We start from the raw sequence: 61,509 nt of genomic DNA, 5'->3' as shown, positions 1-61,509 counted from the left end.
CTACACGGGAACCCTTCAGCCATCCCTGTGGCTCACCCTTTCCAAAATGAGTGTGGTCTCACAGGCGAGTCATCCCTGACGAGCTGAAGATACTATGCAAGTGAAAAGGAACAGTTCATCTCCTTCAGCTATGGGTATTTAGGCAGAGATTCCATGTGGGACACTTGGAAGGTTTTACAGACACATGGTTTCCAAGGGAAAGAAGAGGCTGTAATGCAGGCAGATTTGCAGCCCTGACACCATGTTGATGCAAATCAACCTTCATGATCCTCTCTGAAGACACTATCAGTCAAGTGTAAATCCTTTGAAAATTTAGGGAGTCAGGCAAGAAGAAAGAGGAATAGTAGGTTGGAAGCACTGTGCTGTGAGGAGTCTCCTGCGAGTGAAGGTATTTCTGCAGGTGATTTCCTCCACTGCAAGGCAGAGCAGACAGCACAACAGAGAAGCAGACAACTTTTCTTTTCCCCTGTTTAACTTCTGCATCCTCCAGGTTGGCAGCATTCTTCTTTACCTCTGGCAGCCATTTAATTCCTTCTGCTATAGATTTTGAATTCCTGTCAAGTTGTTATTAAAATGTGCTCTTCTCTTGCCCTATTCCTCAACTTGTATTATTCTTCACTTCTGTCATCAACAACTGGCAGTACAAAAATCGGAAGCCTAAAAGCACTTAAAGGCATCACAACCACCAAATATATTTACAGAACTGTAGTGCTTCATTGTGGTTTCCAAAATATGGCTGGTTGTGTTGAATCAGAAATCAAGTAACAGAAACCCGAATGTCGCTGAAAGATAAACATCCTTAATCCTGCAATGAAACATGATGCAAGCATAAACCCACGCTATCCCTTCTGTTCCCTTTTACTTTCTCTCTACCCTCATCTAGTTTACAGCAGAGTACCCAAATGGCAATGTTAAATTCTCCCACCTCTGAGTAAAATATCATTTTCTGCAGGTAGATCTGATGTTTATCTGGATTCACTAAATGAATGTGGTTTTTGTCTCAAGTTGGAGCTGGTTTCCAGTACAGGGCACAAAGAACTCACTATCCACCATGCATAGCTTCTGAAACCGATCACAAATGACAACCAAAAAACTTTCCTGCTGCTCTGGTGACAACAAAGGATGCAAATGTGTACCTCCCCTACTTTGCATGCTCTCCGTTACTGAGAAAATAACTAAGAAACAACGTATATCCTTATTCAAGAAGAGCTTTCCATCCCCCTCAGGCAGTTTTAACCCTCATCTTTTTGTCACAAGTTTGTTTTTGTTACACTTAGAAACAAGCTAGAGCTGTGGCATTTGCCACCTTCCATATGCAGTGGTAAATGAAGGCATCCTCCTGGAGCAGTAATCTGAGACACAAGTTCTGTAGCAGCACAGTTTATTACATAATGAAGCAGAGGACAGAGAGGAGGAATAACCCTGAGTCCCAGACTCTTCAAACTTTCCAACAGAATAGAGAACCAGTTCAACATTACTAGTACAAGAACATTAAACATCTGTTTAAACATGGAAGTTATTTTAATGAGGCTTTGTTTAAGTAAACTCATTGTAAGTAGCCTTCTGTTTTGGCAATAGTCAGATGGAAAGCTGTTGTATAAACGCCAAGCACCTCCCAACCCAGCAGTAGAGTAAAACAGTTCAAAACCCTACACAGTTCATCCTTTCCCAAAAACCTGAATAATACTTTTACAGCAACCATGATAAACATGATCCAGCAGGGAACCCAGGCACTTTGAAACAATGGATAGGGGTGATCAGAACTGCTTGCACCTGGAGCAAGCTTTCCAGGGCTTGCCCTGCCACTCCTGACAGAACACAGAGATCTGGCCAACAGTCTAGGAAGATATGGGATATCCCCAGAGCGATATATAGTGGACAGTCAAAGAAATTGCTCTTCAAGCAAAATTCAGGAGTCTTGGCAGGGGCAAGCAATCACATCTTCCATTAGTCCCTTTCTCCCAAAACCCTGCTAAGTTTATCGATGTGAAACCGCCCTCAAAGTGACATTCAGGCGAACACGTGGAATTCCTCCAAGGCTTGAAACGAGCGACTCCTTTGAAGCCGGAGCTGGGAGTTATGCTCATACTTCCCAGCCATGCAAGACTGCAGAAGAGCAAAGTTCGCTGCTCAGAACAATCTTAGAAGATGACTGCTAGTAGTGCATTTCTTTCCCATATTAGTTTGAACCTCTCTACATAAATCTATTCTTCCAAACATGTTCAGACTCTCAGCCCAGCTTACTGTATTAGTACAGGGAGGAGGGGAAGCCTCGGAAGGGGAGCTGTGCTTTTAAAACTAGAAACTGGATTCTCTTCAACCAATTTAACTTCTGACCTTCTCAGCTGTTAGATCAAGTTGTTGCAGCAGGCATGGAGCCAGACAAGTAAAACATAAGGGCGTGCAAGTTGCTCTGCAGTCAGTTTCTGGCTCTTGAGCTACATGCAAAAGAAAGGTGCAAGACATCAGATTGGAGTAACTTTTATTGAAAGACTAAATTCTGCTGTTAATCAGAATAATAGAGTTTGTTTTTTTTTTAAATTATTCCTATGTCAGAGATCTGACTGGGGCACTGGGGTTCAAAGGACAAAAGGAAATTAGTAGTGCCTACCAACAGAGACCAAGGCATGGGAGTAAGGAAGATCATGCTGTACTCCCACACTTTCATAAATGCTTTCGAGGTTTCTTCTGAGCCTAGGCACAAGCAGTTGCTGTGAATAACTGCATGGTGAGCTGCTAATCCCATTTTACATGTATGCTAGAAATAGCTTAAAGGGAAGTTAAATGGATACAATACTAAAATGCTTCGGAAAAGTTTAACAGGCCAGAAGGGTTTGAATGAGATCTGCACTTTATTCCTTTCTGTCACAGACAAGCTGAGTGATCAGTGACAAGTTTTCCTTTCTGTGCAAATAACAAAAATGCAAAACTGAAATTACCTAGTTTCTACTAGGCAAGAAGTATTGTAAAATGAAAGAGTGGAGTTATCTGATAGAATAACCTGTTGCTTCTTAAGTAATGTACACAGTCACCCAGCATCAATGTGTTCAGTATTTTCTCTGATTGAAATCACAGCCCCAGCAGTGACAACACAAGTTTCCCACCCTCTGCAGTGGGTCTCTGATTTTCACCCTGTATGTATCCTTGAGTCTCAGACAGGACACGTTCTAATCAAGATACAGAACAAACCAGCAAGTTTATGAAAGGCACAGAAAATGAAAACTTTATTTTTATTTTGCCTGAAAACACAACTCTGCATCCCCTGACTACAGCATCAATGTTTAAGACCAAGTATATTACTCATACAGACTTTACCACAAAACTTTAGCAAAAAACCAAACAGAATATAAAAAAGTAATCATGAATTCAAGAACTCTTTAGAAAAAATATTTTAAAATCCCAGTGAGAATCATGCTTGTCCCTGAACATAGAGTTCATAGTTTGCTTTTAACACAAATTCAAAGTAAGAGTTGTATTTCAAGTTGCCGAGTTCATTTGCTTGAAGCAAGTCCTTCACCTCTGGTAAGTACTCACTTAACTGAACTCCTACAAAACAAAACAATTTATTAAATCTCTGATTAAAGTACTTTGCATTAGCAGTTGATATCATTTTAAAGTAAACACTCTGCCTGCCTCACAACTAAATTACTCTTTTGGAATTGGGAAGCTCCGATTCTATTATACACATCAAGAAATACAATAAAGCTTAGGTAGCCTTTAAAACTGAGTTAATTTTTTTTTTTTAATCCAGAGTTCGGTAATTCAATGATTAAACTGAAAATCCAAGTCTTTACATAGCACTTCATCAAAAATAAAAAGAAATAAAAAAAAAGGCAAGAGAAAAGAAAGCTCAGACATACAATAACTATATTTCAGTTGCAACAGTTCCAGCACAGGCTGTGCAAGTCTTAAAAATGCAAGGGAATTGACAGGATTGAACATACAAAACTGGAACTTTTCTTAAGTACTTAAGTTTTGTGCTTTTCACATGAAGCCTTATGTGTTCTGCAAAAAGTTTCTATGCAGTAATATTTGAAATTGGCTTTGACTTCCCATTGCTCCCCTTCTCTCCCTCCCTCCCTCCTCCAGCTGTAAATTCCAGGGCCATAACTTCCTAGAGTCAGCTTTAAGTGGAGAATGGGAGGTGTATTTTTTTTGTTTTGGCTTTTGGAGAGAAAAAACAAAAGAAAAAAAGATTAAGTTCTACTGAGTGACAGTCAGTTAGTTACTATCCTGTCTCTTACAGAAGAGACATATTTACCCCCAAAAGCCCTACTTTACTGTACAGTAAGCAACTGCTAAAAATCTGTAGAGTGCTCTACTGAGCAAATATCTTAAAGATACTAATATTACAACCAAGAAATCTGCTCATCTCTTATCTCCCTGAACAGTTTACAGAGATAAAATTAGCTCCAAATGATTTTAACTGCCTAGTGGAATGAATTTTTTATTACTCTGAGAATTTAATAATGCTACTTTTTACGTACTGATCTTAAGCAGCTTTTGAAACATAAATTTCAAGACATTCAATTATATTTAAGTACACTTTACCTTCTTTCAACAGCTTTTGTAGTATTTTCACAAATATACTATCTTTAGATGCTTCAATTGGATCATCTCTACCATCTGAACAGGACCATCTGCAAGTCAAAGAACAATTTTGGGAAAGAATTCACAGATAAAATAATAGGAACACTAACAAGAAAAAACCCAAACCACAGGAAAAATTAGATAAATTATCAAAGGTGATCAATACACGTCCATATGGAAGCATTATGTGCTTGGTTATAGCTTAAAGCAAGAGTTTTTTCTACCTTGTGTTAATTAGTAATTATTCCAGTAAAACTGGAACAAAACTGCTCTACTATAATGTACTCTAGTTAGGAGGAGAACATAAATGTTTCCTATTTTTAAACCATTAAAAATCCCAACCAAGCAACATTATTTCTTTGATAAAAGTATTATCCATTGAGATGAGCACTACCTGTTCTCAGTAATTATATTTTACAATTGAGGTGATGAAAGTGTAGATTTTTTTTTTAGTAGAATAAAGCAAAAGAAGCAATTCTCTAATGCGAAAAAAATCAAAACAAAACAAATATCAAACACTGAGAAAAAAAAAAGGGGGAAAATTGCAAGATCTAAGTTGCAGACCTGTAACAACACACACAATCACAAAACAAATAGTTTATCTACTTTGTGATTAAACGTAAAGACTCATGAATACCAATCTCATCTGTGATAGAAAAATCTCTTAGGGATTTTTTTAAGAGGAAGATTGTTTTAAATGACAATTTTTCATCCTTGCAGAGCTTTATATGCTCCAGTTTAAATTCAACACCAACCTAACTTGTTTTGCTGTGATTCTAACCTTTCAGTTGTTAAAATTTCCTGTTCCACGTGCTAAGCTGTCAGACAAAACTGGTTCTCATATCACTCCCTAAACTACCACAGGCCTGTGGGACGTGCTTGTAACAGATCTGAACCTGGATCCAGAAGCTATTATTGACAAATCCTCTGTACTTCACTGGTTTTACCCTGGATGTCTCTTCAGCTCCTAAATGTCTAGGATTACATCTTTAATTCCACTGGGAAGAATGTGAGGAAAGGAGGGAGGGAAGGGGGATGTTCTCCCCTTGGGCACAGAGGAGGATAGTGAGGACACAAGCAGAGCATTAGGAGTCCACTCAGCAAGGCTCTCCACCCTATCCAAGAAACCTATCACCATCTGTAGCCCTCAAGTTAGAAACCACAGGCCATCCCCAAAAGTAGGTGCTGTCACATCTCGAATGTTTACTTTTGCACACAGGTGAAAGTTAACACCACCTCTCTGAAAGCCTGTGTGAGCCTTGCTGGATTGCAAGCTCAGCTGGGACATCAAGTTTTCTACCCACTATTCAGGGTAAAGTCTGCATCCCAAATTGCCTCTGGTAAGCTGCCAGAGTGGCCAAAATCTTGTCACCATTGTACGTGTTCGAACTGTTTAAATATCACATTCAAACCCCCCTGCTTGTCCAGGGTAGACAGGTCATAAACCAGTAACTGGATTGGTGCCATGTAGGAGCTCTGAACTCTTCTGTCTGTAAAATTACAGGAATGGAAAACACTTGGAGTAGTGTGAGCCTTTCTCTGCTTATGATTTGTGTTATATATGGACATAACTTAGCCATGCAATTAGGAATTATTTCCTAGACACCACTGCCGTTTGGAATTTATCCTATGCATAAGTGTGAATCCAAATGCTGCTTATTTCCATTTTAATCATAAATGGCACAGTGCATTTGGAATGTATTCTCTCCTCATCTTTTCTTCCTTAGCTTCCTCTTGGAACATAGATGGGAGTTAGGAAAGTCGGAAGACTGACAGTTGGAAAGGAAAGGGAGGAAATGTCATTTGTGTTATTAACCTGGAAAAGAACAGTACCACTGTTTGATGAGAAGATCTCTGTGACCAACTGGATTCTGCCTGTATTTGGTTTTCAACATCCACAAAAGTGGCTCTTCCAAGCACAATTTAGGCTTTGATCTCTTACAGCCAAGAATGCAGTTTTAACTCTAAAAGGTCATGAAATTGCCAGTATGGTTCAATGGCAAAACCCGAGTGAAATAAAAGCCTGCAGGAGTGACCTGTGTCTGTGTTATCTTATTAAAAAGCTTCTACTTAAGATGCTTCATAAGGAAAAAAAAAACAAAACAAAACAAAAGGTTAAAAAAGTTCAGCACTGGTCACTTCTTTTACTTCAGGAAATGGTTCAAGAACAAAAGCTGCATGGGTTCATTTCTGCATCAGGTGCCAGGACTGCACAGTAGGTTGCCAGTGAGATAAACCAACAGAATACTGCAGAATTTATTTTGCTGTGGTTTCACTTTACAAATAAGAACACGTTCTGATCAGACACATTATACTTTACTAACCTTATCCTGTAAAATTAAATATTTTTCATGAATTAGAGAATAATACACTAAAATATAATTCTGGAAAAGCTGCGTCTCAGGAACTTATATTTATACTTACCCATCCCTTTGGAGAGCCTTACAGAGAATTTTAAGTTTAAGATCATTTACATCCACTTCTTCTTCCTTCAATTCATATAAGGAGAAAAGACAGGCATATTAAAATTCTAGGGTTTTTTACTAAGAAATAATCACTCTGTCACACAGATTCCACCATGAATTAGATTCTTTAATCACCAAACACAATTTTTTACATATGCTCTGATGTTTTAACAGATGATCTGACTGGACTATTGAAACATCAAACACTGTTTGTTTCCATATGAAATCATGGATTCGTGATCATGAAATCATTGCACGGCATCACTTGACTGCTGACAACCAACTAACACAGGCTGTAAAAGGGTACAAAATTACCAATTTGTAAAACATTGTATTCAAGGCAAATTTTATTTTACCACGTGCTAAATGATGAGTGGAGTCAAAGCTCTTTTTTCGGTATGGCCAAGCTAACTAACATGCACTGGAGTCCACATTAAGATATACGTTATATGAAAGCATTAGTAAATGTTTTCAAAGATATACATTTGATTTGAAAAGGGCAGTTTCTTCATTGCACAGAAACCACCACCTCTGATTTGTGCTGAATGGTTCTACACAAGTTGTTAGGAATTTTAATATCTGTGGGAAAAAAAATTGAAATTGCATGGGTTTAGAGCAACATTTATTTTATTGAGAAGGAAAAAAATACAATTGGAAAAAAGCATATGACAAATCAGTGGTTCAAAGCTATTTACAAGCTAGAAAGTGTTGACTATCCCACATTACCTCATGACAATCAGTGAAACTGTCAAGAGGGAGGACACAAGAACTAAACTACTAAAAACAGTTGATCTTTGTCCTGTTTGGAGATAGCCTGTAGGGAGGCAAGGCTCTGAAAAGAAACTATAGACTATAAATGGGAAGTGAAGATGAAGAGTGTAATTTTTCTTAAATTATCTAAACTACACTTGGCATTATGTCTCCAGCAACTTAAAAACAAACTGAAAGAACACATCAGGGGTTGCTTTAATTACCATACACTAAGCAAATATGTTAATTAACTACCCTAGCTTAAATAATAATAAAAAGGTCTCTAGGTTAGAAATCCTTCAAAAAGTTTTCCTACCTCATCAATATATTCCAGCAGATCAAGTGCTTTCTTGAAGTCATATTCATTGGCTCTTCTGTTCTCATCACATATGAACAACTATGAAATCAGAGATTAACACGGAGAATTATTTTTAGCCTACAAACTAACATAACTGGTATCAGGGACAACCCACTGTGGGAAGACCACCACATATTCTCTACTTACATGACCTTCTCATGAAAATATGTCTTGATTCAACTGCCAGTATTTTTATAGTAAGGAATATACTTAAGGTTTTAGAGCAGCATTCCACCTACGTGACAATGGTCTGTGGACAAATGATACTGGATACAAGGCTGCTGGGTTTCAAATTTAAGTGCCATTTAAGGCTGTAACATTCCTGGACTACTGTAGGCAGAGCTCAGCTCCACAAATAAGCTCTCTGAATTATTTCGGTAATTAAGCTCAAAGCAGTACTTCAGCACATGTGCTGCCTTTCACCCCTTAAAAACAACAAGTTCCCCTCAGTATTTCATATCACCCAACTATAAATTAGTACTACAAAGAAAAATTAACACTAACACTCTCTTAATTTACACTGAGCTTCATTTTTGCATTGCAAGCAGCAAGTATTAACACTAGTTTGACAATAAGTGAGAATTCAGAAGGAAAACTGTTGGGGTGCCAGCACTTGCCAAGTCCTGACTGACATTTCCTACCCTTCCCTAATCCCACAGATAGCCTTACTGAAAAACACAGGTAAGGACTTCATAATCTGTTATTAGCACAGTTCTAAGAAAATGACCAAAATGTAAACAAGCATGCTTGCTATGATTTTCCACAGGATTACAGAAAAATACAGAAAAATTGACACCCAGACATCAGCGACTTCTTTTACAATGTATTGCTGTTCTTCGTGGAGTATTTTTTGTGTGCATCACTGGATGGTAAAAAAATGTGGTAAACAAGGCAAAATCAGTAAGGCTACTGGTTCCTGGTTAATCCCAGAAAGGAGTGTGAAGAAGGAGTCAGCACTATTACTTTCCCAATACTGGAACAGTTCTAATTTTTGTTTCGTTATGGGTTGGATTTTTATAAAAGAAAATAAAAGTAGAAAGACTTCGGTGCCTCTTTGCAACAGGTGACCAAAAGCCTCTTCCTGCTTCTAGTACTTCCTTTTTCTATCTTGTAGCATCCTTCTCCACTAAGGTAGAATTGTTTGTTCATTCTGCCTTCCAAGTTCTGCTCTATCAAGAACGTAAAGGAAGATAAAAACTGTCTCGCATCCAAAAACTGGTTTAGACCAGTAAATCAACTTCTGGCACTAATCTGATTTGCTTTTTCTTGCAGCAGCACTCCAAAGCACATATTCAACAGAAAAAACTAGGACTAAACCCATCATTCTGGTGTTTGCTGGTAGAAACTAAGTGAAGTCAAACTAATTCATACATCAGATCTTTAGGTGCTTAGCAAGTTATATAAGGGATAAAGGCAGCTGTGACCTTCTCATTTATTTCATCAGAAAGGGGTAGAAAGCATACTGGAAGTTTACCTGTGTAATGAAGACAACATGGGACACTTACATCAATGAGCTGAGATGCAGACAGCACTGGCATATCGTTGAGGTTCAGCTGTTTCTCTGCCAGGAGCTGTTCGGGAAGTGTCTCCTGATGTAACAAAAAGCGCTCCTGCTCTGATATTTCTTGTAGTCATTTAAGGAAATGAATGTTTCATGTTACTAAAATGTAATAATAAATTTTGTGGCACAACAGCAACTGTCAAGCCACAATATTATTCAAGCCTACAAGTGTTTGTTATGAAGCATTCTCTTTGGACTCTCATCCACGTTCCCAAAGCACAGAAATACTTCCACTTCAATACTGCCTTCCCAGATCTTACTTTCCACTCATGTTCCCAGTGTAATGAAATGCATAACTCTAATTTTGCCCCAAAACTTCAAAATTCATACAGATGATTGGATGGAAGCTGTTGCATTGCACAGGAAAATGAGCTGGTTGCAACTTGAGGGAGCTGTGCCATGGACATGTCCCATCTCATGAACTGTTCAATTTTTGACTGTTTTATACTTGCCAGTATGAGCTGCTTTAGGATGAGAAACTTGCTAGTCTGAGACATCCAAACAGAATAATATCAACCACACATTATTCCACAAATGGAATAATATCAACCAACTGCCCTTTCCACCAACTTCCACTGTATGTGAGAATAGGGAAAATAATTCTGTGGAGCATTTTATCGGTTTAGAGGAATAAGCAAAATGCGGCAGAAATAATTAGTCTCTCTTTATCAATAGGAAAGTGATACACAAAGAGTTCAAGTTTTAACAACTACATCATGTATCACACAGAAATGTGTAGCAGAATGCAGTCCAGAACAAATTTTGAGAGTCCTTGAGTCCTGAAATAAGGCTTTGATTATCTCATTTCTCATTTTAAAATTTTCCTATTTAAGGGCGAGATTCTTCACAGCACAGGCATTTTCACAGTGTTAAAAAGATTTAAACTTCAAGATTTCATGCAATGCTATACAACTTAAAAGGCAGATAATACATTATTATTATGTGCTAAAAATAATTTTTAAAGCCTACTTAGTTAACCTAATTATTACCAGGTTTTTTCAACAGGATTTAAGAACTATTCATTACAGAGATGGATAAATACGCAGATAAACAGAAGTAAGCTTGAACAGCAAACCTAAGTCATATTCCAAAGCTTCCCCCTGGTGGCCAGAATCCTTCTACCAGTACTGCAAAATTTCTTTTTCTCAAACTCACAGCACATGAACTGCACAAACAGTATTTTCCAAAGGGATAGGAATGGCAGAGCAGTGGAACCACTGCATTTGGTAATGAAGCAGGACAGATATTTGTACTTCTCCTGTTCACATAATTTGAGATAGAGTACAGCAAGACACTGGTAACCTACCTAGACAGAGAGCAAAACCCTGAGAAAGCACTTCTTGATCACAACTGTATATATTTGCAACTGTGTTACTGCACTACAGCATTTCCTTGCATAGTCTAACAGCCTCAGGACTTGAGAAGAAATCAGAAGTGAAAGCCATTCTATAAATGGGCTCTAAGAATTAATTAACTTTTACTTTGCATCTGAAATATAAAATGCAGATTCATTTTTCATTAAAATACATTCAGTGTGAATGGCTGACAACTTTCAGCCACTTCTCAAAGTACAGGTGCAGCTTGTTATTTTTGCCAATATTATACATATTAGTAGAAAAAATGGAAAGGTACAGATTTGCTACGCTCATAGTCCTAACTCACAGATGAAAGTGAACACTGAGGTTAGTGCCTCATGCTGTCATCCTTGTGCTTCCTAAAATGAGCAAAATCATCAGCCCATTTATCCTTACCACACTAAGTCAGCACCCTCAACATAAAAAAATCAACAATCTCCAAAATTAATGGACTCTAATTCAGTAATTTAGTCTTTTCTTCACTGTGTCCTGTTTTTATTTCTTACCTTCTATCTTCTCTTGTAGTATATCTTCTGAGAAGTCCGATGCTAGTGCAGCTAATTTGCTCAAGCCAAGAAGTGTTTTCTTCTTTGCAAAATATCGTGTCTCCATATTTGCTAAAGTCTGCAACGTTCTGTGAGCCTAAAATTAATAAAGATGTTAGAAATCAGTTTTGTAAATTAGGATCAGAAGGTTAACAGACAAGAATTTTATCAGAAGTCTCACAGCTATTTATTGTTTGTAATACTATAACCCTTAATTTTAAAAGCTGTACAGTCTGCACAGTGAAACTCTGCATTACACCTTCCAACAAGATGCTCTCTCCTTCAACAGTATATTTAAAAAATCATTTTATTGCTAATAAAAAAACCCTATCGCATTCTCAAAGGATAAATTGCAACCTCACATGTACCTTTAGGATCTAATTCAATTCTTTGCAATAAAAGCCAGGCAAATATGTTTTGACAGAACACTTTTTCATGCAGATTGTTTTACCAGGTAATGTGAGAATTTGAAAAACCAGAATTGTGTATAACTTCTGCAGTAACAAAATACAGAGGCAAGAATTCGTTTAGCAGACAAAGGAAAAGTTTCTGAGCACTTACTCAGAAATAAACTACCTACACAGAATTAAATGTATATTTTAGAATCCTTACCCCCTCTTCAAAGCGCTTTGCCATGACATTGAAAAATTCAAGAGACACAAATGTAATATTACAATATTCTCAGAGGGGTTTTTATTTGTTTTGGTAGGTGGGACTTTGTTTGTTTAAGAGGGATATGGCATTATGAACCTACAGTTTGCAGTAGGATAATATTTCCATGGTTTTCATGCTTAACAAACGTGCACATGGACTGAAAGAAGTCATTTTTACTTGGAATACTTTTAACTGTTAAATTAAATGCATTTTTAAGTCTAGCAGAATGAAGGAAAGACTAACCAGCAAGAAGAGGGAACGTAACTGGAAAGCCCAGAAGGCTACAAATGATCATGTTTAAAAACAATGTCAGATTAATCTATCCACATGCACAATTGCTATTAAAAATACTTTAAAGTATGAATGTAAATGATTAAAGTTACCAACAGCTTTTTTACTTTCATGATACCTCCAAATTCCTTAGCTTTAAGATGCTAGTCTTGAAAGAGAAGTTTCAATTTTTCCCTGGCTGGACAATATTATAATGCTATTGATCTTCAGTATAAATCCCCAATTCCATCAAAGTCATGATCGTGTAGCCAAACCAAACTTCCTCAGTAAAAAGTACTAGTCACCAGCCAGGGATGAAAAGCAGCCCTAATTTCCATTACATGTTGCAGTGGCTTACATGAGATAACAGATGGTGCCTGAAGGAAGGCTTTTGGTACTCCAGAAGTACCAAATTATTATCTGCAATCTTTCCCCTAACTCACCTGGACAAGTTGTCTTTTGATGGGGAAGAGTCATAACTCAGCAAATTACCTACTTGAATATGCACCTGACCTGCTCAACGTGTGGTACTTGCATTTGGCTGTATTTAAGAAACCCCACCTTTTGCAAATCCTGGCTATTGATGTCATGTAACCAGCTCAGATGTTCATGTGCTTGCAAGAAACTGGCCAGCTGTCCATGCTGAGCAATAGGCTGAGATAACAACTTTCCTCGCTTTCCTTTTTCCAGATACCAGCGGAACAGGAAATCGGAGAAGTTCTGAACATAAGAGAAATATGAATAAATTTTAAAAGTTACATTTCATATCTGGTTTGCCTTCTAAGTGCTTTATAAAATACAATTGGTAAGAAAATAGCAAGAACTTGCTTGATAAAGCCAGACACACACACACACAACAGAAATTACAGTGTTGATAAAAATCCCTGTAAGAGTCCTGATAGAAGGTGTTTAAAGCAGTCATGAGCTCTCTGCAACAGATGCTGATAAACACAGAATCCTTCAATTAAAGTGATGGAAGTGCCAAAAGGAAATTCTTCATGTTAATACGTAAGAACAGGAATCACATCAATCACAATTCTTCTTGTCTCATTTTCAGACCTGTTTCTTTGCCCCCTCTCAAAACTCTATGCTTACTATTTCTTTTCATAAACAAGTTTATTTCAGCTGTCACTGTTTTTGAAACATTCCCTCCTACCTAAAAATCAACCTATAACCTTCCTTCTCTCAGGCATTGTTTAAAAAAAAAAAAAAACCTCTCTTTTTTTTAAAGAAAAACCATCCTATTTTATCCTCAAAAACTTGAATGAGAAATAACTAATCAGGATTTCTGTTCAATATTTAATTTAGTCTTTTCAGGACAATATTAGAGTAATGCTAAATTTTAATTGCATTAACAATTTAAAAATGAAGTCTAAAGAGGCCATCAGTCTGATAGTCTATCCATTAGATTTATCTATTCACCTCTACATTTGCAACAGTAACTTCTTTTCCAGAAGTTTTACATGTCCCCTTTAAAATAAAGCATGTGAAGAGGAAAAAAAAAGGTAATTTATCCCTTTTGACAGGCTGAGTATTTTAAGAGGCACTATTTAAAAAGTTTGCTATAATTTCTGTTTATTAGTGATACTTCTGGTTTTTGTTATTTAAACAACCTTTATGTGCTCTCTTTACTAGGAAACATGTAGACTCCAGGATTTCTCTTTCCCCAATAGTTGTGGAAAGCTAAACAAATTCATCTCACTAATTCTCAAATTAACACCTTTTTGTTCCAGTCCCACACATTTCAAGCAATCTCTACCACCTCTTCCTTAAGCTAATACTTGAGCACACTTAATTTTTACACTAGATTTTAACAGACAGTGGAAAAACTGTCCAACAAATATATAGCAGGACAATGCAAAAAAACCCAAAGCAACAGCCCTACCTTCCTCCTCTTCCTAACTACTTTTATATTAACACATTAATTACTTTTCTATTTATACAGTTAACAATTCAATCCCTTATGGAAATTATCCTCCACTTTATGTTATGTTAGTTTAATAAAACAACAGTGTGACAACAGCACCTGAGTGAAGAAATCACAAAATGCTAAGAATGAGAAAACATGTCTGGAGCACAAAAAGGTCCCATAAAAATGCACTGTCCATACAGGCAGTACCTTTATTTCTGCTGGCTAGCTTTGCCTTCCCAATGTAAAATTCTCCATTGGATATTTTACAGTGAATATCGACTTCAATTTTCCACATTACCCCTGTACGTATACATAATTACATTAGTGTTTAAAAAAACAGGAAAGGAAACCCCAGAAAGAAATAATAAATTTTGCAACATTTCCAGTACGAACTTATTATAAAACACTGCCTAAAGGAAATAGAAGAGACTTGCCTGATCTGCAAACTGAGTCATGTAGCGTTGTAATCTGGTCTGGTTGTCTGTCTGCTCACACATTTGTACCAGGATATCAAAGTCGCAGTACTTCTCTGCTAAAGCAGCTGCCAACTGGTACTGTCCCAGGGAAACTAAGTAACCAAGAAAAAGAGGTTTTATCAAATGATCTCACCTATGTCTGAGACCAGAAAAATGAAAACAAGTTTTAAGTGTTGTCATTGAGGAGACACTCGCACATTCCCAAAGGAACATTCCCCTCCTGCATAAATCTAACATGCACACGCACATTCACAGACCTACCACCTCTGTCCCACAGCACAAGAGGGAAAAAGGGAATACTAAATGGCATCATGTCTTCTATTTCTTCTGGAAGTTAGCATCATCTGCTATTTTATTTACACTGGGGGAGGCAATTCCACCCATGACTTAACATCTACAATAACAGCCACTTAAATGCACAAAGCAAAAAAGCAGCAGCCATAGGCTTTGAAAAAGAACAGAATAAATAAGGATAATTGGGCTTGCATTGAAGAAAAACTACTTAGAATCTTCCTCTTAGTTCAGTTAAATATGTAAGTCAGCAAAAGACTTAGTTCTGTTTGTAAGGAAATATGAACCTTAGATTGAACATAATGATATAAAATGTATTTATAAGCTAATAGAGCCCATGAATGTGGGCAATGATAATTTTATGAAACTTTTTCTAAGAATGCTCAAAAATTATCATTAGATTGTTCTACTTATATAATTTACTTCAGTCAAAAAAAGAAATTAAACTTTCCAAAGCCACTAAAATGCATTTACGCCAACTTATAGCCATTTCAAAAGGGAACTTTTCTATGGCTTACTCATTCAGGACTTAACCACATGCAACACCTTAAACAATGGGCACAATAATTAAATGATTTGGCTTCAAAATGTAACTATTCACTGATAAACACCAAACAAGCTTTCAAGCATATAGGTTTACTTCAGCTTGCAACAATATAAACATTTAGAATCCATTTACAGACTACTTTCTGCCAGGCAGCGCAAGATAAAAAACTGCCAGAAAAACGCAACAAGATAGCAGAAGACAAAAATTCAATCACTCAGGTGTCTTAACAACAGGTATACACATGGAGAGCAGTCCTGGATGCTAACTTGTAATCTACTTTTATTTTTAAATTATCTCATTAAATCATAGACCAGCCACTTGTACTCTGAAAGCAACTGTGTAAAGCAAGCAGAATTCATACACAGATGCCATTTACTCCAAATTGGTGTCATTTCCTCATCGAATGGACCACTTAATCTTTGCATTAAAGAACGTGGAGTGCACTCACGGAGAGGGGACAAGAGCTCGGATCTTTTCTGGACATATTCCATTTCCACACTGCTGTAGCGCTCCTGATCAGCCAGACGATCCACAGACTTCAGCTGAGCAACATAGCCATCCAGGAAGCAATCCAGGAGTGCCACCAGCTGCTCGGCCACCACGCTGCGGAGGTTGCTGTCCACCTGGGGATACACCACCTTCAGGATGGTGCCGTGCTGCCGCGCTATCGACGCGCGGAGGCTGCTGGAGGCTTGGGAAAACAACACAGGGAACATTACAGCAATACTCCAACACCACAGCAATCTGTGGCAAAGTGAAAGAAAAACATTACTATGTATAATTAAAAAAAAAACAAGGAAAAAGAGATAATAAATCTTTTAGTTTTGACAATCAAAGTTATATTGTCATCACTCCACCTCCAGCAATAAACAACTACTCCCATCTACTTTTACGTATTAAACTGGGCCAAGACATGGTCAACTAAAAGCCTGAACTATGCAGATCTATGCTGCCAACTACCAACATCAGCTCTTTTTTCAGAAGAAAAGAATCACTTGCACTACTTCTAAGCAAAGTAAGAGAATACACACAAGAAAAAGGCAACTTCTGTTAACCTGATTTAAATACTTTGATATAGTCATCAAAACACAAGATCAAAAGAGTTTGCATGGGTCCTGATTTTGTGAGGAGGAATATGGATTGCAAGACTTCTGTCTCAGAAGCACTAAACAAACGTGTTTTACATGTAGAGGCTACACGGAAGCTTAAGCATCAATTGGAAAGTGCCTGCTTCTGAGAATATTTGTTCTGATAGTTTTTCACACTATTAAATCATCAAAACAAAACAACATTTATGCAAGAGAGAATCATCAGTCCTTTTAAAACAGCTATGGATCACATTTTATGATTTATTTTAATGTTATGTACGCCACAGATCCCCCAAACAGAACCAATGCATAAAAAAAAAAAATCTATAAAAATTCTAAAATGAGTTTTCTTTCCCAAATTTGTGGTTTTATTGCCAAATTTGCAATGCAAGTTTTAAAAAAACATCATCAGTACTAGACAAACTAAGAGCTCATTGATTCATCCCATTTCATTCCCCAAATGAAAACTTCATTTTCACTTACTCTCACTGACAACCCTGTAGCAGCTTTTAACAGAAAGTTTAAAATTCAGACTGAAATTATGAACTTGTAATAGTGTTTTCTCACCTGTCCATGGAATATATTCAGGTTCTCTTTCTGGAAGTTCTCCTGTTTTATATAAAGAGGCTCTAGACTGACGATACTGACAGGCAGCTTGTAGCATATCCTATTGAAAGGTAAGGATGTCAGTATTTTAAAGTCTACCTCAGTATACACAGACCACTAAAGATGCTGTCTTTGTAATTTTGAAATGTTCCTTCAATACCCACATTTTTTCTACCCCATTTTCTCAGCTGGACAGATGGGGACATTTAGACTGAGCAAGAAACCTCAGGGCTCAAACCCAAGGTTCTTCACTCTCTGCTACATATTCATGACTTCACCACTTCCAACAAAGCTGCAACTTCTCAAATTATCTTTAACAGTGGTTCAGGAGGAAAGGAATGTCCCTAATCCCGCCCAAGGCTGTCTTTTCCTTCCTGCTGTATTTGGACATGTGAAAAGCACATTCATTTTTCTTCACAGGTCAGTAACTCGGGTGTGCTACACTGAACTTGCTCTATGCCCTTTGATGCTTATCTTCCCCTCCCATAAACATCTTGGTTAAGGCAGTTCTGTACCTTAATGATGTTGTTCACATTCACAACTATCTGGGCCCACTCAATTGATTCAATAGGCATATCTTTCAGGATTTGCTCCTCCTCTTCTAATAAGCATTCAAAGATGGAATCTATCTGGGATACCTTGAAGACAAAAAGAAAAGTTACACTGAACACAAATATGTCCACTATCAGCTGATACCTTAAAGCCAAGAACTGTATAGAAAATAAAGTACAGTAGTATAAACCACATAAATAGCCAAAAATATTAAAAGGTATCAACTACCCTAATGCATAATGACAACCAGTTTATGGTTCATACAATACTTAAAACTACAAAAATACCTTCTTTCTGGACTTAAACCTGAAAGTAAAAATGAGGGTAAATTCCTCATTTCTGGAAACAACTTCATACACTTCCATTAAGCATATTCCTCCATCATCTTCTGGAATATTTGGCAGCAGAATCTTTGTTACATAAAGTATACTGGATAACATATCTGCTTTAAAATAGCTAACTATTATTTCTGTTTTCTTTTATATTTATTTTTCTCCCTTAGCAACTATTGTTCTCTGCAGTAAAAAACTTCCTAAGAATAAATGTTTTGTGCATAGTTCTTCTCAAGAAGGAAGAAAGAAATAAAGACGGAGCACTTGACTGGAACGCAGCATAAACTGAGTACTAACTTAGCTTGACTAATGTTAAAGAGGACAAAAATTATAAGTGACTGAACTAATATAATTCCTTTCAGGACAGCTCATCAAAGCAGCTCTCCTGTCTGGAAAGCTTCATAATCTTCAATTAATCCCTTAAAAATTATAATTTAGCATGCATCTTCTGATGTGTCAGAGAATTTTTCACTGCTTATCCATGTTGGGTAGTTGGAAATTGTAACTTTACTTCTGCTACATAAAATTTGTCAGAAATTGAGTTTCACCTGCAGACACAAAAAAAGTACATACACCAAAGTGAGGAAAATACTACCACATTATCCCTATTGAAAGGGTAGCTGTGTGAAGTTGAATTGATTTTCACAGTTACAGGGAAAAGTTTCAAGTGCATTTCAAAGCACTGTAACATTTAGTACGTGCAAGGCTCTACAGTAATTCTGGAATGACAGGTTTCTTACCTCCCTGAAGAACACATCAGCAGGGGTAAGGCTTGGTGGAACATCACATTCCCTTTTGTTCAATGCAATCAGTATAGCAGCATTCACCAGCTCAGGCAGCCTGGAGTGGTGATTCTTGAGAACAATAGCTGCTGCCAATTTCTCTGCGTGCTCACAGAGCAACAGTCGGGTGGCCATCGGCATCCCTCGCACTGGAAAACTGCCCAGACGCTCAAACACACCAACCTTTTATTAAAAAACAAAACAAAACACCCCATGCACTTTAAGCAGTGTTCTAGAGGAATCAAGACAAAGTAATAAACTGTGTGTGCTGATACCAAAAGAACAGTAGGACTTACCTGATGAAGAAAGTCAATGAAGAACGAGTGCGCTTTTGTCTTATCCTCTAGCTGATGAAGAAGAATGAGAGATGTGTTGCTGAAACCAGCTGCTTCTAAAAAAAGTAAAATCTTAGGTCAGAGCACCTGATATCTTAATTTCTGGATGTTTTGTGCCTCTGAGGTAAACTAATCTGTCAATTTTTATAGCAGTACCACACTGGTACTTTTTACAGTATATGCACACACATTTATATACTGCTTACCATGCTATTTTTAGTCTTTTTCAACTCTATCATGGCTGAAGAAAAGCTTTTAGAAGAAATAAAGTATCTTTAGATCAGTACTATTCAGAAATATTCAATTCATTATGCTGCTAAAATAGCAGCTCACAAGCATATTCTAGTTTTAGCAGGATCCAGACTCATATTTTTATCCTTGTGGTGGACTAGCTATTGCTAAATTCATTATGCATTAGACCACAGCTACTAGAAGCTACAGTGTTAGCAAGCATTCAGATCTAATTGACTCTGCATCCAGATTTTTTGTATAAACTAAGTCTGTTTATAATATCAAGATAAAAACTTGGAAGAGCTATCACTGAGCAAACTTAGCAAGACAATTTCCAAGAAGCTATCAATTTTCATTTCTGGCTTTAGTCAGGAATAAGCACAGACAGGCTGCCAAATTAAAAAATAAAGTTGATTCAGAGAATAGTGAGTATGTGATGCCTGACCGTTTCCAACTGGCTGCCCCACACAAACAACAAAACATCATCCATCTGTAACTACTTACATGAACTTTCAAATTAAGCCTCTACTCTGTAACTGGCAACTACTGCCTAGAGGGTGAGGCCACTTCCAAATTAAAACTTGTAAGAGACACCAAAACATGAACAAAGAAGTTTCTTGCTGAAAACATGTCTGCTTTAATCCTTTATGTACAACAAATACCTATAAACCAATTTTTTCTAGTCCTCTTTCAAGCAGATATAAATACGAAAGCCCCAGAGGAATACCAGTTCACTCTACCAAGGATCCAAAGTGATCAGAAGCTGTGCAGTCACACTGACAACAGGGCTAAGTATGAACAAATAAGCTCTTTCTCTTAACACATCTATTTTTTGGAAAATGATTCAAAACTACACAAGGAATCATGGAAATACTAGAGTAACACCACCTGATCCTTGCACAAGGAACACTTCTCAGAAATATTTTTTCCTTGCTCTTTGTGTTTACTGCATGAAGTCAAGAACTAATCACAGCAGACTGCAAGCTTATCTGGTAATATCAAAAGATGCATCTTTTAAGTCTTTCTGGAAATGTGTCTAGTGGTGATAGAGGGCAAGGGACCCTGATGCCTTCTTTGCAAAGCTTAATGTATAATGTTATCTAGAATGTTATAGAGACTATTTCAGAAAAAACAACAACAACAAAAACAAATAACAAAAAACAACAAAACCAACTGACCAAAACTACAAACCAAAAAGTTCAAAAACCAACATGTTATATTTACCTTCAGGTACAGATTCAGCCCATCTTGGATCAGAGGCAGGGTAATCATCCATTAAGTCCACACTGATCTGAGTCACTGCTCTATCCAGCTCAGCATCAGACTCCAGGTCTGCATTACTTGGAAAGAGCTCAATTACCATGCTTTGTGCATTGACTATATCTTTCCTGAAATAAATTAAACAAAGTATGCTAAATAAAATCAACCAACAGGGTCATAGGAAAATAAACCCCCCCCAGTTAACAGGATTTTCTGATACATTTTTTGTGAAGCTTTTTCGATTATATACATCAAGCATTTTTTGAACTCTCTCTAAACTAACTGTGGATAAAAGGTATTCCAATTCTTTAAAAGCAAGAAGGCTGCACAACTTTTAAATCAAAAAAGCACAAGCCAGGAGTAAAGGTACATATTTTTTATTACTTCTATTATTATTATTATTATTATTATTATTATTATTATTATTATTATTATTAAAGAGAAAAGACTCATCACAAAGAGCTAAGCCCAGATGTATCTAGTACTTAAGTCACTAAATTTCTATTGCTTGCTTTAAAATTTTCTCCATCACTCCCTAAAGGCAATAGAGGACAAGCTCATAAAAGCTCTCAGGAAAATGCTTCAGCAAATGTAATGCAGTATTTTTACTTCCTATCTTTTCAAAGAATCCTCTTATTCACATCAGTAAGTAAAAGAGCAAGAAGCAACCAAACACAGACCTTCAAGGTATGAAGTTGTACTTTTATGTAAGAATTATGCAATATACACAAAACCCAGGGATTTGATTTTTTGACTAAAAAATTATAGTATTCTGACTGAGAAGGGATATTGTCAGTCCAACACTGGAAGTATTTATATTTTTCATGAAACTTTCACTTTGAACATTTAAATGACTAAGATGTCTATGAATTTAAAAAAAAAGGAAACAATCCAGCAGCATACTACCAACATACTACTTTTTCAGAAGTATCCTTTTCTTTAGTTTACCATTGTGCATCCAGAAATTGCACAATGGTAAACTAAAGAAAAGGATACTTCTGAAAAACTGGAATAAACTGAATCTTCTATTAAAAAAGAAAGTCCCATCTTTACTATGCAGCAGGATGTGTTTCTAAGGAAGTTACATGGGACTTTATTAGCTCCTTCCTATCATAAAGTGCCCTCAAAAAGGGTCAACTTGATCTTTCCACAGAACTTCCTATCCCCTCTAAAGATCACTAGGTCTACAAAGCTGCCAGAGCTCACTGTACAGCTGGTACACTTTACACTTCCAGTGGCTGCACAACCTTCCACCATTATTTGGTCTGCATCAAGCCACTGGCCATCTGGACAGACCTCTGCTGTTCTGTGGACAGGCCACATTTGTTCTGTGGAATACTGCTCCATTCATTTTACCAGACTATTTTTTTTCTAGAAAAAAAATCAGAATGACTAATATATACATAAAATTATTATTTTCTTCTAGTTGCATAAATATAACCCAGACTTTTATTGAAATAACTTCCAACTTTTATATTGTTTCACGCTGTTTTCCTTACTACCTCCCACTTCCTTCTGTTTCCAACCCCTCTGTACATATCCTCAATAACACTGTTTGTTAACTGTGCTCTCAGACCACAGCTATTCCAGCCACATCCAGCAGCTTCTGTTAAATGGCACATCTGAACACATGCAGAATTCGTGTAAATTCTGTGCCTGTTTACAGATCTTGTATTGGTACCCTTTAGTCTCTGTGACTAATGCCCTTCATTATTTTTTACCTCACAGGAAGTTCCATGGCAAAAGCACTCCTACCCTCTTCTGATCTTGAACCTGTTCTTTCCAAATTTCAAGACTCTTTAAGGAGACTAGTCCTAAGAGGGTGTGTAGGTTGTTTGCTTTGCTTTTTAAATACATAAATATTGACAACAGACCCCTCTAAATATAATTAATCTAAGCCTACAGATCTGTTTATCTTCTTTTTTCTCCTTTTCCTCCTTTGTTTACATCACCCATCTCAACATCAAACCTTTCAGGAGCATCACATGCCTCCCCACATTTATCCTGTTTTAATCAGGAGACTTTGACAGACAGGGTATTTTTTCTAGTCATTTTTCCATATCAGCCAATCTGAAAGAAAAAAATCATCCTGCCCCAAGGCTGCCATATCAGTTAATCTTCATAGCTATAAGTACACTCAAAAGTATTACTGGAAACAACTAGGCCAATGAAATTGATGACAAAAAAGTTTTTTCAACAACAAAACACCACTTACTAAAGACTAAATAAGTAAAAATGAAAGTTGAAAGTTGTTTCACTGGCACAAACATAGCCATATAATTTACACAGAGAAGTGACAAGTGACTGAGATTACAGAAGTCTGCTTCCTTCTAGCACATATCCCTTCTACATTAGCCATTTAATGCTTTCCTAGTAAAGATGTGTGTCATTAAAAAAGCTATAACTAAAATAGCACAGGAATATCCTAACCAAGACAATCTCTTACTCAAATACCAGAGTGCCTTCAAAAACAGCAAACAGTGTCTCAAAAATGAAGTGCGATTTCTACCTGCAGTACTGTAGAAAAGCAGCTTTCAATAATTTGGTTTTATCTTCTTGAGCTATAACTTCTAGCCTACCAGTTGCATCAAATGCAGGACTCTGAAAATGTAAAATAAAAACTTCAGCTGCAAGACAAATAATAATCTTCATTATGAAATGAAAACAATTTTTTAAAGCAGTAATGCCAAGATTTAAAATAAAATTACCACCTGGAAGTAGCTGTGTTTAGTATGTCAAACATAAACCTCTAAGATACGTTATAATGAAAGTCACACAGAGGTTTGACCAAAATTCACACCATCTGCAAAGGAACTTACACCAACTTACTATGCCCATCTGATTTTTAATGACAACTATTTGAAGATTCAAACAAACCATTTTTGACAGGATTCAAAAGGTATTCCTGAGTACTATCAATCACAAAAACAATTTAACTGCAGACAAACTAAACTAGAAACTAGTTTGTTAAGAAAAACACAGTTTCATCAGCCCAATCACAAAAAAGACTTCCACTAAAATACCAGTTAATAACAACAACTGATTATAGTGTTAGGCCTAGTGATTGACAGCAACACACCTATAAGGAAAAAATGCGAATTTCATGGAAACCTCAACTGTGAAACAAAATTTAAAAAGCTACTCAAACTGGCAGAGGTAAAATTTTTTGTTTTGAAAACTGCCTTCATTACAAGTGTTTCAGTCTCTATTTAAAAATAAAAAGTTTTAAACACAAACAAGCAATGATTTCCTCAGTGAAAATTCAAAAGTGACATAAAAAACGACTATTTGTACCCTGTTTTCAACCAGGCAAGCAAACAACCATTACCTCACTTCTTGGTCCAGCAATAGAAGAGGACAGGGCATCCTCAAGGTCTTCAGGAAGAACAGAAATATTTTCCCTGGACAAGATAGTGACAAGTCCACTTTTTTTGGCAAAGAAGATGGGAAGGCTATTACAGGAACCTGCTCCTAATATACTATCTCCTAAAATAAGGAGAGGGGAAAAAAAGCAAGCACAAAATTACCATTTTATTTAAAGCCAAAACCTAAGAGTTTCATAAACAATTATTGACTTTTGTCATTAATAAACCAACAGTAATTCATAGCTGCACCTGACCTAGAAAAATTGTGGAACTATTTACTACTCTAGATGTAGACTTCCAGATACTGCAAGTGCTGAAAAAAAAAAAAAAAAAAAAAAAAAAAAAGGAAAAAAGGAAGAAAGGAGAAGAAACAAAGAACTAAATTCAAGATTCAGTTAATTCAAATTCTACCTAAGGACTGATGCTCCTGCTGTACTTGGAAACACCTTTGAAGGTCATGGATGACACACCTAGAGACACCTGGCACTGAGTTAACTTCAAGGAAAAATATCAACCCATAGTGAACGTTAGGAAAGAGAAAGACCAAGGAAAAATCCCCACAAGCAAAAGCCCCCCAACCTTTCATATACCAAGATTGCTTCATTTTGATTTGAAACAGAGTAACAATGTGACTGGCCGTCACATCAGCACTTCTCCATACACTCAAGAGTCCTTCTCACCTTGAAACATTTAATAAAGGAGCACAAAAATGAAACTGCTCTGTGAGATATCAAAATACTGTAAAAATATTGAATTGAGAGGTACCAACAAAATGTGATTTCCCTCCACAGCAAGTTACCTTGTATGCCAAATATGATTTTTTCCTGTGGTAAGGAAATTCTGCCAGTTCCAGTGGAACAAGCAAACACTTCATCTTCCTTGTAAAGGTAAGCAGCATGGCTGAAGTAATCTGGGACTACCAGGCAGCACAACACTTCATCTTCTGACTGAAAATGTTGAACACAAACAATATCACATATGTAATCACTCCCTTAAACATATAAAATTTTAAATGCTAATCCATGCTGCCTGAACTTGTTTTACTTTTAGACAATGAGGTATGGATGTAACTTACAACCTAAAAAACCAAAGAAAATCACTTCTAATTTGCCCTAAAATTAAGATCCTGGGTTTTTTCCCCTTCCATATGCATTATATTTTTGCTAATTTCACATGGAGAGATAAGTAAACATATAAATTATTCAACAGTCTTCACATTCTTCCTCCACCTTTGAGCTTTAAGATGCTATTACAGGCAGTGGGGGGAGAGGGAAGAGTGGAAGAAGTTTGCCAAAGCAATCTAATCCCCAGGTTTATGCTTCCAGAAGACACAGCAGAGACAATGTACTCCACACACAACCAATGTGTCCTCCCCTCCTAGCAAGCCAGCTGTCCAGCAAGGACCAAAAAATAGACCTCATAATTCCTTATCCCACAACAAGTCTCAGAGTTTGAGATCTGCTCTAAATGGATTACAAGGGCATACGATAAAATCACTTTGTAGAAACTTTCAAAGACAGCATAAAAATTAAAATAAATCAGATTACACTTATTTTTGAGGGTTTTATCTTATAACTTAAAATGCAAAGCATAAACTTTACATACAGCTAATATTAAAGATTAAGAGGTGCTGGTACACATTTTCCTCAGAGTATTACAAATACATACTTCCAAGGGAAATTGATTTTTCTTTAGACAAAGAAAAATCAATTTTAATCTTAAATTGGTATCAGAACCTCCACCAGCATACCTGAAAAGTTGGATTATACTGTGTGACCTCCACAACAACATCATCAGACATCTGACAGCCTTTATCTTCTACTGTTATCAGAGTGTAGTAGACAAGACATGGACGATCTCCAGGATGCCATGCAGCAGCGAGTATGACCAGCCCATCACTATTCAACAACAGATATCACACCATTGAGAGATGATTATTACATATTTTACTTGCCCAAAAATTATCCACCAAAAACTAAAAAAAGGTTTTTTAACTACAATCTCGACTAGATATTGTTTAATCTTTTATTCTTCTAGAAAGTGAAACTATGCTTTTTGTTCTTCCAAGTTACTTTATTAACAGTATTCATATTGCAGTACAAAACTGAACCAAGGCAGTTGTAATTCATGTAATTAAATCAAATGCAAGAGATACTAAATTCTCTGCATCTGCTGGAACAAGTTACAGTTGCTTATTTTTTGTCTTTGTAAAATCAAGACAAAACAAATACACAATCCTGATAAAATGACACTAAAAAAAGTAAAGGGAATTATTATCAGATAAAGATTTGTAACGCTAAGATGACAGCATGAAATATAGGATAACCTAATTACCTAATATAAAGTGCTTATTTTATCAACAGTTCCACCCCAGTAAAATTAAATTGCAATTACTTACATGAAAGTTTTGCAGGAAACAGATTTATCTCATTAATAAAGGTCTTACCAGATACAAGTGTACTTCCTTACCGATTCTGTTGCAAATCCATGTATTGTATATTTACTCCTCCTTTAATATCTTCATAGTTACTTTCAGATCCCTAAAAAAAGAAATTCATCTGTTGTGTAACTGAATATAAACAGGCTATCAATTAAAACAAACACTCTAACCCTTTCCAGTTGGGCTAGCTCTTACCCAAATTGCATCTGTAATATGTTCTTTCAGGATCCTGTTGATATCCCAGCTGAGAATGTAACGTTCTGATGAATCATCAATCTCCCATTTGTTTAGATTTGAACTTGTTAGCATGTAAAAGCTTGATCTCTCTCTATCCCAAAGAACACTAGAAATCTGCATTGAAAAAATGAAAAAGCTAAAAAGGTTAAAGAAAAGCCTGAATATTTGGACAGAATAATCTAAACCACCCTCTAGTCCACAAAGAGTCATTCCCTTGGGCAATCTACAAAAGTTGCACTCAAGAAGAATATTATGATAACTTCCAAGAGAAGTCTAATTTTATAGAAAAAAGAACACCTACACTAAAAACATTTATTGTACTTCCTGCCAACTTCTGTGGAGTTCATTGACAAAACTCAAGCCAGTCATCAACCATTGGCAGTGCTAAATCAGAAAAGAAGAATTACAGGGTGGTTTCTTCAATTAGTAATGATGCTATCACTAGAAAGGGGCAGGACATGCAAGCATTGCATATTCCCCAGAAAGGACTACTATTCCAAAGTTGCCTTTTATTCAAAACTAAAGTGTAAGCCAGCATTTGCCTTCAGAAAACATACAGATTTATTTAGTTTCTGGTTTTATTTCAAATTTCAAAGAAATATAAGTAACACAAATGAGCTGAGTGAGTAATGTGTTTTTTGTCGTCATACATCTTTATACAATCTTTTCTTTTTCCTTTCTTAAACACAGGCTAGAAATTACAAAGAGAAATTAAAGAAGATTAATGTTTCTCAAGCTTACCACTGCATCACTTCCAGGAGACAATATACCCAGGAAAGAAGAAACCTTTCTACCAATTCCAGAAAACATGCCCTGCCCCTGTGGCAGAGCATGTTGATGAATCTTGCCAGAACTATCAGGTATCAACCGGACTAGCTGACCTCTGGAAGATGATAAAATAAAGCTTCCCCCCTAACAAAAAGAGAAAGCAACTACATTAAAAAAAAATTAAATAATTTTCTAGGAAATTCTACTGTGAGTTAAAATGCTTTATGACAGCTCATATGGGTAAACGCTGAACAAGACACAAGGCATCCTTAGAAAAAGACAAACATCTCATGGGTACTTAGCACTGGCAGAGACTCATTTTCTTAGCTTTATGTGAAATTTTTAGCCATGAAACTCAATTTCAGTTGAACAACAGAACTAAACTCTCACATAATTCTTGGAATCTAATGACAAAAAATAGTGCTACCTTCACCACATTTATTGCAGATTTAAGACTAATAAAGTTAAGCATACTTTTCCACTTTTAGATTAGGAATAAAACTGGTATTTTAATATAAATCATACTGTTTTACCTTTACTGCTGTGAGGAAACTGCACAGAGAGCCTCCAAAGTCTGTGAAAGTGTCTGTATAGGATCCTTCATGTGCAAGATTGGGCCAGTAGCGCACAGAACCTTCAGTGGTAGCAACCATTATTGCCAGGGACTTGAAGGGAAAAAGCAATTAGGAGAACAGGCAAGATGATGATGATGATGATAATAATAATATTAAATCAGATTGCAGCTCTAACTTATTTTACATCAAGGCTGTGGGTGACAAAGGCACAAGAGGGTAGCAAATATAAATGGATGCACACTGACAGACCTGGAACTGAATCACAAAAACATTCTGCAGCACAACTTAATTCATGCAGGGAATGTTATACACGTTTATTTTCCTAATGAACATTTTCTACTGGTTCTTGTCCCTGGTAATTCAGGGTCTGCTGCTGAAATGCAAACAAAACATACAGTTGTAAAACAGAAAAGGGCCTATGGAGAATTTCAGATGCCAAGAATTAAAAGCTACTATGGAAGACTTCAAATGCAGATTATAATTTAGCAAAGAAACTGCTCTAGTGTCTTTAAGAGAAATAACAAATCACATGGCAGCTCTTCTCTTCAAAGGCATAGGTCTACAGTATAACTCAGGAAATCACAGATACCAAATTAAAAGTGTGTAGCAAGAGACTGCTCAGGTAGAGATTTAGAGAAAAGCATTGCACTTTATCTACTGGTTGTTAAAAAAAAATGGAAAAATCACAGAACAGTAGAAGAACTGTAGCTGGGAGTTGTTATAGAGCTCCTTGGAGTTTTCTGACCAATTTTTTACTAGACACTGATTTTCAATTCACAAGTTAAAGAATGATGAAATCAAAAAATACAATAAAGTTTTAGAGTTAGGTGTATTACTTCCTCTTCAAGTAAGTCAGAACATGTCAGGTTTCATGAGATAATCCCAAAATACTAAGACTGCATTTTATCATCTGGAAGAATAACACAACAACAAACCAAAAGAAAAGATTGTATTACATATTCTATGCTGCTGCTTATTTCCAAGCACAGCTTCTTAGCCAGTTTTATCAGAGCATCACATATATTTACTGAAATCTAGGCTGAAAATGAGAGGTTCTTTTCATGAATGATAGTAACAGACACATTAACACACTTTCAGAAAAGAACTGATCTTCGAACCTCACCCTCTAATACAGTAACTCAGGAAAAAAAAACCACTTAGGAAACCAATCAGTCAAGACAGATTAAGTCTGTCCTTCCAGTGTCGAATTCCTAACAGAGACCAGCCAAGGGAGGGTGCTGGGGTTTTCCTCTCATCTATGGATACTGGGAATTAATCCACTGAACAATGTTTTCAGCCAGCACTTAAACTGCACTTGGTCTGACCTCATTTTGATTGCCCTGGTGTTTGTTAACACAACACCTCTGAGCTTATTGCATTTTTGATTGCTATGAAAGCATGTCAAGTAGTCCTTAGAAAAACTATTATTTAATCTGATCCTATAGGATGCACACGGTGCAATTTAAAAGGACTAGCAGAAGTTTGTTTACTTCAAAATTATTTACTGCCAACTATCAATCCTGACCTTTTGAATAGATAGCATACAGCCAAACGTTTTCAAATGCTTTGAATATATCCTTTTGACAAGAAAAGATATATTCAAAGTTATTCTTAAGTTGCTTTTAAACACTAAAATTTAAAATTTGATCACCTGAAGAGAAGGTGCTTCACCTGAAGAATTGAGACAGGATATAGCTGCTAAACTAGAACTCCACGGGAAGTCACTGGGAGGCAGCTGCAATTCCTTGCACAGAGATAACTGGAAGAAAGAAAGAGATGTCATAATAAACATGAGACTGGAAGAACTTATTCCTCTGCCACAAAATGTTTGGACTTTTTGACCCTGCTAAAAACTACATTTCAACTAACCCAGACACTGTGTAAGGGAACCAAAAAAATGTCTTGAAACAATTTCAACAAGGTAGTCACAACCAGCAAACAGCTAAAAACCATTTTCAAATATCACTGGTTTTCTTTAGTTATTTCCGAGTGTTTCTCACAACACTGCAATATTGGATTGTTTGACTATTCCCTAACATGATATTAAAAAATATTAAACTAGAAATACTTAAGAGAATTTATTAGGTGCTAACAGGATAGAGAGAGGAAACACTCACTCACCTATGCCCTTGAAGTTAAACAACCCGAAAAATTTTAATCCTTTGAAAAATCTCTTCAAGTGCCAGAATGTGTACACCTGACACTCCCCTGTAAGAGCAGGACCTGTATAATGAACATACATTGTCCTGATTGAAAGAAACTGATCTTGTAACTTTGATTTTGTTTTTATCTGACCATCACTGAAATGATGCTGAAAGAAATACTGTCCAGAGGGGATACAAAAATTCTTGACCAAAGAAATTTAGGTGAAACATATGTTCAGTATCTCTGAACATCTGAAACAGAATTTCAGTCCCTCTGAAATTAACTGTGTTTTTGGGGCTTGTTGCAAATTGAAAATTGGTTCCAGAATAATCTAAACCAATCCATAACATATCAACTAGATTTTAATTATGAAAATAAGCTTTACCAAGTCTATCTAACCTAAGAACCACACCCATTAAAATATAAAGAATTAACCTTAGTGCCAAGGTGACAATTAAACCGAAAAGAGGTATATAAAAATTATAAGCTCTCTCAAAAGCTTGAGTTTCAGTTACTGTTGTTAGCATGACTTCATATCAATCCTGCTGCTTTTGGAAAAACAGACAAACTCCAGCTGAAAAAAAACCCCAACCCCATAACTGCACGACCATAATTGAAATAACATAAAATACAGACTTTCCAGCTTGATCCTTTAGTTACCTTAGCTACTGCAGATTGACCAATCTTCCAAATAATCAGCCTCTCCTTATGAACTAGCCAGGCCCATCCACTTTCATCCACTTGAACACTCAGGTGGTCCTCAGCTACATAAAAAAGTAACTTCTTTAAAGCATTCAGATTTTTAAAACACTGCAGAGTAACATTTAAACCAATTAACTTTCATTCTTACATGAAAATAAGAAATATTTTCTATTAAGCTAGTTTTCATGTTAGAATTTCCATCTATTTGATTAACATATCAAATTACTACATCTATTTTAAAAATCCACTTGATAAACCCTCAACCTTTAAGAATGAAGAGACAACCCCAAAACCCATTTCCATGTATTTAGAGCAGATTATAACAGCTTTGTAAAGCACTCAACAATTTTAACATAATTTTTAAGATACATATTTGGTTCCTCTTGTATCTACTATAAAGGAAAAACCATCCACAGAGAAAAAATTGTTCAGGAGACCAATTTTTTGAATTCAGGGAAAGGTTTCTATCATTGGGGCTTTTGGAAGAGATAACAAATGGGAACTGAAATAAAGAAAAATATTAAGCATCCACTCTAGAACAGAACAAAATCAAAACAAGTAAAAAAGGTAAGAAAGAGCCAATAAGTAAAAGCTACTAAAAACCTATTATTAGCTTTCCTTATACCCTTGGTTTTTTACAATAAATTGCATAAGCAGCACCTGAAGAGTATTTCCACGCATTCACACCCACATGGGAATTATTATAATTATTGTTACATAGATAACCAGGTTGTACTCAAAGCAAGGCACAGACATTTTAGCTTCCTCTGTAAAGTCAGCATGTCAATGGCATCAACAATACATTAAGAATTCTCTCACCTGTCAATTTTCATGGGGAAAAATAACATCAGTTCTTACCATCAGCCTTCTTCAGGGCTTCCATAACCTTAACAGGCAGAGAGGATCCAAAAGCCTTAACATCATAGTTAATTGTCTCAGTTGCTGTAGGAAGCTGGATAACTCTGGTAGGAGTTGCTCTTAAACAAAACAAAAAGTTCCAGGTAACTTTTTATTGCTTATTCATCAGTTTCAGCAGAAATTTACTTCGTGAGTATTTAGTTAGAAACAGATTTATGTAAAATAAACATGTTTTCTCTGGGAACACCACCTAGAGCAGTAACTTGATGGCTTCCTTACAAGCCATCAAGCTGTCATCAAATTCTTTATTTTTAAAGAACTGACTTTGAATATGCATTATTTCACCAGCAACAATTCTTCTGTCAGGAAAAGCTCATCGGAAGCTCTCCCTTGACTGCAGGGACTACTTCCATCCCTAGTTCTGGCACTGCAGGGCAGCACACACTGTGCAACACTTTAAACAGCCGTGGCAGCTCAGAGCCAAGAGCACTTCTGCCACCCCTTAGCCTGCTGTGGAGGCTGCATTTCCTACCATTTATAAAAGCTGCTTTGCATCTTTCCCCACCTTCTCCCTCTGGAACAGCACACGTCTGTGTTGTCTTTTGAACACAATGAGGTGGGCAAATTTCTCTGCTTTTACAAGTTAATGCTCTCTTTTCATTTGTCCTCACAATGATGTCTCAGACCTCCCTGCGTGAAATGGCAAAAGTTGATTCACAGCTGGTGGACAATCCTTGCACCCAGTTAGCAAAAATCACTAAGCAGACTTGAAGCAAAAGTTTCCCAAAAGTGAGCATGGGCAATCCTCTTTATCTCAACTACCAACAAATAGCTGCTCCCAAGAAAAGAGATTATGAAGCCTGAAACTGCTGTGGTACTCACGCCGTACGGCAGTTTTGATCCCTATGGAAGAGAGAAGACAGGGGAAGAAGCTGGGGAGAGGGGTGGGTGTGAAATGCCTTTGACTATTTTATCTCCTTTATAAATACGGAAGTTCTTATCATTTTCATATATCATATTAGTATCACACAGGGGCATATCTGAGGAACCCGCGAATTCAACACCTAACAAGTGGTTTCCATAACGCCGAACACGTGTTGCCGTATGTGCACGGCTTTAATGTACAGTACTGTGATGTACCCCGCACTGGCTCGGGCACCTAACAGCGAGGCCGGCTCTGCGGCGAGGGGCGGGACTCACCGCGCCGAGAGGGAGCCGCTCCTCCGCGCCGCCGGCGAGAACAGCACCGGGGAGGCGGCCGCCGCCACGACGGGCAGGCCCTTCTTGCCGCCCGGCCGGGAGAGAGGGCTGGGCGCGGCGCTGCCCAGGGGCCTGCGGGCCGACCCGCCCGGGGTTCGCGGAGAGGCGGGAGTCGACGGGAACATGGCTGTGGATGCGGCAGCGGCGCCAGCACCGCGCTCCCGCCAGGCGCCCGCTGAGCGCGTCACCGCGGGGCGGGGCCGAGCGCCACCGGCAGGAGCCGAACGGAGCCGAGTGTGACCGGGAGGAGCTGGCAGAGCCGAACGGCTCCGGGTGGAGCCGAACGGAGCCGAGAGGATCCGAGCGCGGCGCGTCCCCTGCCGGGGAGCGGCGGAAGCCCCGCGGCGGGCGCGAGGCTACCCCTGCAGGGCGCCCGGCCCGGCCCGGCCCTCAGGGGGTGAATAGCGATCCCTGGTGCTCCTCAGCGCCGCCGGCCCTCAGCGCCAAACTAAACCACGGTCCTCTCGCTCAGATGTTCCTGAAGCTATGCTCCGTCCTTCGGGGCATTCCCATGAGGATTCACAAGAGTGGGTTTAGCTACCATTCCTCGGTGAGTTCATGCGATTAGCTTGCACTAATCAGCTGGATGTGATCAAAAAGCACCTGTTCAAAGACCATTTGGAAGGACGCATTTTTCAGTAGGAGTTGCCTTGACTTTAAAATAGCCTGTGCATACCTGTGTTTATCCCCAAATTTCTAATAAAATAAATAAATACAAAAACCCATATTCCGTGCAGACCTTGGTACATTTCACATCTATGGTAAATAACAACCATGCACTAGCTATTCTATGGTATAAAAATGGATTTTAGCCTTCAAGGGAAACTAATTGCTCAATGGCTTAGGTTGGCATGAAAAAGCTTTCAGAAGGTAAGTATGTACCACTCTCTTGGGAAAGAAGTTGAGTTGAATGTATATTATCAAAAAGAAAATCGGGATAAAATTAAGTAAAAATGGAATATTAAAAAAAAAATCGCATAACTTTTCAAAATGTGTTCTTTGATAATAGATTAGAGGCTGTTAGGCTTTCTATGTGGATTATGGTCCCCTATGACTGAACCCAAATGCAGATGAGATAAATTTGAGATGGTTCATCTAGCAGGACTGAAGTATGAGGCACTGTCAGTGCCAGTGCTTTGTCTTTTTCATTCAAATAAGCTCCTTTGGCTTTGCTTTTATGCAAAAAGTGAAATACTAAAATTTAGTGGAGCATCACTATATTGATAGTATCCCTCTATATAGCCTTCATTATACATGTGATGCTAAATCATCAGGTTACCGTCACTTCATCAAGAAAAACAAACTAAACCAAGCCAGGAAATGCATGCACAAACAAGCAAATACAGAAAAATCTGGAAGAAAATTCAAGATGACATCCACATTTCCCAACGTTCACAATTGGTGACATTCAAATTATTTGAAAACCTGAAAGCTCCTCTTCACAGCTCGTTCCTAAAATATTTAAAACGATGCAGCATGAGCAGTTGTGTTTTGCTGATTGAACTCTATCCATACACAGCTACATTTCCTCAGGGAATTAGTCCTTTGGCTGTCTCAGCCATGAAAGTGCTCCATCTCCAGGAGAGAGACACAATTCAACATTCAAATCTCATTTTCTACTCAGAAATAATTTGTACTGATACCAGTTAGAGAATTAACCAGTTCTTGACTGTCCCATAAATATCCCAAGGAGTTTTTTGAGTGGTTGTAACTCGAATAAAGTCTGCTAACCAATGTACCTGCTATGACAAACATTTGCCTTTGTGTAGCTTTTCCCGCTTCTCTGTCGGCTGCAATACCTGCCAGGACAACTAATGAACAGCAGACATGAAACACTCATTCAGTTCAGCTGCAAGTAATTCCTGTAACCCATGTAAATACAGGGATAAAGGGGCTCGTTGGATCTCACGTAAGGAGAAATTACATGAGTGAGGATTAAAGATGCAAACCTCTCTAAATACATTAACTAATAGTCGACACTGAAATTAAACATTGGGTCAGGACTATTTTTTGCGTATCTTTAGTACAATATACTTATAGGAAAATTTTATCTGAAGATACAATCACATTTGGAGGTAATTTTATTTTCATTCTCTAATAGTTTCACTATATTCCACCAGGTGCCATTAATGGCACTAACATTTTAAGCTTGCCCAGCACTAGGTATTTCAGCTATTGCCAATAAAGTCTTCCAGTAACAAGTTTTCCTAGCATGGATGAGTTTTAATGTGACCTGGGAAGTTTCTAGCTTTGTAAAATCCCCTCATGGGGTTTTGCATCTCCAGAGATTCTATTGAAAGAGACTCCTCAATCAGAAACATGAGGAAAGCTCTTCACTGCCAAACATATCCCCCTGCAGTTATTGAAATTAATGTAATGCTGCTATTTTACTAGTTGTCCTTGAGAAGGTTGTTTACTAGTTGTTTCTAATAAAGTAGTTAGGCAAAACTCATGATTTCTATCAATGAAATTTTAATTAACAATACAAAACTTACATATGCCTTTACAAAGGACAAAAACATACATGGGAGGAGGGCATGTTATTTCATATGTCATCTTAGAAAGGAAGTGAAACTAAAGAAATGGGAAAATAGAAAAGGGAAGAAAATGCATGCAAATTTTAGATTTTCCTATGTGACTTCATATAGTATTACACTTCCTTTGTTCTTTTGTAAAGTCTTTTTTTTTTTTTGTTTGGTTGCTTTTTTTTCCATTGCGTTGTTTGTTTTATTAAAGAACTTTGCTCCAACTTGTGCTTTCATACTCTCTAAAATGTGTTTTAATATGTAATTCTCTACAGGAACTGTAGATGGGGATCACAGTCAAGTTCAGAACACATAATCACATTTCAGAACAAACAGTAACTGGAAGGACAGTGCAGTGGAAGTAAGACAGAACTTTCAGAGTGTTGTTAGTGTCATGCATTTCTGAATTCCAGCATTTTAGGACTAAGGACAAGCACAAAACATTAAAGTTCCTTGGAAAGAGAGAGACAATGATATGAAAATGATAAGATTGTCATTTAATTACCTTTCAAATACTGAACTTACTTGAGAATGGATCACATTTTCATACAGTGCATTACAGCAAACAAGATTCTAGACAGCCTCAAAGTAACACAAGCAGAAAAATCTATGCCCTGAAATTATCTCAATGTGACAGATATTTTTAGAAGTTACAATAGTTATTAAAAAGCTTTCAATAAAAAGTTTAAACACATTTAAGTTTCAAAAGAATATTTTATACATTTTGGAAAAATATAACATTTACTTTACATAACTGAAACATAAGTTATAGTCTTTGAAGTTTGTAATTATTCATACATTGTCTCATACATTTTCTTTTAATAGATCCTTTTCTCTGGATTGTAAATCTAATGCAAAAGTATCATTATTCTGAAGAAAAGCTTGTTTCTGCATTAGTTTCCTGAAAAGTCCATTTGGATTTGCAAGTAGTTCCTCATGTTTCCCACATTCAAGAATTTTACCCTGGCCAAGGACTGCAACAAAATCAGCATTTTGAATAGTAGACAGACGATGAGCAATGATTAGGACTGTCCTGCCTTCCATCAGCCGGTCCAGAGCTTCTTGCACTAGATACTCATTTTCAGCATCCAAAGCACTAGGAACAAATGGGGTGGGGATGGGAGAGAGGAGGATATTTGTTATTGTAAAGCAGGTTGGTTTTGTATGCATGAGGCTTATTTTGCCAAAACTGCAAACCCTCTCTGCTTGTGGTGAAGACGAACCACTGGAGCTGCAGGAAAATTTAATGAACAGGCTCAGTACTCATATCCAAGTTAAAGGCATGACATATTCTCATATGCAAAAATAAGCATTGAGAAATAACACCAAATTAAGTTGGTGGAAAAAATCAGTTACACCACACAATAATCCTATCTCTTTTACACTAAGATCTAAGTTTAAACTAAAGATCCAAAAAAGCCTTAAGCACATGTTTCAAAATTATGTTACATATTATGGATGTAACTCCATGAAAAATCACAATGTACCAGGCTTCCTTTTCACTGCCTAAACAGCTTTTATTATAGGTTTCCTAAACAAGTCACGCATTCTAGAAGGCACATTCCTTTTTGTGACTAGAGAGCAATAAGGGGCTAAATAATGAGAAGAAGAGAAGAGAAGAGAAGAGAAGAGAAGAGAGAGAAGAGAAGAGAAGAGAAGAGAAGAGAAGAGAAGAGAAGAGAAGAGAAGAGAAGAGCAGAGAAGAGAAGAGAAGAGAAGAGAAGAGAAGAGAAGAGAAGAGAAGAGAAGAGAAGAGCAAGAGAATAGAAGCGCAGAGAAGCTAATATAAGAGAAGAGCTAGACGAGAAGAGAGCTCATCACGAGCCTCATCGAGAATCAGATAGAGCAGAGAAGAGAAGATACGAGAAGATGATCGAAGAGAAGGAACAGTTCCCAAATCTGAGTTTTACAGGTACATATTTTCTAAGTTTCTTTTTCTTCTTACCTTGTTGCTTCATCCAACAGAAGAATTTTAGGATTCTGAAAAAGAAAGTAGAATTGGTTATGATAACAATTAAACCAAATCTGAATATTTATATCAATACAGAATACGATTAATACAGCTTAAAACACCAAGTAAGAATATTTACTTCATCAAAAGTGTCATTCAAAGCATTATTTCTAAGAAATTTAAATGCTAAGAGGACGAAACAGAAACAAGACTCCTCCATTTTCAAATTTTCCAAACTAAAATAGCAGAATACTATTCCTGGATAACCATTTGAAAGACACAAAGTAAAGGAGAGAGATGATTTTTAAGGCATTCTTGGCAGCACTGTGGTCAAAAGTCCTACATCCCTATGTGCCTCTTTCACAGAGGCTCAGCTACCCTCTGCTTGCAGTCTGCTATATAAAACTGTCTTAGTAACTGAATAAAACAAAGCCCTACTAACAAGCAGTATTTCACTCACAGGTAAAACACATAGTACTTAAGAACTAGCATTTAAGAATTTCTCCCAGTTAGATTTAAAAAAAAAATAAAATTGTCGGTACTCAAATCCCTTAGAAGAATTCACTACTGAATTACAGAAAATAACTCAAACTTCCTTTATAAAGTTGATCAACAGCTTTAAACTTTATCAGTTTAAAGGAACAGACAGGACTCTACTACACCCCCAGATATCCAGTATATCAACTACTCATTTATTTTTTATAACCTTTTTACTTCCACAAAATTGTCTTTAATCCCATGAACCATATAAAATGCATGGCTTGAAATACAGTCAGCTTTTCAGCATTTGTGGTAAAAGAGGACAGGTATAATGAAATTCCTATTAATCTAGCAGAACTGGGCATGCCAGGATGCTACAGACACCTGTGTGGCTTAACATGAATGTAAACTCTGTTCAGCAAGGATCAAAACTGCCAGCTGAGCATCAGCACCAAACTGCCTCCCTGCAAGGCCTGACAGCCAGTGGCTGTCCCTGAACCAAACTGTCTGTCATTCTGATCCTCAGAAGCCCCCTCAAATTTGTGCAGCACAGAACCTGCCCTGAAGCTAGACCCACACCAATCTTCAAAGAAGAACACGACACTACATTGTGCCTGAAATATCGCCTTGTTCCAAATCCAGGCCACCTCCCCTCAAAGTTAAGACAAGGCATCTGAAGTCCTAGTAAACTGCAACCCAGAAAAATTAACCCATGAATGATAGAGATCTGAACAGAGACATGTCATATATGCATTTAATAGCACCACATTCTTAAAGTCTTCCTTCATCCTTGACCTCATCTTATGGAAATGAGCCATTTTACAATGATTTAACATCAGTCTTGGCAAGAACTATTGAAAAACATGGCTAAAATATAGGGAGAAGCACTGACATTAAGTAAGTTGTCATTAGTTAAGTCACTCAGCCCTTTCAAACTTCATTAACATAAACTTTTCCCTTTTCAAAATATTTTCCTACCTCTCCCATTGAAATACCTCCTCCTTGTTAATCCTTTCTGCCTCCCCCCAAGAAGCAGTTAAATAGTTGTTTGGGTGCTGGCTTACCTTGAGCAGAGCTCGAGCAATTGCAATTCGTTGCTTCTGTCCACCTGGGGAAAAATAATCAGTAAATTGAAATAGGAAAAGAGATGTCAGGTAATTTTAACTGAATGCCTGGGCTGAGCAGAATTAGGTCCATGTACTTTAGTGGGGAATGGAGGTGAGGGGTGGATTCTCTTAATACTTATGCCAGGCTACAGCTTGGAGAAAAAAGTGGTAACAAAAATGATGGAATTTTTACATCACTCAATAGCAGCAAGATTTTTAAAATAAGCAACATAAAAACATACCTGAAAGCAAAATTCCTTTTTCTCCAACTACAGTGTCAAAGCCTTTTGGAAAATCTCTGATAAAACTAGCAGCATTAGCTATTTCGGCAACTTTCTGAATCTCCTCTGCAGTCACAGTAGAAGGATCCTCTGCACCATAGGCAATATTTTCAGCAATAGAACAGGAGAAGAGAATTGGTTCCTGACAAATGCAAACACATAACTAATACGGTAGATTTGTAATTGTATGCATGTGTTATCTAGTATGTCAGATAACATAAATCCCACTTACAAGACCCCACTTACAATATCCATAAAAATAATATGTAAGCCAGAGTTAATTGAATAAAAGACTAATAAAAAACCTCCTTCCCTAACACCAAAATGGACAGTGAAAACCAATTAAAAATTAAGTTGCTTTTTTAACTGACAAAACATAACTCTCAATTCCTAATATTTTAGGAAGAATTTAGGAAGAGCTCTACATTTAAACATCAAAAGCCCTTCCTTCCTACTTTGCCACATATCATGAAATGGAAAGGACGGAGCACCTGTCCTGTGAGGGAAGGCTCAGATGGGGCTCTTCAGCCTGGAGAAGAAAAGGCTCCAGAGGGACCTGATTGTGGTGTTTCAGGACTTAAAGGGAAATACTCTCTGGGAAACACTGGAAGAGGTTTCCCAGAGAGGTAGTGGATGCCCCATCCTTGGAAACATTCTAGTCAGGCTCATTCAAGTATGGGGCTCTGAGCAACCACACTTAGTTGAAGATGTCCCTCCTCAATGCAGGGGGATTGGATTAGATGACATTTAAGGGTCCCTTCTAACCCAAACTATTCTATGATATGCAACAATGATGGTTCTTTTTTTAATCTCTACACAGATTTTATGGCATTATGTGCATTTAATTTGTATTCAAGCTTGCAACAGAGAACTGTGAGATAGGACAAGTCATGTACAATGGGAAAATGTCTAAAACAAAGTAAGTGAGCTCTGTTTAAAAAGTAGTCATGTTCTTTGAATACTAGTATTGACCTCCTACTGGAATAGACTCTTTCAAAAAGAAAATGCTAACGTGCCAACAAGAAAATAATTTTTGCACAAAAGCTTTTGGTGGCATTATTACATAAAGAAGTTGTTTTGAAATGCAACAAATACTCATTTACTCTTATGCTTTTAACCAGAACATCAGCCTAATAGTTAATTGCACTGTGAATTATCTGGAGAGATGAGGGAATGAACATATTAATTGATGAAATAGCTTATTTTTAAGACACCATTAACTTCCAGAGTCTGGAGGTTGCTAGGAAGGTGGCACTATAAAAGTGCATGCTACCTGTGCTGTATTTTCATGGTTTCCTAAAGGAGATTATAGTTTCCTGGAAACTACTCAGAGCACAGAAGGTCAGTTTTTTAAATGGCTGTGTAAAATATGATTGTGTGATTTTTATCAATACAAAAGGTAATTAGTGTTAAGATTTTTGTTACTTTCTTCAACAAATTATAGCCAGCATTAGGTTGGTCATACCTACACAATTTACAGCAATTTACCTTCCAGTCTTCACCTGCACACTTTTCTTCTAAACTAACATTTTGGATCTCTGTGATTATGTAAAAACAGACTATAGAATACTGGAACTAGCTCTAAACACTTCTTTTTAGAACAAAGCATGTGCAACAGCAGTTATGGTGAGAAGGAGGAATTTCATTGAGAAGCAAGATAATGTCTTTTAAAAAGAAGGAAAGTGAGGAAAAGCTAGTTGATCACAAAATTATTTCATGCACTTGGATTTTTTTTCTTCCTTACCTGACTTACTGTTCCAATCTTTGTCCTGAACCACAGTGGATTTAACTGACGGATATCAAAGCCATCAACGGTGATAGTACCTTAAGTTAGGAAACAGTGAAGTCACGTGTGTTTGACACATACTGAAAGAGTCTGAAGGAACAGCTGAGAATGACAACCCCTGGGGAATCACACACTCTACTGGTGGATCAGAAATGCAAAGCTACACAGGCACCACCACAAGGTAACCGTACACCCCAGAAGGAGACATGGACCTCAAGCACAGGAACCCCAACTGTTTGTAAGGTTATCTGAGATGCAAAGCATGAATTGTTGCAAATGAGAGCAACACACAAACCATACCTGAGATAGGATCATACAGCCGCAGCAGAAGGGATACAATGGTTGATTTCCCTGTACCACTTGGGCCAACGAGAGCCATAACAGAGCCAGCTGGAATGGAAAGGCTGAAATCTTTGAAAATTGATACTTCTGGACGTGTTGGATATGCAAATTCAACATCTTTGAATTCCAAAGCACCTCTGAATACGTCTTTGCCTAATGTGATTCCCTCTATATAACAAAGAATAAAATACAGAAATGTGAACAGAAACAAAAATTAGCTCAGCCTGCCTAGAACTTGCTTTACAGACACTCAATAGAAGTATTTGTCTCCACATTCAATCTATGGATAACTGCAAGCCACAATTCAGGACCACAGTGGTTATATTTCAGCCATGAGTGATTCAGTGTGGTATACCAATCATTCCTGAATGCAACTTCAGGTTGCTCACCAGCACAAAACCTGTAGGCTACCTACAGCAAGAGGGAGAATTTGCATCTTGCTAATACCTAACCACAAGCAACAATCACTTCTCATACAATTATCTGAATTAGTGAACATACTGTAAACAATTAAAGCTTTGTCAATTAGGAGCAATGAAATAAAAAGGCATTGGTGAAGGCCAAAGTCCTGTTGCCATAGAACACAAAAAGATAAACATTGCAAATCATTTATTGCCCTTTCACCAAGCCACAAAAGTCACCTAAAGCACCCTCCTCTGAACAAGAGCAGTTCCTGACACTGGAATAAAGTTGCTGCTAGGTTTGTTGCACTAACAGACCATTTTTAGTTTTATTTTCTCCTTTCAGTAGAAAGCATATTTAATAAATTCAAATACCAATCAGAGGTCTAACTCTTGGGCAACAGTTCCCTGAAATAAGAATTTCACTTAGTGAAATTTTCCATCAATGAAACCACCATGAATTAACAACTACCAAAGTTAAATAAAACCAGTTTCTTTCTGGAACACAGCATTTGACTTAAACAAGTATCTTAATATCATTACTAGAAAAAGCTGATAAATAGTTAAGACAAAGAAACAAAATTTCTTCAAGCCCGGTTAAAACCCAGTGACACATATCCATACAAAGTAAATTAATTGGACAGTGGGGCTGCATTCCCAAAAGATGAAGTTCCAACCAACTGTGTAAAGTACTAGAAAGTACTGGCAGTACTAGAAAGTCATGTTTGTTTGTGCTGGAGAAGCACAGCTCAAACCCTTAATTCTTTTCAGATGCAGTACACAACTTACTCCCAGCCAGCCATAGCATAGGGTAGCACATGCCAATGTTTGGTTAAACAGTAACTGTGGATAGGAAACAGACACCCATCCGTAGCAATCAAGATTTCACCAGTTCTGCTCTTTTTTTCCAGGTTTACATTTCTTCTCCAGGCTTTCAGTTTAATGATAGTAGCATTGGAATGGAAAAGGCAAAAGCATACAATTCCAGATTCCCTCCTTGACTCTAACTGATGGACATACACACTGTAATGTTTCCACAATAGCCTGTAAACCTCCTTTTCAGAAAAGAAATGTGTTTGTTAAATCCTGTGTTAGCAACATAATCCTTATTATTACCATGGTAGCAAGCAATCACTTATCTTAAGTCTCAGTTGCAGTTATTGCACAGTCTATCCATGGCCTGAAACACTGAATCTACTGCAATACAGGAAGTCTGCTACCACAAGTCCTTCCTCTATATATCATTGTAAAAATATCTGAAAGCTATGTACTAGTCTCTTGTTTGGATTCTAGACACAAGAAAAAAGACATTATTATTTGTTCCCAAGATATCTGCTGTCATCAGCAACAACTGGAGTTCTGCAAAAATAAAATCTTGCCCGCTCAAATAAAGAAGAAATGTGGGTAGTATTACTGCAAGGAGAAATGTGCAAATCACTCCAAAAGCAACACCTGCTGTAGCTGCACATCCATATTATTCCAAGAAGCAGAAGTCCCTCTGTCAGCCCTACCCTCTACTTCTTTTTATTCCCTAGTCATGCCTCAGTCCCTGATTCCTATGGCAGAACAACTCAAAAACTCAGTTTAGTATGTGTTGCTGAAAGGCCTCACAATTGTGTGTTTGCAAGCTAGGATTCATATCACCATGTCTTACTATGGGCTGATTTCGACTGGATCAGTATGAAATGTTTAAGGTTGCAATACTCTTAATGAAAACCACCTGGTTTTGAAAGCTTCTCTGATCATTTCTTAGCCATTAGAGATGAGCATGGTAAACTGTTCAGTGGAAATATGAGATACAGCCATCTCAAAGAGCTCCTCCCTCCCTTCCTTTTTCTTCTTTCTACTCTTTTCACTCTAAAGCTGAATCAAGAGGGAGTAGTGATGACATCAACAAGAAATTCCAAAAAGCTAGAAATGATCATGTCTAAGTCACATAAATTAGAATGTAATATGATTCAAAATCATATTCTGAATTAAATAAATAAAAAATAATTAAACCAAAAGTAATTCATTAAGCTAAGCTTTTGGCTTCTAAATTTTTTTATTAAAGAAATTTTTCATCATCTGTTTTGTACTTAGGTGAAATCAGAAGGGTTATGACTAATTTAGTTTCTTTGAAAATTAGTAAGTCAGTGCTACCTTTAAGTGTTACACACACCCTTGTAAAGTATTGATGACCCATGAGACAAAATCAACCTTTAAACAGTAACAAACCAAGAACCTACCATTAAATGGAAGTTGGGGCTTCCTTTCAATAAGTTCCCAAAGACGTCCACCAGCACCTAGTCCTTTCATTAGCTCAGAATAAAAGGAACTTAGACCTAAACGAAAAGCAGAACAGTATTATGCATCCATAAGCAATGGAAGACACAGAAGAAATAAGGTTACCGTTACACTTTTCAGCAGCAGCATTGAAAGATCAGATGTGTAGAGAATCTTTAATTCAGACAAACTGTTAAACATATTAAATCCTATCTAGTCTCATTTGAGAGCTACCAATAACCCTTATTCACCATTCTTCTTTATATCTGTAAAACAAATCACTCTGAAGAAAAGAAAATGTTAATACACTTCAGCTTATGTATGCCCTTTGTCATTTACCTGTCAGGAAGAATAGCATCCAACTTTAGGAAAATGGCTTTGCATTCAACCAGCTATATTCCCAGATCATTCAGTAGAACAGAGCATTCTGAATGCTCTTCTTTGTCAGATAGGTTTACACTAATACAGGAGAGCCTGGCTGAGTCAGCCACAGCAGAGAGAGAGCACAAAGCCTAAGGCTGAAGTGATGCTTGAGAAGGTGTGTGGAAAGTGGACAATGGAAAGAAATGTGTCTCCCATGCCAGAATACTTCAAACAGAACTGGAGAAAGCAAAAGCTAAGGACAAGACCTGCACATAGTTCTGGGTCCCAGCTCTTAGCAGATGTGTGAATCATCTTGAAAGTAGCTTGGTTGAAGGGCTTTCCAGCTGACATAAACACAGAAACTAACAGAACTAAAAATGGACTAGTACATAGATATAAGATGTCCAATTTCTTAAATTTTTGTGTGCCTTTCAAAAGAAAGACACTGATTTAATGATCTTTGAATTCCTGGAAAGTGCTTAAGACTTATTTCAGGAGGGCAGAAAAAGGAAGGTGCATATAAAAATATGTATATCTAAATAAATATATAATGGATTTACTTGTTTACTTTTGCAAAGCAAGAAGCTCAGCTCAAGGTCACAAGGTCTGTAAGTGAAGGCAAGGTGTTTCATTATGCTGCTGCTGAGGACTATCTGAAAGTTTGCAACACTTGCCACAGTGAGAAGCTGTCTGCTTGGAAAAAAGAGCCAAAGAATCACATCCTAGAGCAGGACATGGCAGGGGAAGGCATAAGCCTCACAGAGCAACATCGAACTCAAACACTGAGGTTTGAGTGTCCAAATCCACAACCACTCATAAACAAAACATTATATAATATGGACAGCAAATACAAATTAGAAAACATTTCTATTTTTCATAACCCATGTTCTGTGTTTGGAAGAAAACACAGCAAACTTACAAAAAAGAGGGGCAAAGTCACAGATTACGCAGTGAACTTCACAGTTGTTGCATCGACTCCTATATGTATTGATGACATATACAGAGCAGACTAAGCACTTGGAAGATTTATATGCCTTGTAGGCATCTAGGAAGGCAGGCCTCTTGTGGCAAGACACCTCTGCTTCAGAGTCCCCATGAGAATGAGCTCTGTGCAGAACTACATTCTACAATAATCTGACCTAGAATTTAAAAATATTTTTTATAGCAAATAAAAGTTTATTCAATGATATTTTTAGCAGTGTTTCTAATCTTCATTTATTTATTATTAGCTCGCCCCATGTTTTCAAAGTCTCAGGTATTTCTCCATTGACCAAACTTCAATGATTTAAGCAGAGAAGAAAGGGGGCTGGTAGTTGGAATGGGTGCCACTGGAATTTTGATATACAAAGAAGCAGGTTTGTTAAATTTTGCACATCTTTGTGCTCCCTGTGATATCAGGCCTAGTCTTAAAAAAGGAAAAGTTGCATTGCCCTCCTAGTCTATCAGAATGAACAGGCTCATTTTAAAGAAGAATGCTTCCAGTAAATTGTAGAGCTTCTGAGCAACTTATCTTCATTTTTGCCTGTATGCAGCCATGAAGACAGCTCTGACAAAAAGATGAACAGCTTGTTGCTGGGCCAGTAGATTACAGAGTGTGGGCTTCTGGGAGGAGTCAGTGAGTAAGGAAAACCAGAAGTTTAGCACTGAGTGCTGTATTCTGCTGGCACTTTGTTTACTCTTCCAGTTGAGGACACTCTATACTGAATTACAGCTAAATGTTACATGCCTTTCTAAATAGAGTATGCTTAACATAGACCCAAATATTTTACTGCTTTACACAATGCAGCAAGTATCTTAATTTAGACCTTAAGAAAATTAAAGTAATATATACTGTCACATGCACACATTGAAAAAAATTAGCTTTCTTTTGGGGAAAAAGAAGGCTTATATTAAGTTAAAGATTATTGTTTTCATTAAGTCTTCAGAAAAAAAAATCATTTCTTGAAAAGTTCATTTGGAAGACTTTTTAAGAAAGTCAGATTTTTAAAGAGCTTCTTCCCTCCCACACCTATAATGACTGCAATGCTTTCAAGTGAAGAAAATCTAATTTCCTGTTCCATACCTCCAATGCTTATGCCAACCCAGAAAGCATACATTAGGAAAGAGGAGAGTTCACCAACTGTCATGTAGGCACTGCCCATTAGTAATCCTCCTTTGTATAACACTGAGAGGACAATTAAGTTTCCAGAAAGGCCAGTCTAGGGAAAAAGGAAAAGGCAGATTTTGTCACATACATCTTAAATTTCATCTTCTAAAATGTTGTTTCAAAACTTTCCTTGTAATGAAAAGAACTCTCACACTATAGGTATCTAGACTTTTGGAGGACTGAGGTAAATTGAACAATTCTAATGTAAAGCTAGCCAACAGCCAGCCAGACATCCATGGCACTGTGGTATCCCAACAAGTGTTCAAAAAGCAAGCAGCTCTTTTTTGGCTTTTTTTTCCTCACACTGGAAAGGAACACTAAACATTATTCTTGACCATCATTACCAAGGAAGAATTGATACTCTGCAGTTATGTTCCAGTTTTAGAATTCAATTAGGCAAACAGTTATGGAAAAATCCAAGCCTCCCTCCCCTACCTGTGCACTCCCCACCTTCCTATGATTGATGCTCCTCTCACTGGGGAGCCAAACCTCTAAATGGTAAGGGTAGGGGAAGGTTTCCACTGGTTTAATTCCTTGAATAGAAGGTGTGGCCTCAGATAAGTAGTCCCCTGCTATGGGGTGTGGTACAGAAATTGAGGCTTATAATGACTTTATCATACTGTTTTATCTTGAAATGCAGTTTCACAGCAATTTAGGCTTATTTAAGTCCAGTCTTCCCACAGTTTTATATACATTCAATTTATTCTCAGTCATTTACTTGCAGATTTTTAAGTATCATCAGGAGTTTTAAAATAATTGACACTTTGCATAACATGGTTGCTTACTTTCATTAAATATACTTACTGCTCCAAAGAAGCCAGCCCGAGCTAGTGCCTCTTTTTTAGCCAGCTGTAGCACATAATCCACTTTATTTGTATACTTCTCCATTTCAGCCATTTCTTGCCCAAAAGCTCGAACTGTTCTGATGTTTCCAATACGCTCTTCAGCTAACTGCATTGAAGCAAAGCACAAAACAGATCCACAGAGACACACAATTTGAAATGCTCATATTACAGAACATATGAAAGTTAAACCAATATCACTTCACGAATCTACATATCTTTGGATAGAACTGGAAAATTTCTCATGCCTTCCTCTCCCCACCCCAAACCCCATTTTTTAAATTCTATTAAGTTAAAAGCATACTGCATGCCCAGGCAGTTTTAAAAAACCCTCAAGATTGTCTTAAGTGCTAGCAGAGACAGAAAAATATAAAAGTAGGGTTAAAAAATTCGATGTGAACAACACCCATAGGGAAGTTACTATTCACAATATGTAATAGCAATGTGGGAAAGGAAAAAATAAAGAATATTCTGTTCCATACTAAGTCATGAAAAAAAGCCTGCAGTTATTTTCTAAAACAATTCCACTCATTTGATCAAAGCAATGCTGGGAATTAATTTAGCGCAACTATGAACATCTCATTTCAACTTAGTATTTTAACTTCTAAACAGCAAAGTATTAATTCTAAAATACCTCAATTGTAACCAATTACGCTAAGTTGTTAATGGACATTGTTATGGTCTTAGAAAAACAATTTCCCCTATTGTAAGTAAAAATATGGTACAAAAAAATAATTCTCCTTCTTTCATCTCCCATTCAACCTGAAAATTTGAATGGAACACAACAATTGCTTGTTCATATGAAGTCCCACACCTGGCTAACAAAGGCATGAGCTTCCCTCCAACATAGTCTGAGGAAGACAAACAGAACAGGGCTAATCTTCCTTTTACACAGTTTTACAAAGGACATCCCAAATTTCTAACAGCTGACAACTGCGAGTATTTTAACCACAGCTTTCCTAATTATATTTCTATGCTTTATAATGATGCTTCCCCATGCTAAGCCTTTGAGGAAAATGTTTAAGAAACAGGCCCCATAAACATTTAAGAGCTGGCAGTAAGGTCAAGCATTAGGGATGCACTTCAGAGACAGACTTCCTAGCAAAGGAAGCATTCATTTAGTATGCTCCAGATAGCTTCAAGCTCAAAACCATAATCCAAGAAAAGTGATTTCCAAATCCAAATACCAACTTCCACAGGACTTCATAGGCTGAATTTTTTTTTAGCTCTCACAAAGCTAAAGCCTAAGCTCCTTGTAATTTTTTACATTTCCAAATTCTCAAGGCCTAGTATCTCTGTGTTATATTTCTACGGACAAAGGAAGCATGGTAGTTTTTGTGATTTGTGAATAAGTGTTACTGACATTTACCTGTCATACTAGTCAGGGGCTAAACTACAGTGTCAGAACTGACAGTACAATTGTCTTCAGAAGATCTGTAACTTTAGAGATATTAACCTAAATACACTAGAGCAACTTTAAAGTTAACTGGAAAGGTTACCTGTGTTGCTTCTGCAAGAGAATCTTGAGTCATTTTAGTAAGCTTTCGCAAGTATCTGCCATAAATCACAGCCAGGACAGCCAAGGGTGGCACAACGCTCAAAACAAATGCAGCAAGGCTAGGGGAAACAAAAAACTAGAAGAAAAAGGTATTGTCAGAGTTTAGCATTCAGATTTAAAATAATCCCTGGAGTACTGAAGTGCAACTTTGCTCGCTGCTTTTCTAAAACTAATAGGGATTTAGTTCTGCCATGCTTTCATTTATCATGTCTTAATTTTTTTCCAGGCAAAATATTTATTCTTCCACAGCATTTGGGAAGTTAGAACAAAGGACTATAAACAAAGCCATATGGATTTAATTTCTAGCTTTCTCACTGGTACTCTGTGTGGTCTTAGTCAAGCACCTTAACCTGCCAGTAAACGGGCCTACCAGGAAATCTCTTGGGGATGCTGAAAGACATAAGCTATTACACAGTTTCTAAAGTGCTTTCACAACTATTAAATAGATGGTGTAATACAGAAGCTCTGAGTAGAGAAATATCATACAGTACTTCTGGGTAACTGAGGAACAACCAGATGGAGTCACCAGTACTCCCTAGCACCCACGAATGGGTGGAACAGGGTATTTAATTTATTGCTGTAAAACTTATCACTTGTAATTATCATTGCTTCTAATGAACCTAAAGAGGTTCTCTTCATAAGATTTACTGACAGTAGATCTAATGTGTTTTAATTTCAGTTTGCTTTCTCTATTGAAAACAAAAATCTCCAGAAAGATTCAAAATCAACATAATTGATAGGCTTTATAATTATTTAATAATAATATCTTCTTCCTTTCCTTGGCAAGCTTATACAGTACTCCTCTTACAACCATGTCATGGCAGTATTCTGGGGCAGGATGCGTTATATAAAGTTATCTCATTTTATCTATGGTAAGATAAAGGCTTGGAGTCCCCTTTTAAGAGAGCACAGAAAGCCATTCTTATCAGCAATTCTTATCAGTGACAAAATATTAAAGCGTCACAGTGAAAACTCTTAACAGTTTCTAATAATGACAATATTGGATGATTATTTTTATCAAGGAGACTATTTGCTGTCCATTTTTAACTCCAAGTAGACAGCAGAAATTACCACCCCAATGCATAAGCATAAAAAAATTAAGGCCACAAAAAAAGACCCTCAAGAGAAGTCAGATGTTCATGTAATCCAACTGACCACCAAGGAATATTAACTGATGCCCTGCACTGAAGCCTCCATTAACAAGGTTCCTACATAAACATATTCTTTACTGACAGACTAAAGCAGAAAGGCTAATACTTGTAAAAATCCTTGACATTAATTAGATATGCAGTGCTGCCTTTGCTTAACCAGAATCAACCAACTTAAATGATTTTCTATGAGGTCCTTCCCACCGTATTTTACCTGAAGCCATGGGAATGTTATCACTGATTTTAGTATCTTCAGTAAGAATGGAATTCAGCAATTTGCCTACTACATTTTGTTTGATAACAAAAAAAACTTTGGGTAGAAACAGTAGTTAATGTCAATCCTCCAAATTTTGCTTGTGAGTAACATGAAGTAGCTGGCTACAGGCACATCACCTACTGCAATAATCTCTGCATCTGTTATAGATAACCAGTGAAATACACTTGTACCCAAGAGCACTCAATTGTTACTGGTCTGACTCACAACTCACCTAATTGAACTGAAACAAATGTGAAACTACAAGTAGTTTCAAGCAAGTAAGAGACCACCATACCATCATTCCAACCCCCACAGATGCTTGTGCTCCTGCCCTGAGCCCATCTGAAAGGTTTTCAGTCACTGAGCGGCCCAAAAGGGCTGTATCTGAAGATAAGCGGTTTATCAGCTCTCCTGTTCTGGTCTTGTCAAAGAAAGCTGTTTCTTGCTTCACAATAGAGGAGAACATGGCTGCTCTCAAACGTTTCACAATTCTTTGTCCTGTCAAAAGCATAAGTCGGTCAAGCATGACACAAGAGACTTTACATAGACACCAACAATACAAAAATCACAGGATTGCACAGCACCGAACAAGGCACATTACAGGGAATAGGCTGGTAAGATGTGTTAGATGAGATCTTTAAGATCTCACCTAACAGCAAATAAAAGCAATCATTCCAGCATACTTATGTTTGCACTATATAGTTTACCTTTGGTCTGGTTAAAAAAAGGTACCGATTGCAAAATCATCTCTTGGCCATGGCCAAGAATTTGTTTAAGATCATTAGATATCCTGACTGCAAAAAATAAGATGACTCTCAGTACCACTTCTGCTTCTGTTTTTACCTGCAGTCTGCATGAGGTAGACACGTGTAGCATTAGCAGCACCACCACATAAAAAGATTCCACTCAGCAAGGCACACAGTCTGGTCAGGCTGTCAGTGAAATCCTCACTGGGATTTGTATAAATAATGTCAATAACTTTCCCCATAAAGAAAGGAGCTGACATGGTAATGACACTGGAAACTGCCAGAAAGCCAACAGCAGCTGCAAATCAACAAGAAAAAAGAAAGTTATTCTGAACTTACAAGATCATTAATAGTACAAATGAAATGATTTTTCACTTGAAACTTCTATTAAACTTACAAGTGCCAATTGAAATAATCAGCAGTCTTTTACACCCAGTGAAAGGGGTATTTTAAGCCACTGTATAAATTAACTTAGGCAAGGCACATTTTAAGACACTGAAAAGCCTCTGTATACAATCACAGTCCTGGAATTGCTTCTCTTGTCTAATCTTCAACAGAACCACCCAAAAAGGTTAACTTTTCACAGGTATCACCCTTAGAGAACATTGACAGTTACCTAATTCTTACACACAATCCTTCAACTCCTGTTTGGTTTGGGTTTTATTATTCATGCTTGTCACTGTATGGAAGCTTCCAGTTGTCTGTTTTTGAGGTAACAATGGACTGAAGTAAAGATCTGATAAATATGCAATTTTATTGGGAAAAAAAACCCCAAAAAAAGCAGAAATCAAAATACCCCCCAAATTTGATTTCCTCTTAACTGATAAATTTTAGAATTTATTTTTATTTTAAAATTTATAAACATTCATTTAGTTTTACTCTTTACTATTGTTGGTCTAAAAGAAAAATAGTGTAAGTCTTAATTAGAAGTACATTGGCTGATGAGCGGAACTCTTGAATCCCAGGTGCAGGATCACCCATGGAACAGCCTCTATAGCTTTCTGAAGGTGTATCACAAAGTAAGAAAATTACACTGGACGAAAAAATTAGCCTGTTGAACTTAAATCTGCAAAGAAATTTCTTGAGCCAAGAACAAAGTTTAATTTTAAAAAGGCAAGCCAAGCTTGGAAGGCTGATAGCTAGATAAAACCACATCTTAATTGAAAACTGAACAAACTTGATATGAAAATCACAATAGTGACATTTATATAGCATAATTTTCCAAGAACCAACCACACACTTACAGCAACTATTCATAGGATTGCTGCAAAATTACTAGCAAATAATGTCTTTGAAGACAAAAAATATACTGTGCTGAAAGTCCTGAAGTTTAGACCCATTCTACTGAGCTTCTTGTACCACTTCTATGATGAAGACAGCAGCCAGCCTCCCTACTGCACACTGCTGTAAGCAGTATTTCTAACACCTGACACAGGTGGTTTGATGCCTCTTACCACCTTCACACATATGGAAAGCTCTGTTTCAGTTTGTACTTGAGGTGTAAGTACCGCCGTGTATTTATAAGGAAGAATTCAGAGTACAAAAAATGCATAGCTGCAGCCTGTGCTTCTTAGTCAAGATTTATTTGCAATCTTTCCCTTGTGTTACAGCCAGCAAGTGCGTGAAAGATAGAGGATTTGGATCTTTAATTTGAAGCTATAGAAACTATAAGAAACCAAAGGAGAAAGTGAAAAACTTTCTTGTGCATAATTATTGATCTATGCCATAGGCACATCTCATAAGGATATTACTCATTAGCTAAAAATACATGAATGACCTTATTAACAGCCTGGCAGCACTGGTGATTCAAGCTGTGAAGCAGCAGGGAAAAATCCAATAAAACCCAGGTTATTTCCAGGTTATATTACTGTCAGGAAAAGCTGGTTGGTCTCCAAGGCAGCTGGAGATGGACAAAAGCATTGATTATAAGCACAGTACTGCATGCCAGCTCAGTCTCCATGAGTCCAGACAATTTCTCAGTTATGGATGGAACAGCACATATGAACTGCAGATATAAATATTCATAGAAGGAAGAGAACTGTATAGCTAAACCCTTCATATGTTTCTGTCTGGTGGCTTGAATTTATCTTCAGTTCTTCATTCAAACTAGCACAGGTTTCACCGTAATTACTTCCAACAGCCTGAACTGCTGAATGAAAAGCAAATACGAGTATCTAAAGCAAACTGAAAACTATTGAACTAAGCAACATGCATGTCTTTATTAATTTAATCATAAATCACATGTAAAATAAGGTTCCCTAACTGAAACTCTCATGTTGATTATACCAGCAGACCAAGTAGAAAATAGCACAGTTGCCAAGTGGCTGTTCTTTTTTGTTTCTTTTAAAATGTTGACTAGTTGAAAAAATATGAACCAGCAAACACTCATTGCATCGCCTCCTTCAAAGGAGCTATCATGGTGATAACTGGCTGAAGGGAGCAGTTCAATGTGTTCAGCAACTAGATATGAAGGCATGCCAGTGACACTGAAGGTTGTTGCTGATAGGAAAAAAGGTCAGAGTAAACTGTAGTCGTAGTTTCACATGGCTTACTCTGTTACCCAGAGAATTACATCAAACAAAGAACCACAATATACCCTTTTATTTTTTAAAGTAACTTTTTTGGAAGGCTCTGAGATGACAGTAAAGAAAATGTGAGGCAGATCAGTGGAACTTATAAAACCAGGACTTCAAAGTGGTAACAGGAGCAATGACAAGGAAAGATGGCTGCAGCAGCAGCTGAGCAACACTCTTGGAAATGTTAGGCAAACATTTTGCTTGTCTATTTGCACAGAAATCCAGATTGCTGCACAAAGTGATGCCTTTATCACTAATAAGATCAATACACTCTCTGTTAAGGCCGACATGGCGTGCTTTTGACAGCAAACCTGCAACTTCCTAAGAGGATGAGTTTGCCAACTGATAAACCATGACGTTTACAAGCAATAACTAGGCAGAACTATCAGAAACCTCTCTTCAAAATGTAGACTAAGTGACTCTAAAGTATCATAAATTAATTTTCTACACACAAAAACAACACCAAGACAGTGAATGTTTCTAATTATGCTGGTTTTTACCAGAGCACCCTTCTCATCCAGTATAGTATCTGGAAGTGTATGAAGACAACATATTTGCAAGCCTGTTTGATGAGGGGCTGTTTTGAAGACAAATACATAAGGATTTTATCAGATGAATTAAGATCATCCAAGCCAATCAGGGATGAAAGACAGAAAAATGAGGTATTGATGAGATCTGGCAGGGCACAGTAACCCAGCAACAGGTCACAGTAGTTAAATTTTACTATTCCGTAAGTTATCAGTATTACTTCCTGAAATCTTTTAGGTGCTGTACTGGTTTCATTTAAATATGGAGGGCCAGTGGGTCAGAAACGAGCTGAGGGTTTGTAAAGAATATCTTTCTACCAGTAACAATGAATGTCTGTCCTTTACCAGTTATCTGTGCAGTTTTACTTAATATGTGGCGAATTTTTAAGCTGAACACCGACTGGCCTTCCACAAGGGCAGTTGGAGTGCTGAATAAAACCTACCACATTATAATGTGCATTCAGGAAGATTGGACTCTTCAATTGTTCTTTTATGGGAGAAAGGTGCACTGGTAAATTTTATATTTGTTGGTCAAATAAAGTTCATTTCCTTTTGGTGGATCCTGAACCACAATATTTTTGGGTATCCACTCTGCAAAGGTATCAACCCTGCAAAGAGTCAGCTCTGCAAATACTTACTACAAGATAAAAATCTTATTCCAGAGTACACTGTGAACATTTAACGATGTTCTGTATAGTTCTAGGTTAGGTATGAGTGGTGTGTTTTCCTTTCTGTGTTAAAGTAAATTCATACATGACATCTGCACTGCATCTATGCAAGAACTTTTTAGAACCATATTCCTTACATTGTTAAGAGCAACTGTGTTACTGCGCTCAGAAAAAGAAAATACAGTTCACAAAATGCTAGAAAGTAACAAAATAACTCTAGGTTCAGAGGAGAGAGTATGGCTTCTCTTTTTAATAGTGCATTTAACAGTAAAGCATTTCACTTGTTCACATTTACCCTGTATAGAAGACAGTCTTTATGTCAGACCAACCTAGCTATTACTCCTTCTATATCCACACTTCACACAAATAATGCAGCAACAATATTCCCCAAGGAAATTAAGCTCTAAGCACCTAACTGATTACAGTGATAAGCGGCTACTGTTTCTGCAATGTCCTACTGAAGTAGCTTCGCTAACAGTTCACCCCCAGTTTAAAATAAACAACCTATAACACAGAAAAACAAACTTTCTGTGATAAAGCTGCAAGGCTGCTTGGACCTTTTGTGAATTTCATACTAAACACTGACAAAATCAGAAGAAAAACTAGGGGGAGAAACAACAAAAAGCACCTAGCCTATATTTTATTGGTGCACTACACATGAGAAAACACTCAGTAAGTTACCTCTACATATATACACATCTAGGAATTATGATTTTAAAACCACAAGAATTGCCTTCCAAAAAAACCAAAGTACATCACCTGGTGTAATTTTAAAGTAAAATAACATCTGATTATGAATAAAGCAGCGCTCTCCTAACTTAATTGAAATTTTAATCTGTAGGATAGCAGCTATTACAAACTTGCCAAAAATTACCAAATAAAATATCTGAGATAACATTTCTTGAATGCCTCTAAAGAAGACCTGTGTACAAAACAAACCTTTTTACTCAGTGCACATAAAGTTTGACAGAGGGAAAGTGCACACTTTGCCATGGGATTAAAAATCTCAGAGTTCCTTGGGCTTACTTTACAATTCAATACAACTATTGTTTCCTTCGAGTGTGGTTTGGATAAAGTGCAACAGACAGATTCTCACGGGGCAAAACAAGGAGGCAGGAGGATATAAAAGGGATCATTTTGAAAAGGCATTTTTGTGGTCTCACACACACAGAGCAGGATTTAGTAATTCCAACAATTGTCCTGTCCTCTTCCCCAGGAACTGAACTTAAGCAAAGATGCAGGTTTACCTTACCTGACTACACCAAGATCAGCCAAGGAATTCCTACAACTACTTCTCTCCTTTGTTAAACCTGGGAGGTACTACGGGATTTACAAACTCCTAATCACTACACAAAACTATAGTCACCAACAGAGTGAATTCCCACCATAGTATCTGGGCTTCTTTTTACCACTTTAATTGCAAACAACAAAATTTAACACACGTGTCCCATTTAAAATACATTCATAGCTCTACCCTGCTGTAGAAGTAACTGGACAGGCAACATATTACACTGATACTGGTTTTTTTTGTTTTTTTTTTTTTTTTTGACATTATGACATTTGATACATTTATTTTCAATCCTAGGAGCCTCTAGAGGGTCAGGAGCTCCTGCTGCAAGTGGTGCTGTGTGCCAGCACATGGGAAGTCTGGGCCACAGCACACCACTTCTTCCTGAGCCATTGGATTGTGAAGAGGCTCTGCACAGAGCAATATGGGACCTTCTCCTCTGCTGCCAATCACAAGGGGAGCAGGTCACCTTCACCTCTGTACCTACACCTCATCAGCTGACACCACTTCCCCAGAGCACCAAGACGGGTGAAGCAGGGCTTGCTCAACTTCCTCATAAATCATCCTCTACTTCCAATCTCTTCCACTGTCCTCACGGCAACCACTTCACCTTCTGTGACTGTGAATTTCAACTCACAACTGCAAGGAGCAGGCAGAGCATCACGACTCTGCCACAGGGATGCCAGAAAAGGCACACAGCACTCCACACTGGTACTACTACACCCCTGTGTTACCAGCTGCCCGTTCTATACAATACAGAAAACCTGGAAGAACTTGGCCTTCCTGCAGAACTGAACAGCACCTCTAGACCTCTGAAGAGATCTCACAGCATTTGCTTAACAGTTATATGGACTTGAAGAGGAAATGAAATGTTTTACCCTTGGTTCATTGCTTCATATAGTGAAACCATTAACCTTCCTCTTTTTATGCAGCAAACCCAGACATACTAGGTTTTTAAGGATTAGTTTCTCTGTAGAAAGCTGCAACAGGAACAAAATGCAACTATTTTAACATATTTTAGATACAATGGGTATCTGCAATTGCCCTACAACCACCTACAATTTTACCCATATTTGTTATCCCGGCACTCTATAATGACCAAAAGCATTTTTCCTGTCAGCTTTTCAATCTCCCCACATAATTACAACTTAACTACAACTTTTCCCTTAAGCAGGGTGCCAGTAAAGAAGAATGCTACATAAATTCACTCCTCTCCCAGAATGAAGACCAACTGAACACTGAAGAGCAGTTACTACATTTCCATATTTTTTCCATCCTCATGACTTGATATGATCAAGTTGTTGTGTTAGAGTTGTTTTAAACTTTAATTCAGCCCATTTTGTTATCTCAAAAGACAAAATTGCATGTAGCTGCTTTTTAGCAACTATGATATCTGATTACTTAGATAACACCATCAGCAGACTGCACAGACTAAGGATACTTTTCTCTATTTCAAAACATAGTTACAAACAAGCATACCATAACCCTGCCTGTGATAAACAAGCTGGCAGCAAGTGCCCAGTAAAGTGAACTAAATTAAATTTTCAGTTACTCAGAAGCCCAGGGTCCTAAAAGCCTGCCTTAAAATAACTGATTTATTTACTTGATTAACTTTAAATGGGAAAACCACAGTCTTTTAGAACTTCATTGTAAAACCAGCAGGTAGTCTAAAATCTATAAACATTCATTTGGATCCAAATTATGTTGGCTATATAGTACCAACATGTAATGAAACTCTGTAAATATCCACTGTGAATGAAATCTTGTGCAAAGTATTTTGTATTCCACAAACCACCTCTTTGTGTGTCTAACTACCTCACTTCTCCTCTCAAATACCATTTACTCATTCCATAGGAACTACCTATATTTTTACAGAGGACTACAGGCCTCTCACTCATGAGACAGTGGACATGCTGTCTGCCAACAAAGATACCTTAAAAAACCCAAAGCACATAATAATTTGACATTGTTTTCTTACCAACAGCTATTATCATATTAACCCATGAAAAGCACTGTCAAGAAAAGTTCATTCATACTATGTTGAAAATATCAGTGTTAAGGGTGTAATTTATACAGCTACAGTGTTTTGGTTTCACCACACAGCTGTACTACTGTGAGGCACTACAAAATAAACAAATTTTCAAAACATCTTACAAAAATTTTAAGCAAAAAAATTATTGGGGGAGAGAATTCCAGTTTTTTTTTTTTAATTGAACGCATCAGGTTCCCCTTTTTACTTAATTTCATGTAGTCTAGGGCCCAAATTTATTGCAGGTAGATTGTGAAGCCAGTGCTGAACATGCACAGAGGCATTAAAGAAACGGAACCGAGTTCTGTTAACTTCCAAAACTTTTGCCTTCCCTTCAAAAACCAACAGATTAAAAGATGGCAAAGTGAGAAGAATGGAGAGAATGTATGTTTTTAGCTTTTCACACGTATGGAAGGCTCGCTCCAATACTCCGCGCTGTGCTGGGATGTTGCCTTCAGAGCCGGTTCCCCAGAGCGGCACGACCTTCTCCTTCGCCCCGGCGCCGTCCGCTCCGGGGGCGCACCCCGGCCGCGCGCCCAGGCCCCGGCAGCCCCTCCGGGCGGGGCGCCCGCCGCCCCCTCCCGCTCGGGCAAAGCCCCGGGGCGGCCCCGGTACCTGTCAGTCTCCGGCGCTCGGGGTGCGCCAGGGCCAGCAGCCTCCGAGCCTCGAAGCGCGGCGGAGCGCCCGCAGCCCCCCGCGGCGGCTCCACGCCCGCCGCGGTGCTCAGGGAGCGCGGGGCGCCGCTCGCCGCCGCCGCCGCGGGGAGGAGGCAGCGGCGGTAGGACGGGGAGCCCGGCGGTGGCAGCAGCAGCGGCGGCGTGGGGTGCGCCCCGCACCTGCCGGGCGGGCGCGGCGGGAGCCCGCGGAGCCCGGCGGCCGCGGCGGCTGCCCGAGCCCAGGGGGGCGGCGCCGCCCGGCGCAGCAGCGGCAGCAGCCAGGGCAGGCGCGGCGCGTAGCCCGCCATGCGGCCGGCGCGGCACCCGAGCTGCTGCTGTGGTCGCGGGTCCCCGCGGCGCGGGTCTGCGGCGGGAGGAGGAGGAGGAGGCGCCTCCGAGCCGCCGCCGCCGCCCATGGGCCGGCTGCCGGGAACCCGCGGCCGTGCGGGCCCGGCCCGGCCTGCGGCGCGCTGATAAGGCTGCGGCTGTCGGCCTCCTCCCGGCCGCCCCGGCCAGCGCCCTCTGCCGCCGCCCGGCCCGGGCCTGCCGAAATGGCGCCCGAGAAGACAGAGGGGACCTCGCTCCTGCATATAAATATCTCAAAGGCAGGTGCCAAGAGGATGGTGCCAAACTTTTTTCAGTGGTGACCTGTGAGACAGTGAGGAGCAGTGTCTGTAACTGAAAGCACAAGAAGTTCAATCTCAGCGTGAGGAAGAGCTTTATGTTGAGGGTGGCAGAGCACTGGAACAGGCTGTCCGAAGAGGTTGTGGATTTTCGCTGTCTGGACACGTTCTTCTGTCACCTGCGCTAGGTCACCCTGCCTTGCTATGAGGTTGGACTCGAAAATCTCCAGCGGTCCCTTCCAACCCTAACAAGTCTATGATTGATTGTTTGATCCTGCCCCGCTCAGTGATGGCAGAGACGCACCTGGGAGGGGATGGGAGCTGAGGCAGCCGATACCAGGAAAAGAAAGCAGGGACTTGGTTCCCTGCCCTGTTCCTCCCTTCCAGGCCTGCATTGGTCACAATGTCTCCAGCCATCTCAGGCTGGCCACCAGACCTTGCTGGCCTGTGTCCATGGGTTTGGTCTTGGTCCAAACAAGGGAAAATGTGCATCCAGAGGAGAGCTGTCGTTTAGGGACACCATGTGATTGATCCCATGCTCAGGCTGGTGTCTAAAGGATCGATATAAACTGGCCTTATGTGCCCATGCTTGGGCTAGAGCCCACAGGATTAGAAGGATTAATGGGTTCAAATGGAAAGAGAGGAAATTTAGGATAGATATTAGGAAGAAATTCTGTACTGTGAGGGTGGTTAGATACTGCAACAGTTGCTCAGAGAAGTTCTGGATGCCCCATCCCTGGAAATGTGTAAGGCCAGTTGGGATGGAGCTCTGATCCAGTGGGAGGTGTCTCTGCCTGTTGCAGGAGAGTTGGGACTAGATGGTCTTTAAGGTCCCTTCCTACCCCTTAATGTTACTATTTTTTTCACATATCACTGCTCAAGGTACGAACCATTTACCAAACAATCTCCTGCCCCAAACCTGATTTAAGAAAAGAAAAATGTCGTAGCTTTCCTGAGGCCACACAGTACCAGCAGCCAGAGCAGGGTCCTGTTTTCCCCACCAGAGTGCCCAGTATAGGGATAGCTGTATTTTAATTTTAAATTTTTGGGTCAAACATCTGTATAAATTAGTTAACATTGGTTTGTGAGACTAGATTTGCCACAGTACAATGAACAATCACACTTTCAAGTCTACAAATGAGTAAAATTGTATTAAAAGATAACGAGAAAACATGAACAGGCTTTTACTACTGCAAATGATGTAGCCAAATTCCGAGTATTTAGGGAAATCAAGGGGTTAGCACACCCAGCAACAGTGCTGAAGAATGGAGCCTCATCCTGGGAAAACCACTGTAGCAGCTTCCCTTGATATTTGAGTGAATTAGCATAAACTCCCGTGATACTTGAGTGAATTCCCATAAACCTTCCACGCGGGAGGCCTGCAGTGCAAGGGCAGTAGCTCCACAATCTCGCCCCAGTACCTGGGTTTCCTCCTTTCCCACACCCAGCCTGCCTGCCCTCTATAATGCTGCTCTTAGGCACTGCTAGGAGGGCATGGTGTATATACTGTGTATTAAATCACAGAATGGGTCAGGCTGAAAAGGAGCACGGGGGGTCATCTGGTGCAGTCTCCCTGCTCAAGTAGGATCATCCTAGAGCACCTGGCACAGGATTGTGTCCAGATGATTCTTTAACA

At 38.1% G+C, this 61,509-nt stretch overlaps 2 protein-coding genes across 3 annotated transcripts; both read right to left on the bottom strand.

The window, feature by feature from the left end:
- Positions 1 to 3,196: 3,196 nt before the first annotated feature.
- On the bottom strand, positions 3,197 to 33,504 carry NUP133 (nucleoporin 133). 2 transcript variants are annotated; one of them, XM_050973116.1, is made up of 27 exons: positions 33,251 to 33,504; positions 32,051 to 32,169; positions 31,151 to 31,254; positions 29,997 to 30,104; positions 28,304 to 28,435; positions 27,852 to 27,914; positions 27,744 to 27,815; positions 26,961 to 27,116; positions 26,795 to 26,865; positions 26,076 to 26,223; positions 25,125 to 25,272; positions 24,289 to 24,446; positions 23,470 to 23,561; positions 20,925 to 21,088; positions 19,431 to 19,525; positions 19,093 to 19,317; positions 17,984 to 18,106; positions 17,430 to 17,529; positions 16,223 to 16,465; positions 14,895 to 15,028; positions 13,110 to 13,268; positions 11,586 to 11,721; positions 9,669 to 9,787; positions 8,122 to 8,202; positions 7,015 to 7,079; positions 4,552 to 4,640; positions 3,197 to 3,546 (listed from the first exon to the last, which is right to left on the bottom strand). In XM_050973116.1, the coding sequence occupies exons 1-27, from the start codon at positions 33,433 to 33,435 to the stop codon at positions 3,410 to 3,412; spliced, it is 3,426 nt and encodes a 1,141-aa protein (XP_050829073.1). In that variant the 5' UTR covers positions 33,436 to 33,504; the 3' UTR covers positions 3,197 to 3,409. The 2 variants fall into 2 exon arrangements, with proteins under 2 accessions (XP_050829073.1, XP_009091087.1); XM_009092839.4 differs by having other exon boundaries at positions 27,744 to 27,914; positions 33,251 to 33,503.
- A 2,258-nt stretch (positions 33,505 to 35,762) lies between these two features.
- On the bottom strand, positions 35,763 to 59,681 carry ABCB10 (ATP binding cassette subfamily B member 10). The gene is made up of 13 exons (XM_050973117.1): positions 59,210 to 59,681; positions 51,604 to 51,804; positions 51,056 to 51,258; positions 49,298 to 49,432; positions 47,761 to 47,907; positions 46,873 to 47,008; positions 44,411 to 44,506; positions 41,740 to 41,949; positions 41,398 to 41,477; positions 39,615 to 39,795; positions 39,331 to 39,374; positions 37,781 to 37,815; positions 35,763 to 36,931 (listed from the first exon to the last, which is right to left on the bottom strand). The coding sequence occupies exons 1-13, from the start codon at positions 59,664 to 59,666 to the stop codon at positions 36,640 to 36,642; spliced, it is 2,217 nt and encodes a 738-aa protein (XP_050829074.1). The 5' UTR covers positions 59,667 to 59,681; the 3' UTR covers positions 35,763 to 36,639.
- Positions 59,682 to 61,509: the final 1,828 nt, after the last annotated feature.

The sequence above is a fragment of the Serinus canaria genome, chromosome 3, assembly GCF_022539315.1.
Source record: "Serinus canaria isolate serCan28SL12 chromosome 3, serCan2020, whole genome shotgun sequence".
Classification (NCBI taxonomy): domain Eukaryota; kingdom Metazoa; phylum Chordata; class Aves; order Passeriformes; family Fringillidae; genus Serinus; species Serinus canaria.
The sequence above is the reverse complement of the archived record's forward strand: the minus strand, read 5'-3'. Positions and strand labels throughout refer to the sequence as shown.

What these genes read in the sequence shown, in the direction of transcription:
- ABCB10 (XM_050973117.1), bottom strand. Translation starts at nt 59,666, where the DNA reads ATGGGCGGCGGCGGCGGCTCGGAGGCGCCTCCTCCTCCTCCTCCCGCC. An exon ending in GCCCCAACTTCCATTTAATG is followed by an intron (nt 41,950 to 44,410) that starts GTAGGTTCTTGG and finishes TTTGTTATATAG; the next exon opens with AGGGAATCACATTAGGCAAA. An exon ending in CTGTTGGATGAAGCAACAAG is followed by an intron (nt 36,932 to 37,780) that starts GTAAGAAGAAAA and finishes ATTTGTTCCTAG; the next exon opens with TGCTTTGGATGCTGAAAATG.
- NUP133 (XM_009092839.4), bottom strand. Translation starts at nt 33,435, where the DNA reads ATGTTCCCGTCGACTCCCGCCTCTCCGCGAACCCCGGGCGGGTCGGCC. An exon ending in AGCGGCTCCCTCTCGGCGCG is followed by an intron (nt 32,170 to 33,250) that starts GTGAGTCCCGCC and finishes GTTTTGTTTAAG; the next exon opens with AGCAACTCCTACCAGAGTTA. An exon ending in ATGGATTTGCAACAGAATCG is followed by an intron (nt 26,224 to 26,794) that starts GTAAGGAAGTAC and finishes GTTGTTGAATAG; the next exon opens with TGATGGGCTGGTCATACTCG.